Source organism: Bos indicus x Bos taurus, chromosome 10 (assembly GCF_003369695.1).
Source record: "Bos indicus x Bos taurus breed Angus x Brahman F1 hybrid chromosome 10, Bos_hybrid_MaternalHap_v2.0, whole genome shotgun sequence".
In the NCBI taxonomy this organism is placed as follows: Eukaryota; Metazoa; Chordata; class Mammalia; order Artiodactyla; family Bovidae; genus Bos; species Bos indicus x Bos taurus.
In genome coordinates, this window is record NC_040085.1 from 20828785 (window position 1) to 20900873 (window position 72089).

The 72089-nt window shown below is 37.9% G+C and overlaps 5 protein-coding genes across 5 annotated transcripts; all 5 read right to left on the reverse strand.

The window, feature by feature from the left end:
• Positions 1–2509: 2509 nt before the first annotated feature.
• LOC113899423 (olfactory receptor 11G2-like) lies at positions 2510–3535 on the reverse strand. The gene has a single exon (XM_027552784.1). The coding sequence runs from the start codon at positions 3443–3445 to the stop codon at positions 2510–2512; it is 936 nt and encodes a 311-aa protein (XP_027408585.1). The 5' UTR covers positions 3446–3535.
• Positions 3536–23955: 20420 nt separating this feature from the next.
• On the reverse strand, positions 23956–24909 carry LOC113899424 (olfactory receptor 11G2-like). The gene has a single exon (XM_027552785.1). It carries the CDS (start codon positions 24895–24897, stop codon positions 23956–23958), a length of 942 nt encoding a protein of 313 aa, XP_027408586.1. The 5' UTR covers positions 24898–24909.
• A 13512-nt stretch (positions 24910–38421) lies between these two features.
• LOC113899425 (olfactory receptor 11G2-like) lies at positions 38422–39357 on the reverse strand. The gene has a single exon (XM_027552786.1). It carries the CDS (start codon positions 39355–39357, stop codon positions 38422–38424), a length of 936 nt encoding a protein of 311 aa, XP_027408587.1.
• Positions 39358–49063: 9706 nt separating this feature from the next.
• On the reverse strand, positions 49064–50035 carry LOC113899581 (olfactory receptor 11H6-like). The gene has a single exon (XM_027552847.1). The coding sequence runs from the start codon at positions 50033–50035 to the stop codon at positions 49064–49066; it is 972 nt and encodes a 323-aa protein (XP_027408648.1).
• A 17838-nt stretch (positions 50036–67873) lies between these two features.
• On the reverse strand, positions 67874–68812 carry LOC113899428 (olfactory receptor 11H6-like). The gene has a single exon (XM_027552788.1). The coding sequence runs from the start codon at positions 68810–68812 to the stop codon at positions 67874–67876; it is 939 nt and encodes a 312-aa protein (XP_027408589.1).
• Positions 68813–72089: the final 3277 nt, after the last annotated feature.

Consider the following 72089-nt stretch of genomic DNA (forward strand, 5'->3'; position numbering starts at 1 on the left):
ATAATATACTCCATGTAAAGTTGTTATAAAATATTGGCTATACTCCTTGTGCTGTACAATGTATTCTTGTAGCTTATTTTATACATAGTAGTTTGTACCTATTAATACCCTACCCCTTCCCTCTCCTCACTGGTAACCACTAGTTTGTTCTCCAAATGCATGAATGTATTTCTGTTTTTTTGCATTCATTCAAAATATTCATTCATTTGTTTTAGTTTTGGGATTCCAGATATATATGATAATACTCAGTATTTGTCTTTCTCTGAGTTATTATGCATAATATCCTCCAGGTCCATCTATGTTGTTATAAATGACAAAATTTCATTCTATTTTTAGCTGAATAGTATTCTATTCTATACACACACACACACCTTCTATCTTCTTTATTCATTCATCTGTACATCATAAACACTTAGGCTACTACCATATCATGGCTCATGTAAATATTGCTGCCAAGAACATTTGGGTGAATTTATGTTTTTGAATTAGTGTTTTCATTTTCTTCAGATAAACACCCAGGAGTAGAATCGCAAGATCATATGGTAGTTCAATTTTTAGTTTTTGAGACTCCCTCCATACTGTTTTCTATAGTGGCTGCATCAGTTTATACTCCTACCAACAGTGTGCAAATGTTCCCATGTCCTGGCCACCATTGATTATCTTTTGGATATTTATCTTTTGGAACCAGTCCGTCACATATCCAGTACTAACTGTTGCTTCTGGACCTGCATACGGGTTTTGCAGGAGGCAGGTCAGGTGGTCTGGTATTCCCATCTCTTTAAGAATTTTCCAGAGTTTGTTGCGATCCACACAGTCAAAGGCTTTGGCGTAGTCAATGAAGCAGAAGTAGGTGTTCTTCTGGAATGCTCTTGCTTTTTCTATGATCCAGTGTATGTTGTCAATTTGATCTCTAGTTCCTCTGCCTTTTCTAAGTCCAGCTTGAACATCTGAAAGTTCTTGATTCTTGAACCTGTTGAAGCCTGGCTTGAAGAATTTTGAGCATTACTCTGCTAGCATGTGAAGTGAGTGCAGTTGTGCAGTAGTTTGAACAATGAGTGAAATGTGCAGTAGTTTTATAGTGTAATCTGTAAAAATACTGGATTTCTATGCTGTACATCTGAAACTGATATAAGATTGCAAATCAACTATATACCAATGAAAAAATGGCCTAAATCTGTTCTCTGTGGTTTTGCTTTTTCATATCTTACTGTAAGTAAACTCCCCTTCCCCTCCCCCCAACCCTCGCCTCTGCCCCAAGAATCTGGAGCTGCCTGCATTGAAAAAAAGCAGATCTACTTCCTAGATTTGCATTTGTACCAGTCCCTGTGTTCACTGTTCTTTGTTTTGTAGGTTTTTGCATATTTATGGTATACGATCATCTTCTGAAACTGAGAATAGTAATGAGAATGTCTGGAATTTAACTATAAAAGACAAGAATCTCTGACTGTGGTCATGACTAAACAGCTTGCATTAAACTAATCATTCTACAAAAAATAACTATAAAACCTTGACAAAATACATAAGAAGAACATTCTAAGGCACTAGAAAGCAGTTAACACAGAAAAGACTTCATGGGATACAATTCCAAGAAGGGAGCAACAAGGAGATGAGTTCCACATTCATCTTGGGGGTTTTCCCCTGAGAAATAGCAATCAGTAGGGCAGGAAAATGTAGATAGGAAGGCATATGGGAAAGATTGGGGTGAAGGAATAATACTGTCTCAGCAAAAAGCAGTAGATTCTCCTCAGACTGAACTGAGGAAATAAAGGTTTGGTGCTATGGCCAGTAAGGCACTTGGGGTTTGAGAAACAAATTCTGGAAAAGGAGGACCACAGAGAAGGAAGATCAAAGGGTACTAGAATCTCCTTTCAAGGCATTTTTGATTTCTCAGCCAGCCATTTAGATACAAGATGAGATTTAAAAAAATCTAGCAGAAAGCAGAAATTGGGAGTCTAAAGAGCTGAGCAGATGTTTTAGGAGTCCTGATTTTTCAGGGTACAAAAATAGGAATTCAGGGATTGCTAAGGTGGAGGTATCCTAAAAACAGTCCAGGTTTGCAGCTGAGATCTCAGAAAGGTCATATTCCCGAGTAAGAGTCACATCCCAGAAATAAGAGCAAAAGTGGGTTAGGTTATTTTTACAACATGAATCCTTAAATGGGATCAAACTGATCTGTTTTTACTCTATCTGCTACTTGAGGGAAATTTAACCTTTGTTGCATTACTATATCCATTGTCTTTACAATGTCAAAAATATAATGTGCAGCATTCAATTAAAAATATGGAAGCATATGAAGAAACAGGACAAATGATCAGGAACCAAGAGAAGAAAAAATCAACAGACAACATGCTCACAAGATACTGAAATTTTGGTCAATACTCTAATGAAAAATTTTCTGAATAATGTTTTTAAGCTGAAAATAAGTTAAATAGAATATTTATAAAAGTTTGCAAATTAGTAAATAAAAATTTGGGCTCTACTTGCTAAAGAGTCTTTTTGGTTAATAATTTTATAGTCTCAGAAATTTCTTCAGGGCCTTTTTCATATCTTTGTTCCTAAGACTATAGATTATTGGATTAAGAAGTGGGGTAACAACAGAATAAAACAGAGTCACAGTCATCTGCATTCTAGCACCATGCTCAGATGCTGGGCTCCCATACATGACCACTACTGAACCATAGAACAGTGAAACCACAGTCAGATGAGACCCGCAGGTGGAGAAAGCCTTCCTTCGTCCAGCTGCTGAAGGAACTTTCAATACAGCTTTTATGACCAAAGCATAGGACCCCATGATGAAGAGAAAAAGAATGATGAGGGGAATAGGACATAGAGTGGAGAAGACAAGCTCCATCACAGGAGCTTTTTTGCAGGTGAGTGCTAGAAGAGGACCTGGGTCACACAGGAAATGGTCAATGATCCCAGATCCACAGACAGACATTTGGGAGATGATGATGACGGGAATCAAAAACCAGAGAAAACCAAGTACCCAGCAGCTGATCACAAAATTGGTGCAGAGACGTCCAGTCATGATGGTGGGGTAGTGTAGAGGTCGGCAGATGGCAAGGTATCGATCAAATGCCATAATAGCCAAGAAAAAGCTTTCTGTAGAACCCGAGGAGAAGAAAAAGTAGAACTGGAGAAGGCACCCAGAGAAGGAGATGAGCTTGTCGTCAGAGAGGAAGTTGGCCAACATGTTGGGGACAGTGGAGGTGACATACCAGATCTCCAGGAAGGAGAAGTTGGCGAGCAGGATGTACATGGGGGTGTGGAGTCTCTGATCCCAGCGCACAGCACAGATGATAGAACCGTTGCCCATGAGGGTCAGGAGGTAGAGAGCAGAGAAGAGCACAAAGAGGAGAATCTGCCCCTCCCTGGGGCAAGGGAAGCCCAGGAGGATGAAGCCAGTGATGGTGCTGGAGGTGTTGGGGGTGTTGGAGATTTTCATGGATCTGGGAGCTGTGAAAGAACCAGCAAATATCAAATGAGTTTGTATAGAGACATGAAGACTCAGATTTATACTTAAATCATCTTGGGAAAGATATAAGGACTTGCATGCCTGAGTGCTAAGTCACTTTAGTCATATCCAACTCTTTGCAACCCTAGGAACTGTAGCCCACCAGGTTCCTCTGTCCACAGAATTCTCTAGGCAAGAATACTAGGATGGGTTGCCATGCTGTCCTCCAGGTGATCTTCCCAACCCAGGGATCGAACCCACATCTTTTATGTCTCCTGCATTGACCGGCAGGTTCTTTACCACTAATGCCACTTGGGAAGCCCATAAGGACTTATATATCAATAATTTTTTTCTTGAAAGATGAAATATTGGCCTGGGTTTCTTTATTCTCATTTATATTTTCATCCTGGATTCCAGAAAATTTCTGGTCAGAATAGATAAACCCTTCTAGCAAAGTGTTGTAGTGGTATTTGAAGATTATATAGACTTGATAGAGAATATACATATAAGTGTATTACCTTTAGGGCTTCCCAGGTGGCGCTATGGTAAAGAACCCATCTGCCCATGCAGGAGACATAAGAGACAAAGGCTCAATCCTAGGGTCAGGAAGATCCCCTGGTGGAGGGCATGGCAATCCACTCCAGTATTCTTGCCTGGAGAATCTTCATGGATAGAGAAGCCTGGTAGGCTACAGTCCATAGGGTCACAAAGAGTCAGACACGACTGAAGTGACTTAGCATGCATGCATATAACTATTACATTTAATAGAGTCTATCTATCAATCTATCTACCAACCAACCTACTGGTCTATTGTCACAAAAATGGAATGAATTTATTCCACTTTTCAAAGAGGTGACATCATTGCATTTGTGCCCATGAACAGTATGAAAAGGCAAAATGATAGGATACTGAAAGAGAAACTCCCCAGGTCAGTAGGTGCCCAATATGCTACTGGAGATCAGTGGAGAAATAACTCTAGAAAGAATGAAGGGATGGAGCCAAAGCAAAAACAATACCCAGCTGTGGATGTGACTGGTGACAGAAGCAAGGTCTGATGCTATAAAGAGCAATATTGCATAGGAATCTGGAATGTCAGGTCCATGAATCAAGGCAAATTGGAAGTGGTCAAACAAGAGATGGCAAGAGTGAATGTCGACATTCTAGGAATCAGCGAACTGAAATGGACTGGAATGGGTGAATTTAACTCAGATGACCATTATATCTACTACTGTGGGCAGGAATCCCTCAGAAGAAATGGAGTAGCCATCATAGTCAACAAAAGAGTCCTAAATGCAGTACTTGGATGCAATCTCAAAAACGACAGAATGATCTCTGTTCATTTCCAAGGCAAACCATTCAATATCACAGTAATCCAAGTCTATGCCCCAACCAGTAACGCTGAAGAAGCTGAAGTTGAACAGTTTTATGAAGACCTACAAGACCTTTAAAACCAACACACAAAAAAGATGTCCTTTTCATTATAGGGGACTGGAACGCAAAAGTAGGAAGTCAAGAAACACCTGAAGTAACAGGCAAATTTGGCCTTGGAATACGGAATGAAGCAGGGCAAAGACTAATAGAGTTTTGCCAAGAAAATGCACTGGTCATAACAAACACCCTCTTCCAACAACACAAGAGAAGACTGTATACATGGACATCACCAGATGGTCAACACCGAAATCAGATTGATTATATTCTTTGCAGTCAAAGATGGAGAAGCTCTATACAGTCAGCAAAAACAAGACCAGGAGCTGACTGTGGCTCAGACCATGAACTCCTTATTGCCAAATTCAGACTGAAATTGAAGAAAGTAGGGAAAACAACTAGACCATTCAGGTATGACCTAAATCAAATCCCTTATGATTATACAGTGGAAGTGAGAAATAGATTTAAGGGCCTAGATCTGATAGACAGAGTGCCTGATGAGCTATGGAATGAGGTTCGTGACATTGTACAGGAGACAGGGATCAAGACCATCCCCATGGAAAAGAAATGCAAAAAAGCAAAATGGCTGTCTGGGGACGCCTTACAAATAGCTGTGAAGAGAAGCGAAAAGCAAAGGAGAAAAGGAAAGATATAAACATCTGAATGCAGAGTTCCAAAGAATAGCAAGAAGAGATAAGAAAGCCTTCTTCAGCGATCAATGCAAAGAAATAGAGGAAAACAACAGAATGGGAAAGGCTAGAGATCTCTTCAAGAAAATCAGAGATACCAAAGGAACATTTCATGCAAAGATAGGCTCGATAAAGGACAGAAATGTTATGGACCTAACAGAAGCAGAAGATATTAAGAAGAGATGGCAAGAATACACAGAAGAACTGTACAAAAAAGATCTTCACAACCCAGATAATCATGATGGTGTTATCACTGACCTAGAGCCAAACATCCTGGAATGTGAAGTCAAGTGTGCCTTAGAAAGCATCACTACGAACAAAGCTAGTGGAGGTGATGGAATTCCAGTTGAGCTATTTGAAATCCTGAAAGATGATGCTGTGAAAGTGCTGAACTCAATATGCCAGCAAATTTGGAAAACTCAGCAGTGGCCACAGGACTGGAAAAGGTCAGTTTCATTCCAATCCCAAAGAAAGGCAATGCCAAAGAATGCTCAAACTACTGCACAATTGCACTCATCTCACATGCTAGTAAAGTAATGCTTAAAATTCTCCAAGCCAGGCTTCAGCAGTATGTGAACCATGAAATTCCTGATGTTCAAGCTGGTTTTAGAAAAGGCAGAGGAACCAGAGATCAAATTGCCAACATCCGCTGGATCATGAAAAAAGCAAAAGAGTTCCAGAAAAACATCTATTTCTGCTTTATTGACTATGCCAAAGCCTTTGACTGTGTGGATCACAATAAACTGTGGAAAATTCTGAAAGAGATGGGAATACCAGACCACCTGACCTGCTTCTTGAGAAATTTGTATGCAGGTCAGGAAGCAACAGTTAGAACTGGACATGGAACAACAAACTGGTTCCAAATAGGAAAAGGAGTATGTCAAGGCTGTATATTCTCACCCTACTTATTTAACTTACATGCAGAGTACATCATGAGAAATGCTGGACTGGAAGAAACACAAGCTGGAATCAAGATTGCCGGGAGAAATATCAATAACCTCAGATATGCAGATGACACCACCCTTATGGCAGAAAGTGAAGAGGAACTAAAAAGCCTCTTGATGAAGGTGAAAGTGGAGAATGAAGAAGTTGGCTTAAAGCTCAACATTCAGAAAACGAAGATCATGGTATCTGGTCCTATCACTTCATGGGAAATAGATGGGGAAACAGTGGAAACAGTGTCAGACTTTATTTTTTTGGGCTCCAAAATCACTGCAGATGGTGACTGCAGCCATGAAATTAAAAGACGCTTACTCCTTGGAAGGAAATTTATGACCAACCTAGATAGCATATTCAAAAGCAGAGACATTACTTTGCCAACAATGGTCTGTCTAGTCAAGGCTATGGTTTTTCCTGTGGTCATGTATGGATGTGAGAGTTGGACTGTGAAGAAAGCTGAGTGCCGAAGAATTGATGCTTTTGAACTGTGGTGTTGGAGAAGACTCTTGAGAGTCCCTTGGACTGCAAGGAGATCCAACCAGTCCATTCTGAAGGAGATCAGCTCTGGGATTTCTTTGGAAGGACTGATGCCAAAGCTGAAACTCCAGTACTTTGGCCACCTCATGCGAAGAGTTGACTCATTGGAAAAGACTCTGATGCTGGGAGGGATTGGGGGCAGGAGGAGAAGGGGATGACAGAGGATGAGATGGCTGGATGGCATCACTGACTCGATGGACATGAGTTTGAGTGAACTCTGGGAGTTGGTGATGGACAGGGAGACCTGGTGTGCTGTGATTCATGGGGTCGCAAAGAGTCGGACATGACTGAGCGACTGATCTGATCTGATCTGATGTTGCACATTTATACATTATCTTACAGGGTTCTGATTGATATCAAGATCAATGTGCAAGATTATTTAACAAAAGTATTCTCATTTAGAACAACAGAAAAAGACATGTTGCAGATATGCAAACTTTAAAAGCTACTCCTCCTTGAGATGCTCCAAGTAGTTACTGGACAGACCTATGTTGCCATGTAACATAAATTAATGGAACTTTTTGAATTACTTTTTCATGTGACTTTTGAAGCAGCCTTTATTTCAAACTAAATGATTTAAATTATTAATTTCATAATGTTTTACACTAATCATCTGTAATCATCAGATAACAATCGTCAGATCAACTAGGGGAAATTAGCCTTGATTTCTATTGTGTTAAAAAGGCAATTCTAGTCATTCACAGTGGACAAGTGTGTAAGAATTATTAACAGAGCATGTAAAACAGGTCTATACTTACCTGGAACAGAGATATGAAAATTTCCAAGCTACAGTTATTGATATATTTCTATCCCAATGATATGAGCTATGAATATTACTGATAACAGGGAATTCTAAATATTCAAAGAGCAGTGGATTTGTAAGGATTCAAAACTAAAATTTTGCTTATCCTCCAGTAACTACTTGGAGCATCTCAAGGCAGAGTAGCTTTTAAAGTTTGCATATCTGCAACATGTCTTTTTCTCTTGTTCTAAGTGAGAATACTTTTGTTAAATAATCTTGCACATTGATCTTGAAATCAATCAGAACCCTGTAAGATAATGTACAAATGTGCAATATAAAGAAAATCTATGTTCCCTACCCCTTGTTCTATTGTAAATCCATATTTTGCATTTTGAAGTTTGACACAGGGACTCAGGAAGTCTAATAATTTCCTACCAGAAATATTCAATTTCTGAGAAACCTCCAGGATCAGGAGCAAAAGGTGGTGGCAGCAAGGTGTCATCCCTTCTCATGTAAAGGTGTGGCTGCTTACATGATGTGTTGGAGGAGGAATACAATTGTGTTGGTTGGAGGCAGGGGAACAAGGCTGTGGCAGAGATTATAATAGAATACATATTCTTTAAAAACCCTTTCTGGGTCATTTTAAACAGGATTCCCTGATTCCTATCATATGAGGGATGCTTGAGGCCAATAAAATTCTTGCAGATCTGCCAGATTGTCTTTTAGAGCATATAACTGGACTAGAATGATTTAATGGACTTTATTTGGTGAGGGGGAGAGTGTGTAGGTTCTGGTACCTATACCATGCAATTCCATTTACTATCTTTTTCTCTTCGGCTTTTAAAATCATTTTTCTAGGGGTCCAGTAAATTTCTGAGACCACACATTTATTTTTTTATAAAGGAGAGTTGAAGGAAGACAGCAAAAGAGTATAATATCTGAGTGACTTTTAAGTCACTCTGTACCAGTTTCACTCATGATCAATGACAGTAATCATTTACCCTTTTTTTGCTTCTTACCCTGGCTTTTGTAGTGTATTTACAAAGTTATATTAGTCTCATGAGCCCATTGATTAGTAAAGAATAAAATTAGGGACGCAAAGGAGTAATTCTGCTATGTGAAAAGGTCCTTAATGAGTTCTAAGTATTTTAGAATCTAAAGATAAATCTAGATTTGCCAGCTGGGATTAATCCTAACTTTGCCAGAATCCTTTGCTCCACATTAACACTGCAGGCTGATGCTCATTATGAAATGTCCTAACAAAGTCTGTGTCTGTGCAAAAAAAGAGCATGTCTATAATTCTTGTACCGATTCAGAGGAAAGTATTATGATCAATTAAAAACAATTGTTAAGTATTTTTGACCAAGTTTGTTTTGCTGGTATTCCTGAAATTTCATTTTAGGAGTAAGCATCTGCTCAACAATCATATAATTGACCTCTTCAATTGAATGCTGAATAACTTTTTTGGTGACATTTATGTCAGTGTAGTTTTTCTCCTTTATGTAACCCTCACATTGATTCCATCAGAAATCATTGTTAGTTTTTCTCGTGTCTAACACTCTCTTATTTAAGCTATCATCTTTCCTTCCCTGAATCACTGTGATACTGTTCTCACTGGCTCCTGCCTCTAGATAGTGTGTTATCCCTGTCATGGCCAGAGTGCTCTTTAAAAAAGAAAGTCAGATCAGTCCCTTTTCTTGTGCACATACTTCAGTTAGCTTCCCAATGCACTGAAAATAAAATCTTCAAACCACACTATTAGATGACCCCTTGTAACATCTCCAACCTCATCTCACGACTGTATTAATCAATCATATACATACTGTATCTCTGAAACACATACATACACACACAGAAACACACATTCTGTTTTGCAAAGGACTCTGAAGTTTGAATTTAATATAACTCTGATGTGTAATATTGGCACAGTTTCTAACAGAAAGTTAGTCTTCTACTGATTTTTTAACTTAAATTCAAAATATAAGAATTCTTAGCTCACTTTCTATACAAGAATGGGCAGCAGGCCAGATCTGGACCATTGGCCATCATTTGCTGACTCCTGTTCCATGCATTTTTAAGGATAGGAAAGCAACGATCATCACTATACTGTGGAGCAATAGAAGCTCCTTGGTCCAGCAAGAATCTTACTAGATAGAAAGGGAGGAGACCACTAGAGGCAGCTAAAATCAGCCTAGTCTTCTCAGGTAGCACCTTTGGGCCAGCTTTAGCTTAATTAAAAAGATGAGCTTCCAAAGCCATTTGCCTCTTTCTCTCTCTGTCTCTACACACACACACACACACACACACACACACACACACACACACACACACACACTCATGCATACACAGCTTCCCTCTTCCCCACAGTACTTCAGTAATATAACACTGGCCTTCTTTCAGTTTCTAGAAATAGCCAAGCACTTTTCTGACCCAGGGTCCTTGTTTTTGTTGTCCTCAATGGTCATTCTTATTTCCTAGTTCTCAGCACAATATGAGGAGGATAGGATATATTTGTAATTTTTTTTGAAAGAAATGATTGTTCTCACTGTTACCAACATAGAGAATATAGATAGATAATATGGAGATATCTACCAATTACTTTCTTTGAGCTTCAAAGAGCCAGTGAGATGAAGTTTTAGGAAATAAATTATATAAGAAACGGCTCCAAATGATAGGAGACTATGAGAGTATTGCCCAGACATGAGAGGAATCCATTCAAAGGAAGTAATGGGAGCTAAGGTTCTGTGTGGAACAACATGTCCCACCCTAGTTGGCTTACTCTGTATTGCTAGAGATAATAATGGTCTCCAGCTGTAGATGTTAAAATAGGAGATAGGGAGGGTAGGATGGAAATTCCAGGTTTAGCATCATGACAGAGTTGTTTAGTGGCTCTAGTGGAGTCTTCTACTGTCTATAAACTTTGGTTTCTTTATGTGAAAAGGGAGTAGGGTTATATAATTTTGAATAACCTTTCATTATAACATGCTTACTCCTACTCCAAGTATACTACAAGTACACATGATATGAAGGTTTTATAGATCTAGAGGTGATACTTTATTTACATTTATGTCTCAGATGAGAAAATCCATTAGTTTGTCACGTTTACATGAGGCAAAAATATCCAGGTGATTCCCTCTAGGGCAATTCTACTTTGAGAGTCTGACAAAGCTGCCCTAGAAAATAAGAAAAGTGTGAAAAGATGATTCTCTGTGTTTCATCACCATTTCATGCTCAACATAACTATAAATTGTCACTGGGTGAAAAAAGATATTTTGAATAAAACATATCATTTGTTACTCACCTTTTATTATTTCACTCCTTTGTACAGAAGAGCTGTGGTGTTCATCTGACACAAGGGGAAGCTGGAGCTGTCCAGAGAGGCAGGACAGTTCCCCTGAATTAGCTGCAGAAAGTTCTGTGGCAGAGGGAGTGGGAATATGCATACAGTGGTGTCAAAGTTGTGTTATGTATGCAGGATGTTTGGACTGAGTTTATTACCAAAGCCAAGCAAGATAAACTACTCCCTGACCTCCATGCTATCTTGGAAAGGTTGGGTTAAACCCAATCTAGATTCGCCAGATTCTCAGATGTAATGTATAAGATGAAGGAAAGATATTTCTCTGAAATTTTGCTTTTCCCCCAGGGCTAGGCCACAAAGGCACAATGGGGTAGAAACATCATGTCCTGCTCTCACAATAGCACATCCATCTGCTTCATTTGGTTTGGTCAGGAGATGTCACAGCTGTCCCATTTCTGCAATGCTTTTGAAAACAAGAAAAACTCTCATTTCTGAGAAGTGGTAGGCAGTTAAAGCATAAAAGGATTTGGAGTAAGGAGTTGAGGGTATGATATACAACATACAGACTATTTCTAGTTCTTCCAACTGTAAAATGGGTACAGCAGAACTTTCACCAAAGTACTGAGGACTCTGGATGATAAAACATGTGGAACCTTGGCTAGGGCCTGACACACTGCAATGCATAGGAATTTTAGCTGTGTAATATACAGGTGAAGCGAAGTAAAAGGAAGCCTTACTTAGAGGATAGTAGTTTTCTCATTCTTTTATATTTATTTCTCCTCTAAGCATTATATCATCTCCTTTCTTGAACAAGAGGACTATCCAGACCTCAAGTTTCTCCTAGTGTCTGGTCTTCCTGGAGAGGAGAGTTGGTCTTCTCTACAGAAACCATCAAGGGGTGAAGGAGTAGAAACTGGGTGAAGGTCTTTCTGTGGCTTGCTGAAGGTTGTGAAAATTATAAGCAGAGACTCCAAGAGTGAGAATTCATGAGGATCTATTTACCACTTCCAGAAGGATCTCTGTGTTAGGAGACTGTTCTTACTAGTTATTCCCTTCCTCTGGGACCTGTCTTCTCAGGAGACTGTGGTCCTTCTACCTATGTCTCCCAGTAGAGTAGAAAACATTACTTTTTCCAGCCCCAAACTTGTCAGTGATGGCGTGAGAATTCATCAGTCTTTTGCCAATATGAGCCAACTCAGAGTGCCGTTCAAGGGGAAGTCTATTAAAAAAACAGTGTGGTGGCTGTTACGTGGAAGATGTTCCTGGGCCTCTAGTGAGTGCTGTCAATTATGGGTTTGGGGAACAAAGTCTTCTCTGATTCTCCTGAAGGAAGAGATGGGTTGGAGGTATGATGTGACCTCAGCCATAGAGGGCTGTGCAGTTACTCCAGGAATCAATCCCCTTCCAGGACCTCCCTGTTTGTTTTATAGATCTACCCTTTCTCATTTGTGGTTGAGCCCTGTGAGTCTCAAGCAGGTGTCTCAAGCAGGTGTCTTGATGGTTAGCTCAGGTCCAAGAGAAGCCAGAACAGAACATTCCTTAGCTCTACTGAGGGTTGCATCAGGGAGTTGGATCTAAAGCTTCCTCATCTTGACAGAGGTACAGGTGTTTTAGCACAACCCATTTCTTGTCCCTCTGTCCCATTTGTGAAGGAGTTTCAGGTCAATGACTTATCAGGTCGTTTAACTTCCTTGTTTGAACTGCTTTGATGTTTCCCTCTGTTTACAACATGAGATTTGAAATTGGCAAACAAGGACCATTGCAATTCAGCTGTAACTATTGTTACTCTTGTTGTTAAAGTTAATATATATATATATATTTATAACTTTTTATTATATTGAAGTATAACCGATTAAAAGTGTTGTGATAGTTTCAGACGCGTAGCAAGGGAATCAAGCTATACATATACCCGTATCCATTCTTCCCCAAAGTCCCTTCCTATCCAGGCTGCCACATAATATTGAGCAGAGTTCCCTGTGCTAAACAGTAGGTCCATATTTTATATTTTTCATTTTTTCCCCACTATTTCTTGCAGAAGTCCTTGTGTCACAGTCAGATTAGACTGTTTAGACACACAGTGGAATATCATATATTTCGGTGGGGTGAGTAATTTTACCCTCTGAAAAGTAGACAAGAACACTGTGAATTGATGACTACCAATGGGAGAGTTAAGCCCTGTGGAGTGAGGATCCCAGGAGATTAACTTAATCATGCAGAAGGGAGATAACTTATGAAGTGTTCTCTTTGCTTGCTTGCTTTCTTGCTTTCTTTTTCTCTTTTTTGGTAGCCTCTCCTGTCATGTTTCCCCCAGCTCAAAATATTTTCTCATAGCATTTCTGAAGGTGGTATTAGTACACTGTAACAGAGCTCATCGGTTGCTGGCCCTATTCCCTTTGTATTTTTTCCTCCTTTCCACTTGAGTGCAACTGCAAGCTTCTACATTAGTTTTCCTGAGAGTTTTTTTCATAACTGGGAAACCTGCTTTAGCTGCTCATTTTTCGTTCTTTCAGCCTGGAAGTTAATAACCTCCACACTTTCTGAAAGACAAATTGGAATTGGAGTATCAGTATCCCAGCTCCTTTGGCAAAATATTGGGATAAGTCTGGAATGTCTAATTGCCTACCTTGGGATCCTCCAGAGGGATTAACTGCATTTACGTCCAATGGGAGTTGGTTTGACTATTTACCCTTTGTCCGAAGACTTCTCTTCCTTATTTGACTTTTCTCTATCAGTCTTCCCTTCATTACCTTAATGAACTCTGCATTGGAATCTTTGTCTCAGGATTTATTTTTGGGGACACCAATAAAGACATAGGGGCTAGTATATTTGGTCTAGCCACCATTTGTGACACTTTTTAGATAATCAAGTTTGTATCCAGTTTCAAACAAATTTAAATATTCTTCCATTAAGCTTTTTAACAACTTAAATATTGGTATTGTCAGGTGGGTGCTGTTCATTATAATGGTTCCTTTAAGAGTACTATCATCAAACAGATTAATTATAAAAAATGTTTAACTCAGTCACAAAAAGGAATGATGTACCTAAATATGCTACAACTTGGGCTACTTTGGGAACTTTATGCTTAGTAAAAGAAGGCAGTCACAAGAAGTCACATATTGTATAATTCCTTCATATGGGCTGTCCAGACTAGGCAAACCCATAGAGACAGGGAGCAGGTTAGTGGCTGCCAGGTAATGTGGCGGGGTGAGGAGGGGGGAGTGACTTATTGTAACGGATATGAGGTGTTATTCTGGGGTGATGAACAAGCTTTGAAATTACAGAAGAGTGGTGGCTGCACCACACTGTGAATGCACTAAATACCACTAAAATTTTTAAGCCCTAATCTTTTAAGATGGCTGATTGTATGCTATATGAATTTTGCCTCAATTAAAAAATTAAATCCTTAAATTTAATCTAAAAAAAAAAAAAGTACTATCATCAAAACACCACCTATCTGCAGTCAGGCCTTTTTACTGTGGAAGATGGAGCATGATTGTAGATTTTCCAGGTAAAGGAATAATGGATTCATGTTACAGGTCACTGATTTTTTTCTCTTAATTGGTTATTAGTAATAAGCTTTCTTATAAGAGAAGTTTCAAAAGATAATATTCCACTGAGGACACCGCTTGATTAACATGCCACTTGTGAGCATAATGCTGTTGCCTCTTCTCTTAGAGAGCCCAGAAGATTGCTGTATGACTCAGTGGCGGATGTCTGAAGTATAGATCCATTTTCTTGTAGAGCATGTGCAGTAGAGATTACTTCATTCTGTAGCCAAGCCAACTGGTTTCTGATAAGCTTTCAAGTCACGTTGTTACAGACCATTTACTAGAACATCTGTACCACTGGTTAATTCAATACTATAAACAATTACAGAATGATACCACTACTTTTTTTCATACTCCTGTCTGGTGTCAGGTTACCCATCATCATTTTCTGGTTTTAAATCGCATTATGGTAGGACAGAGGAGCCTGGCAGGCTATAGTCCATGGGGTTGCAAAGAGTTGGACACTACTGAGCACACACACATTGTTGATTTGAGTAAATCTTTTCCTCGTTTTCTTCATTTTCTTTCCTCCTTTCTCCTTCCCTTTCCCTTTCTCTGTTTCTCTCCTTCCCCTGTCTTGTTCTCTTCCTCCCTCCCTGTCCTTCTTTCTCTTTGTCCTCACTGCCTCACTTTCTCCCCTCTTTTCGTGCCTTCTTCCACGCTCCATGGGCTTCCCTTGTGGCTCAACTGGTAAGGAATCTGCCTGCAATGTGGGAGACCTGGGTTCAATCCCTGGATTGGGAAGATCCCCTGGAGAAGGGAAAGGCTACCCACTCCAGTATTCTGGCCTGGAGAATTTCATGAACTATATGGTCCATGATGTGGCAAAGAGTTGGACACGACTGAGAGACTTTCACTTTCCATGCTGTGTGCTTAGTTGTTCAGTGCCCTAATCTTTGTGACCCCATAGGCTGAGGCCCCCAGGATCCTCTGTCCATGGGGATTCTCCAAGCCACAATACTGGGGTGGGTTGCCATGCCCTCCTCCAGGGGATCCTCCCAATCCAGAGATCGAACACAGGTCTCCCTCATTGCAGGCAGGTTCTTTACTGTCTGAGCCACCAGGGAAGCCCAAGAATACTGAAGTGGGTAGCTTATCCCTTCTGCAGGGGATCTTCCTGATCCAGGAATGGAAGCGGGGTCTTCTGCATTGCAGGTGGATTCTTTACCAGCTGAGCTACCAGGGAAGCCCTCCTTCTTCCAGACATACATACATAATATATATTTATACATATTTTCTTCATGCATACATCTGTTGATGGACATTTAAGTTGTTTTCATATCTTAGCTATTGAGAATAGAGCTGCAATGAACATGGTAGTGCAGATGTCTCTTCAAGGTGTGATTTCAGTTGCTTTGGATAAGTAGTCAGAAGAGGGGTTCTTGGGTCATATGGTACTTGTGGTTTTAATTCTTTGAGGAAGCTTTGGATTGTCTGTTGATAGCCCTATCTTTCGTTTATCACTTTATCTCCATCCAGTGATTAAAAGAAAGTTAATTTATAAATAAACTTAATAAGTAAATAAGCTTAATGAGTAAATGCACTTAATAAATAAAACACTTCCTCTTTAGATTTGTTGAACTGTGAGTTAAAGACTGCCCATAAACCCCTCTGGTGTAACTTCTCCATTCCCTGCCTAAGCAAAAATATAGAATAATCTTGATAAAAATAAATGCAAATTGGTTAGGATTTAACAGTAATTAGAACAGCTTGTGGATTTTAGAAATGTTAGATTCAATTTTACCTTTTACATAGAGGAGACTGAGGCTCAGAGGATTTTAATCATTTTTTGCAGTGCACAGCTAGTAAATGACAAAACTAGAATTCAAACCTAGGTCATGGGTGTTTGGGTCCATTGCTCTTTGAGCCTATGTCAATGAGTTGTTGGGGCAATGATTGCATTCTTGTGTGTTGCCTGCACAGTTCACAACATATTTATCAATATTCAATCCAACACTCTGTCCTTCTCTGGCTTCTTTTCTCACTTCTGCTTCATTTTCCTACACACAACTGAATGGTACTGGCTCTCTCTTTCTCTGCTAATGACTCGTACCTGAACGTCTGCTGCACTATCCCAGCATGGGTGGCTCTGTGTATTCCAGTGTTCTTGTGTTTGCTCATTCATGTCCTTATGTGCTTAATTCTCAGTTCTCCCTAACATTATTTATCACTTTCTTTGTGACGTGGACCCACTGATGCCCTGTCCTGTACCCTCATTCCAGTCATAAATTACATATTTCATTCCTTGAGTTCTACATCTAGGAGTTCATTTAAAATGCAGACAATAATCACATCATGATATTGGTTTATTCTGTAGTGAAATCAATCTCAAACCCTGTAATCTCTAACCTACTCAACAATAATCTGGATCTTACAGATCTTTGTGGAATGAGAATTAATCAGAGCTCATGAATTGCCTTTGGATAGCCCTGTAGTTAACACCACCTTTTTCTGGTGTATGGGATTATAAGCTCTTTTGACAATCCAAATTGATTAATTTTTATTCTTTATAAATCTCTAGCTATTAGTACAAGGAAAAAATGTTCAGTATGTGTAATAAAATTTTAGTAAAGATACTATGAGCACAAAATGAAATAGTAGAGAAAAATATTTGCAACACAATTGACAGATAAATTGTTAATATCTAAAATAAATTAAAAAAATTTTCTTGAGCAAAATATGAAAAATTAAAAATGGATAAGGATGCTAACAAGCAAAAAGTAGAGAAAATCCACTGGCCAATGTCATAAGGAAAAAAATGCTCAACTATCACTAGTAAAAGAAGTGGACTGTCTCTTTTAACCCACCAAACTGGCAAAATTTAAAGTAATTGTGTTAGCTCCTAAGGGTGAATGGGTACTTATACTAATAGTGGAAACGTGATTGTGCATAGCCTTGAGTGAAAGCAATCTAACAATATCTAAATATTAAGTGTACTGATCTTTGATCCAAAAATATCAATACATTCCTAGAACTCTATCTTATAAAAATAAAGGTATAAGTAGTTTAGAATAAGGGCTTCCCTGGTGGTTCAGATGGTAAAGAACCTGCGTGCAATGTGGCAGATCTGGGTTGGATCCCTGGATTGGGAAAATCGTCTGGAGGAGGGCATGGCGACCCACTCCAGTATTCTTGCCTGGAGAATCCCCATGGACAGAGGAGCCTGGGAGACTACAGTCCATGGGGCCACAAAGAGTTGTGTGAATGTGTGTATAAGCATACAATTACATGTGCACTAAGATTAATGTGGAAGGATACACATTAGATTATTCATACTGATTATTTAACTAGAGTGTGAGGTAATTGTGGAGAGAAGTGGGGAAAGAATAAAGGTAACAAGAGAGGAAAAGAACAAGTACATGTACTCCCATGTACACCCACGTACGCCCATGGCTGATCCGTGTCAATACACAGCAAAAACCTCTACAGTTTTGTAAAGTAATTAGCCTCCAATTAAAATAAATAAATAAACTTTAAAAAATTAAAAAAAAATGAAGATGCTGCACAGAGAGACAACTTGTCTGTTACGACCATATATGTAAAATTATATGTGTGTATGTGTACAATCATATGTATATAAATCATATGCATTAATGTAAATTATATACTTTATATATATTATACATATGCACATAAACACATCTAAAGAGATGAATAACTAAAATTTAATGATATGGAACTCTGAACAGTGGAATTTAGGTGACTGGAATATATTTATACTTCACTATTTAAAAAGAGTTTAAAATGCCATAAATGCTGGAGAGGATGTGGAGAAAAGGGAACGCTCTTGCACTGTTGGTGGGAATTTAAATTGATACAGCCACTATGGAAGACAGTATGGAGATTCCTTTAAAAACTAGAAATAAAACCACCATATGACCCAGCAATCCTACTCCTAGGCATATATCCTAAGGAAACTAAAATTGAAAAAGACACATGTATCCCATGTGCAGTAAACAGTGCTGCTCGTTGTAGCACTATTAACAATAGCTAGAACATGGAAGCAACCTAGATGTCCACTGACAGATGAATGGATGAAGAAGTTGTGGTACATACACACAATGGAATATTACTCAGCCATAAAAAGGAACACATTTGAGTCAGTTCTGATGAGGTGGATGAACTTAGAACCTATTATGCAGAGTGAAGTGAGTCAGAAAGAGAAAGATAAACACCGTATTCTAACACATATATACAGAATCTAGAAAAATGGTACTGAAGAATTTATTTACAGGAGAGTAGTGGAGAAATAGACATAGGGAATAGACTTATGAACATGGGGAGAGGGGAGGAGAGGGTGAGATGCATGGAAAAAGTTAACATGGAAACTTATATTACCATAAGTAAAATAGATAGCCAATGGGAATTTGCTGTATGGCTCAGGAAACTCAAACAGGGGCTCTGTATTAACCTAGAGGTGAGATGGGGCAGGAGGTGGGAGGGAGGTTCAAAAGGGAGAGGATATATGTATACCTATGGCTGATTCATGCTGAGGTTTGACAGAAAACAACAAAATTCCATAAAGAAATTATTCAATTAAAAAATAAATTAAAAAAATAAATGTTTAAAATAAACAAGTATTATGTAAATAAGAAAGGAAATCAGGATATTTATTATCAAACAATTACTATGTTACAAATGCATTTGAGATAAAATGCTGAATGTAAGCTGCTGTGCAAAGAGCTGAAGCAATTTTCAGTTTTCTTGCTTCCTACCCTCAGGGAAATCATATAATACACTATTATTATATCATATTTATATAATAAAATAATTATTTTGTCATATAATACAGTTAGAAATCTTTTGCTTGTAGTAGCAAATAAACTGTAAACCATGAGACAGGTTTTCTTTAAGAGGCTCAGAGACCCTTTCTATGAATGTCTATCAGGGACACACCTGATCTTTACCTTTCCCCTGTAGTCTTTGAGCCATAGTTATCTGTGTGAAATACTTCATTCTCCTGCTCTCTCACCACTTACCTCTCCACTGTTTGCATATACCGTTCCCCAGTTGACCCTGTAACAACAAATCTTCTTCTTGGTCATAGCACATCTCACAGTTTAATTTTTTCTCATCCTAGACTGTCCATGAGGGACTGAAATGTGGTTTACTGACTTATCTGATTCATTTCCTAGATACATACTTGATATATTACAAGTATTCACTAAATGCTTTTAATGAACTAGTGAATAATAAGGAATGTAAATATAATAGCCCTGACACTAGACCAATTAACACTTTACATGCATGCTAAGTCGTTTCAGTTGTGTCTGACTCTGCGACCCTGTGAACTGTACCCAGCCCAGTGTTTCTCATGATGTTCTCTGCATATAAGTTAAATAAGCAGGGTGACAATACACAGCCTTGATGTACTCCTTTTCCTATTTGGAACCAGTCTGTTGTTCCATGGCCAGTTCTAACTCTTGCTTCCTGACCTGGATATAGGTTTCTCAAGAGGCGGGTCAGGTCATCTGGTATTCCCATCTCTTTCAGAATGTTCCACAGTTTATTGTGACCCACACAGTCAAAGGCTTTGGCATAGTCAGTAAAGCAGAAATAGATGTTTCTCTGGAACTCTCTTGCTTTTTCCATGATCCAGCGGATGTTAGCAATTTGATCTCTGTTTCCTCTGCCTTTTCTAAAAGCAGCTTGAACATCTGGAAGTTCACAGTTCATATATTGCTGAAGCCTGGCTTGGAGAATTTTGAGCATTACTTTACTAGCGTGTGAGAAGAGTGCAATTGTGCGGTAGTTTGAGCATTCTTTGGCATTCATCATGAGAAATGCTGGGCTGCAAAAAGCACGAGCTGGAATCAAGATTGCCAGGAGAAATATCAATAACCTCAGATATGCAGATGACACCACCCTTATGGCAGAAAGTGAAGAGGAACTCAAAAGCCTCTTGATGAAAGTGAAAGTGGAGAGTGAAAAAGTTGGCTTAAAGCTCAACATTCAGAAAACGAAGATCATGGCATCTGGTCCCATCACTTCATGGGAAATAGATGGGGAAACAGTGGAAACAGTGTCAGACTTTATTTTTTTGGGCTCCAATATCACTGCAGATGGTGACTGCAGCCATGAAATTAAAAGACGCTTACTCCTTGGAAGGAAAGTTATGACCAACCTAGATAGCATATTCAAAAGCAGAGACATTACTTTGCCAACAAAGGTTCATCTAGTCAAGGCCATGGTTTTTCCTGTGGTCATGTATGGATGTGAGAGTTGGACTGTGAAGAAAGCTGAGTGCCGAAGAATTGATGCTTTTGAACTGTGGTGTTGGAGAAGACTCTTGAAAGTCCCTTGGACTGCAAGGAGATCCAACCAGTCTATTCTGAAGGAGATCAGCCCTGGGATTTCTTTGGAAGGAATGATGCTAAAGCTGAAACTCCAATACTTTGGCCACCTCATGTAAAGAGTTGACTCATTGGAAAAGACTGATGCTGGGAGAGATTGGGGGCAGGAGGAGAAGGGGACGACAGAGGATGAGATGGCTGGATGGCATCACTGACTCGATGGACGTGAGTCTGAGTGAACTCTGGGAGTTGGTGATGGACAGAGAGGCCTGGTGTGCTGCAATTCATGGGGTCGCAAAGAGTCAGACTCGACTGAGCAACTGAACTGAACTGAACTGAACTGTACCCACTAGGGACAGATTCCTCTGTCCATGGGATTCTCCAGGCAAGAATACTGGAGTGAGTTGTCATGCCCTCCTCCAGAGGATCTTCCACACCCAGGGATTGAATGCAAGTCTCCCAGGTCTCCTACATTGGCAGGTGGGTTCTTTACCGTTAGTGCCACCTGGTGGAACTAGGTGAACACTTGAAAAAACACTTAAACTTTATTTCCTCCCACACATCTTCAGTTGTTGTTTTTCAGCTGCTCAGTTGTGTCCGACTCTGCGACCCCATGGACTGCAGCACGCCCGGCTTTCCTGTCCATCACCATGTCCCGGAGCTTGCTCAGGCTCATGTCCATTGAGTCAGTGATGCCATCCAACCATCTCATCCTCTGTCATCCTCTTCTCCTCCCGCCTTCAATCCTTCCCAGCATCAGGGTCTTTTCCAATGAGTCAGTTCTTTGCATCAGGTGGCCAAAGTATTGGAGCTTCAGCTGCAGCATCAGTCCTTCCAATGAATATTCAGGATTTATTTCCTTTTGAATTGAATGGTTTGATCTCCGTGCAGTCCAAGGGACTCTCAAGAATCTTCTCCAACACCACAGTTCAAAAGAATCAATTCTTTTTCTCTCAGCCTTCCTTATGGTCCAACTCTCACTTCCATACATGACAACTAGGAAAACCGTAGCCTTGACTAGATGGATCTTTGTTGGTGAAGTAATGTCTCTGCTTTATAATATGCAGCTAGGTTTGGCATAGTTTTTCTTCCAAGGAGAAAGTTTCTTTTAATTTCATGGGCTGCAGTCACCATCTACAGTGATTTTGGAGCCCCCAAAATAAAGTCTGTCACTATTTCCTTTGTTTCCCTATCTATTTGCCATAAAGTGATGGGACCAGATGCCATGATCTTCTTTTTCTGAATGTTGAGTTTTAAGTAATCTATTTCACTGCTGTCTTTCACTTTCATCAAGAGGCTCTTTAGCTCTTCTTTGCTTTCTGCCATAAGGGTGGTGTTATCTGCATATCTGAGGTTATTGATATTTCTCCGGGCAATCTTGATTCCAGCTTGTGCTTCATCCAGCCTGGCATTTTGCATGATGTACTCTGTGCATAAGTTATATAAGCAGGGTGACAATAAACAGCCTTGATGTGCTCCTTTCCCAATTTTGAAATTGAAAAACATCTTCAGAGAACAAAATAATTTCCCATATTTTCCTTCCAGAACCTAGAAGTCTGAATGAAATGATGTTTGTGGGTTTTTGGGTTCTGGCTCCTTTGTTTGCATCGGAGACAGCCTGTGCCTTGCCATAGATTCCCCAAAACCCAGGAATTGTGGGTGACTGTTTCTTAGGCTCCAGTTCTCAGAAAACTTACCAGTAGAGCTATCATTATTACCTATAAAATTTTGTTTCAAAGATACCAAAGAGTGAAAATAAGTCTTTTTTCCTTCTCTTGAATTTAAGACATCCTCTTGCCAAATGAAACCATGGTTAGGTTTCTTATTTATCTTATGAAAGATATTCCTTTTTTTTAAAACCATGAGGACAAATTTATAATCTCATCAGTAAATGACAACCTACATGCTATGCATCATTTATTCACTTAATAGCAAATATAAATTGGAGGTATTTCCATATCTGTATATCTAAAATTCTCTCATTTAAGAAATGCTACATCGTATTCCATTGCATGAATGTCATACATATTGATGCTAAGTCGCTTCAGTCGTGTCCGACTCTGTGCGACCCCATAGACAGCAGCCCATTAGGCTCCTCTGTCCCTGGGATTCTCCAGGCAAGAATACTGGAGTGGGCTGCCATTTCCTTCTCCAATGCATGAAAGTAAAAAGTGAAAGTGAAGTCATTCAGTCGTGTCCAACTCTTAGCGACCCCATGGACTGTAGCCTACCAGGCTCCTCCGTCCATGGATTTTCCAGGCAAGAGTACTGGAGTGGGGTGCCATTGCCTTCTCCGATACATATTGAAATATGTCTCAATAAATAGGCATTTGAGTGGTTTATAAAAATGCATTTTTCACATTTGTATGATTATATGTGTAGATTGAGTATCTAGGAGTGAGTGCAATTGCTGGGATAATGGGTATGTGAATTTTACATTTTCTGAAATTGTTTGCAATGTCCTAAGTAGAAGTTGTACCAGTTTAGACTTTTATCAGTAATATATGTTTTCCCCTCTTAGATGAAAGAATATTTGATGGCTGTACATCATTGGCCAAACCCTCCAATACTCTCTTATAGTTTATTATGTATTTCTCTCTTTATGAGTAGAATAATAAGTATAAAGATTTTTCTAAGCATTTTAATGTTATTACCAGAGCAAATCACTCAAATTTTCCATTCTTCAGCTTTTTAATCTGCAGAATGAGGGAGTTGGATAAAGTCTCTGAGTCCTTTGTCCTAAAAATTTTGGGAAAAGTACAAATAGCCATGATGAATAGGTTCAATAATAGGACGAACAATTCTCGAAGTGTTCAGTTCAGTTCAGTCACTCAGTCATGTCTGACTCTTTGCAACCCTATGGACTGCAGCACTCCAGGCCTCCCTATCTATCACCAACTCCCAGAGTTTACTCAGACTGATGTACATTGAGTTGGTACTAGCTATTTACTTAAGACTTTTTAACCTGGAAAAGTATAAAGATAGCCCAGTTGCCTGAAGATTTCATCTTTTGTTTTTTGACCACGTTTCTTATTTTTGTATTTCCAGAAATTTATGCAGGGCATATTTTATATCTTTGTTCCTCAGACTGTAGATCACAGGATTAATGAGTGGGGTTCCCACAGAATAAAACAGAGTCACAAGCTTCTGTATTCCAGCATCATGCTCAGATGTGGGGCTCAAATACATGACCATCACTGAACCATAGAAGAGTGAGACCACAGCCAGATGAGACCCACAGGTGGAGAAAGCTTTCCTTTGTCCAGCTGCTGAAGGGACTTTCAATACAGCTCTCAAGACCAGAGCATAGGACCCCATGATGCAGAGAAAAGGAATAAATAAGAGGAGAGAACTTATGATTGCCCAAAAAAATTCCATTACTGAGGTTCTAGCACAGGTGAGTGCTAGAAGAGGACCTGGGTCACACAGGAAATGGTCAATAATCCTGGATCCACAGAAGGACATTTGGGAAATGATGATGATTGGGACTGGGAACCAGAGGAAACCAAGTACCCAACAGCTGATCACAAGATTGGTGCAGAGACGTCCAGTCATGAGAGTGGGGTAGTGTAGAGGCCAGCAGATGGCAAGGTATCGATCAAATGCCATAATAGCCAAGAAAAAGCATTCTGTAGAACCCAGGGAGAAGAAAAAGTAGAACTGGAGAAAGCACCCAGAGAAGGAGATGAGCTTGTTGTCAGAGAGGAAGTTGGCCAACATGTTGGGGACAGTGGAGGTGACATACCAGATCTCCAGGAAGGAGAAGTTTGCGAGCAGGATGTACATGGGAGTGTGGAGTCTCTGATCCCAGCACACAGCACAGATGATAGAACCGTTGCCCATGAGGGTCAGGAGGTAGAGAGCAGAGAAGAGCACAAAGAGGAGAATCTGCCCCTCCCTGGGGCAAGGGAAGCCCAGGAGGATGAAGCCAGTGATGGTGCTGGAATTGTTGAAGGTGTTGGAGATTTTCATGGGTCTGTGAGCTGTGAAAGGTCATAATTACTGAATATCCCTGGAATAGCAGAGGAGCTTCATTTTCTTTGTCCCAACATGAAACTGAGATTTATTTACTTGTTATTAATTCATTATAATTGAGTGTTTACTTTTAGATACTGGGGATACAGCAATGAACACAAGAGATTAAAACCCATACCTCATGTAGCTTATCCCAGTAGGAGAATGCAATGTGTAATATATCGAGTTATTGTTCTTCTTGGCAAACACGTTCTTAAGGGCAGGCTGAAGTTATTAGTATGTCAAACAGTAGTGTCACGGTGATGACTGGGGACGTACATGATCTTGCATTTAGAAGGGTTTCTGTAATTTCCTTATGAGTGGAAAACTGCATTTCCTATGTACTCCTTGAGTTGTCACCTAATGCAGCTGCTTGTAGGCAGGTACTTTGTTGGATCATGTGATTTTGAAGCAGGAAAACGTGTGACTTTTGATGTCATTTAAAAATTGACATTCGGCTATCTTCCAACCTAACTTGTTGATTCCTTCTCTCTAGTACCATTATCTGACAATTTCATAAGTAAATTAATCAATTTTCATGGGGAAAATTTCCTGAAAAAATAGAACCAAGAAAGAGGCCATCTAAACAGATTTCTTGAATGATAAAATTAATATATCAATAATAAGACCATGTTGAAATAGTTCTGTCTATTCTCTGTGATAAGAATGCAGTGCTATGCTGGGGAACACAGCACTTTGGAACCCGTTCTTCTGGGTCAGAATCAATATTACTTGCTTCTCAGGTCAAGGGGTACTCATGTGTTCAATAAGAATTCCCATGATTCTGTCCATTTCTATCTTACTGTGCAGTACCACAGTGCCTTGCTGGCTTCAGCTAGAGTGAGATTGGGAGGGGGAGAAGATGACTGCATTATGAGTTCCAGATTCTATGTGCTTTTGCTCAGCTTGTAAATTTATCTGTCAGCTCATGCAGCTCAATTTCAAAAAACATACAACCCAATCAAAACATGGGGAGAAGACTTAAACAGAAATTTCCAAAGAGGACATGCATATGGCCAACCAACACATGAAAAATGCTCAACATTGCTCACTATTACAGAAATTCAAATCAAAACTATAATGGGGTATCCCCTTACACCAGTCAGAATGATCATCATCAAAAAAATCTACAAACAATAAATTCTGGAGAAGGTGTGGAGAAAAGGGAACCCTCTTACACTGTTGGTGGGAATGTAAATTGATACAGTCACTATCAAGAACAGTATGGAAATTCCTTAAAAACTAAAATTAGAGCTACTGTATGCAAAGATGAGCACAATAAAGGACAGAAATGGTATGGACCTAACAGAAGCAGAAGATACGAAGAAGAGATGGCAAGAATACACAGAAGAACTGTACAAAAAAGATCTTCATGACCCAGATAATCACGATGGTGTGATCACTGACCTAGGGCCAGACATCCTGGAATGTGAAGTCAAGTGGGCCTTAGAAAGCATCACTACGAACAAAGCTAGTGGAGGTGATAGAATTCCAGTTGAGCTATTCCAAATCCTGAAAGATGATGCTGTGAAAGTGTTGCACTCAATATGCCAACAAATTTGGAAAACTCAGCAATGGCCACAGGACTGGAAAAGGTCAGTTTTCATTCCAATCTCAAAGAAAGGCAATGCCAAAGAATGCTCAAACTACTGCACAATTGCACTCGTCTCACACACTGGTAAAGTAATGCTCAAAATTCTCCAAGCCAGGCTTCAGCAATATGTGAACCGTGAACTTCCTGATGTTCAAGCTGCTTTTAGAAAAGGCAGAGGAACCAGAGATCAAATTGCCAACATCCGCTGGGTCATGGAAAAAGCAAGAGAGTTCCAGAAAAGCATCTATTTCTGCTTTATTGACTATGCCAAAGCCTTTGACTGTGTGGATAACAATAAACTGTGGAACATTCTGAAAGAGATGGGAATACCAGACCACCTGACCTGCCTCTTGAGAAATTTGTATGCAGGTCAGGAAGCAACAATTAGAACTGGCCATGGAACAACAGACTGGTTCCAAATAGGAAAAGGAGTACGTCAAGGCTGTGTATTGTCACCCTGTTTATTTAACTTATATGCAGAGTACATGATGAGAAACGCTGGACTGGAAGAAACACAAACTGGAATCAAGATTGCCGGGAGAAATATCAATAACCTCAGATATGCAGATGACACCACCCTTATGGCAGAAAGTGAAGAGGAACTAAAAAGCCTCTTGATGAAAGTGAAAGTGGAGAGTGAAAAAGTAGGCTTAAAGCTCAACATTCAGAAAACAAAGATCATGGTATCCGGGTCCCATCACTTCATGGGAAATAGATGGGGAAACAGTGGAAACAGTGTCAGACTTTATTTTTGGGGGCTCCAAAATCACTGCAGATGGTGACTGCAGCCATGAAATTAAAAGACGCTTACTCCTTGGAAGGAAAGTTATGACCAACCTAGATAGCATATTCAAAAGCAGAGACATTACTTCGCCAACAAAGGTTCATCTAGTCAAGGCTATGGTTTTTCCTGTGGTCATGTATGGATGTGAGAGTTGGACTGTGAAGAAGGCTGAGCGCCGAAGAATTGATGCTTTTGAACTGTGGTGTTGGAGAAGACTCTTGAGAGTCCCTTGGACTGCAAGGAGATCCAACCAGTCCATTCTGAAGGAGATCAGCCCTGGGATTTCTTTGGAAGGAATGATGCTAAAGCTGAAACTCCAATACTTTGGCCACCTCATGCGAAGAGTTGACTTATTGGAAAAGACTCTGATGCTGGGAGGGATTGAGGGCAAGAGGAGAAGGGGACGACAGAGGATGAGATGGCTGGATGGCATCACTGACTCGATGGACGTGAGTCTGAGTGAACTCCGGGAGTTGGTGGTGGACAGGGAGGCCTGGCATGCTGTGATTCATGGGGTTGCAAAGAGTTGGACACGACTGAGTGACTGATCTGATCTGATATGATCTGATGACCCAGCAATCCCTCTCTTGGGCATATATTAGGAGAAAACCATAATTCAAAAAGATACATTGCCCCTCAATGCTCATTGCTGCACTATTTACAATAGCCAGGACATGGAAGCAACCTAAATGTCCATTGATGGGTGAATGGGTAAAGATGTGGTACAATGGAATATTACTCAGCCATAAAAAGGAACAAAACTGTAGCATTTGCAGACACATGGATGGATCTAAAGATTGTCGCACATAGTGAAGTAAATCAGAAAGATAAAAACAAATATTATATCAATTTTATGTGAAATCTAGAAAAATGATACCAACGAACTTATTTGCAAAGCAGAAATAGAGATACAGACATAGAAAACAAATGTATGGATACCAACAGGGGGAAGGAGGAGTTGGGATGAACTGAGAGATTAAGATTGATATATATACACTAATATGTATAAGCTAGACAACTAATAAGAACCTACAGTATAGCACAGGGGACTCTACTCAGTGCTCTGTGGTGACCTAAATGGGAAGGAGATCCAGAAAAGGGGATATATGTATATGTATAGCTGATTCACTTTGCTGAAGTGAATGCTGAATTAAAACTTCCATTATGTTTTAATAGCACATCTCTCTTTCTACTATCCTTCACACACAGTTCAGCTATAATTCTCTTTATTTCTAAAATATGCCTTGAGCCCTGATGCACCTGCTTCTCTCTCTTTCCCCTGCACCTTCCTAGTTCATGTTACCCATACCATTTCTCTAAATTACTGCAAAGGTCTCCCAAATGATTTCTCTGCTTCCTGCCTTTGCTTCTATACAATCAATTCTCTACACAGCAGACAGACTGACCTTTTAAAACTGTAAATAAGATCATGCAATTTCCTTATGCAAAAACATTCCATAACTGAACCTAGAATAAAATCCAAGCTCCCTTTTATGATACATGGGCCCCTGAATGATCTGGCTTCCACCTATTTTACCATTTTCTTCCCTTCTCCCTTTTCCGATCTGTCTTTTCCTATACCCCCTTCTTCATTTACACGGGCCTTCTTTGTATCCTGGAATATGCAACTTCTTTACTGACTGGGTTCTTTGCTTTAAATGTTCTCTTCGCCTGGAAATGTATCTGGAGCCCATTTTTCACTTTCCAGCCTAATTATTCTGTTCTTCTGAACACCCTATGTAAGTATCTCTGTCATTCTTTTGTTCATAAATTCCTATTTATTTTCTTCCTCATACTTATCAAAATCTGAAATTATTATTTTTTTTTACATTTTATTTTTTACTTTTTACTTTTATTTTATTTTTAAACTTTACAAATTGTATTAGTTTTGCCAAATATCAACATGAATCCACCACAGGTATACACGTGTTCCCCATCCTGAACCCTCCTCCCTCCTCCCTCCCCATACCATCCCTCTGGGTCGTCCCAGTGTACTAGCCCCAAGCATCTAGTATCGTGCCTCGAACCTGGACTGGCAACTCGTTTCATACATGATATTATACATGTTTCAATGCCATTCTCCAAAATCTTCCCACCCTCTCCCTCTGCAACAGAGTCCATAAGACTGTTCTATACATCAGTGTCTCTTTTGCTGTCTTGTACACCGGGTTATTGTTAGCATCTTTCTAAATTCCATATATATGCGTTAGTATACTGTATTGGTGTTTTTCTTTCTGGCTTACTTCACTCTGTATAATAGGCTCCAGTTTCATCTACCTCATTAGAACTGAAATTATTATTATTTTTTTTACTTGTGTATCTTTGCCAGCCAAATGAGGGCAAGAATCTTGTCTGTTGGTTTCATTGTTTTATTAAAACTATGGGACAAAATAGTTTTAATAAACTTTTTTTAACTGCTCTCTTTTTCAAAATTATTTTTCTGATTATAAAATTTGGTTATTATTGAAACTTTGGAAAATGTATGCATTATAATGAAGAGAATAAAAGCTTCCTTAACAATATCTATACATAGAAGATATTTTGGAAGAAATATATTCCAAACCTGAAAACAATAGAGTTTTGTTTTCCACAGTGGAGTGGAGTCCTGGTATCCTCACTAACTTCTCTCAGCAGCCAGCCTGGATGATTCCCTGTGAGCACAGTCCTTTGCCTTGCTGGCCTGGATAGGCTACTCCATACAGAAGCACAGCTTCCAGAACTGGACCATCTGAGTCTGAATCCTGCCTCCACCACATTATAGCCATGGATGCTAGACCAAGTATTAACCTCTCTATGCTTTGGTGTCCTTTTCTTAAGTTGAAGTGAATACAACTACAGAGGGCATTTTGAAGATTACAGAAAGAATAGTTTTAAAATGCCTAGCAATATACATAGGGTATATATCTCCTATTGTTTAAACTTTTTCAAAAGCCCAAAAGCAGTGTATTTATCCACTACTGATGAGTGGCAGGCAATTATGGTGTGCTAGAAATAGTACTGAATTTGGATACAAGAGCCCAGGATTTGAATTCCAACACTTAAACATTGCATTGTCGTGGCAAATTCTATAAGCCAGTTATTTTCTGATTCTTAGTTTCCTCAAATGTCAGATGGAGATGATAACACCTTCCCCAGAGGGTTGTTATGAAGACTAATGAATGGAATAATAAATTGACAAGGTGGAAGCAACTTCTCAATATCTGACATATGGTAAATATTAGGTGTTTTGGGTAAAGCTGGCAGAGTTAACAGGAGACTTTTTTTCCCCAGAGATGTAGATTCTCCAGCTATATTTTAATATTTTTCTCCTCTACGAACTGAATTACCTTCTTTTCTGAAGTAAGAAAGAGATTCTCAACTGAAGCTTCTCAGGTTTTCGCAGATTCTTCTGAGTAGAAGCAGTTGTCTTTGTAGTAACCAGCTGGGAGAGAAGGTGTAAAAAGTAGGTTGGATGGGGCTCAGTGAATGTATGTGCTTTGGGATCCATGGATTATAAGCACACCTTGTCGTCCTCCTTGAGGAATCATTTACTGCCTCTAGGAGGATTGTGCCAGGAAACAGGTCTGTGCTAGTTATTCCCTCGTTCTCTCCATTTCTCCTCTGGAGACCGTTGTGCCTTCATTGTTGCTTTTATTTCCCCAGTGATGGAGGAAGTAATATCTTTTCCTTAGTTTTAGTCTCTTAGAGATGGCCAGAGATTCAATCGACAGGTTCATCAGTCACTCACCAAATCTGGTCAGAATACCTCTCATATGATCAGGGGAAATTCTGTCAAACAAAACCCAAGCCAAGACTGTTCATCTTGCTGGAGTTCTTTGGTTTTCTGATAAGTTGTGGTCAATTGTGGGTGCTGGGGACAGATGCTTGTCTTGCTATCGGACAGAGGAGACTGGTTTTAGGGAATAACGAAGCTGTGCAATCACTCTTTTCCCCAGACCATCATGGCCTTTTTCTGTAGAAAAAAAATCCTTAGAAATCTTGTGTTGAATCTGATAAGCATTTATCATTTAGAATTCAATAGTTCTTATTTCTATTTATTTGCACTACAAAACAGTTACTTACAGTTTCAAATAAGGAAATTTAATTTTGAATAAAAATTTTTTTCCTAAGAATTGACTTTGCTTTCAAAAGTCTGTTTTAGAACTTTGAGGTTTTCACCAATTTACTAACACAAAAAGGCTCATTTGATTTTGACAGTGAGACATATGGACACAGAGAGGGTAATAGATGTAAAAGGACATGGAGAGACTGTAAGAAATTGTTTTAAAATTTTAATAATTTGAAATCCAGATGAAGGGCATATAGACTTTCTGTAATTTACTATTATGGCAACTTTTATGCAAAGCTGAAGTTTTGATTGATAATAAAAACTATAAAAATAATCATCTTACTTTTATTTATCAAATGTGCCTTTTTTTTCTGGTTCTCAAGGTCTTATTTGGAAGCAGTTAGTCTTTTTAAACATTTGTAAACAAAATACAATTTTTCTTATGATTTAGCTGGGTCCTAAAGAAGATAACAAAAAGAAGAAAAATTGCAAAAATATAGAGAAAGGTTTTAGGGAATTATTTCAGCTGTAGTAACATATTAGCAAGTAAAGGTAATTCTGCTTTTTGCTGCATATCTTTTGTGGCTTATGCCTGACTGAATATACGACTTCCAGAAATCCATCACTGAATATTTACTATGTATGTACCACTCCTCTGGATTGTGAATGAATATGAAAATTGGAAAATTAGAGAAATGCAAAGAACATTAAAACTTGTCCTCATTTATCATGGGAATTTAACATGAATATTTCAGAAGAAAAAATATGAAAAAGATGCCACAGATATTTTATACAATTATTAATGAGTAAGAACTTGGAGCTCTAAAGAACATTGACCTTGGGATAGGAAACAAACTATATCCTAGATATAAAGGTCCATTCGTGATCCAAAACATATTTTGTATGACTCTATCACTGAAGTAAAATGCAAAAGCTTCTTCAGTTTATACTTTGTGACATTTCTTTAGAATTATTTTCCATATCTTCTCAAATATGTTTATATGTATATACTTAAGTATGCATATATCCCTATTTATAAGTAAACAGGGTTATAAATTGTGATTTGTATTAAATTTTGCAGACCTATTTACTATATTCTAGAAATTCATTTGTACTTATGAGAAATACCAATTTAAATAGTAGTGAAGTGTAAACTGTTGCCAACTCTGTAGGGACATATTAATTCAGAACTAGAAAGTATGCAATATGATTGATAACAGTCTTCAGTTTGAAATGTTGCTAGCATGATTTCACCTCCCTTTATACATTATCAGCTGATGTATCAAAGTTGAGAAACTTCCCCTCTTCTGCATGGTACCAGTGAAACTGACTGATGAGAAGCTGGATGGGCTAACAGGTCTTTTCCCTTCTGTCTAATACTAAGGGCTCACTTTTCAATCTTCAAGTCTGGCTCCCATTCCCTCAGGGTACCTAGTGGCTGTCTCTTAATTTAATTCTGAGAAAATTAAGAAAACACAGTTTTGAAGTTACAAACATTAGTTTTGTTAGAAAAAATAAGGGACATTATGGTTACTGAGGTTTTATATAGATGAGCATCCTTAAGGTATGCTAGTTCTTTTAAACTGGGAAGCTGAGCTAGATTTATCATTATTATTATTTACAAAATAACTTACTGGAGAGTCAAAGTATTCTTAATATATTATTACATATCTTCCTTGACCTGAAATAGGTTTACATCCTAATAAAATCTTTAAAATGGAAAATATGATAAGTAAATAAATGCTTTAAAATTTTTCAATTTTTTAACTGGAGGAAAATTGGTTTACAATGTTGTGTTGGTTTCTGCAGTACAACAACACAAATCAGCCATAATTATACATATATATCCTCCCTCTTGAGCCTTAAAAATGTGTTTATTACATTACTTACCAAATATCATAGTTTAGCCTAGTTTACCTTAAATGTTCTCAGAACACGTATTAGCTTACTTTTGGGCAAAAGTCATCTGACATAAAGCTTATTTCATAATAAAATTGCTGAATTTTCATAATAAATATTACTGTTGATTTATTGAGTACTGTACAGAAAATGATAAACAGAATGGCTGCATGGGTACTGAGTGGTTTAAGTGTATAGGTGTTTACCCTCATGATCAGGTGACTGACTGGAAGCTGTGGCTCAGAGCTGAACCTAGCATCATGAGAGAGTATCATACTACTTATCAACAGGCCAGAAAAATGTAAAAATTCAAAGTATGGTTTTTACCAAATGTGTATTACTTTCTCACAACTGTAAAGTTGAAAACTGGTTAAATAGTAAGTTGGGGACTATCTGTACTTGGTATTGAAACATTTGAAAATAAAGCATACAATTGGAAACCCCCCCCCCCAAAAAAAAGACCTCCAAAACCTCCATATTACTGCCAAAACATTGCCATTTCAAATATTTTGAAGTGCTTCCCTTTGTATTTTTTTTTCTAAAGACCAGATTTTAATTTTTCTGCACGTGTCATATTGTATTTACAATGCTATACTATATTTATTCATAAACTTTTAATCAACCATTTACCCAAACAATAATAGTTGGATATTATTTCAGCTTTACAGGCACATGGAGAATTTTTCCTGCTTTTAAACAATATATGTAAGTCTGCTATGACAAATTAATAGTGATGATGAATATGAGTTTGGACTCAGAGAGACCTGGTTGAATCCCTGCTTTCCTAGTTACTATTAGACTGTATTACTGGTAAATTATTACCTATTCTCTCCAGGCCTTAGTTTTCTACTCTGTAAAGCATGTAAAATAGTAATGGCTCATATAATATAATGAGGATTAAAAGAGAGATTGTATACAAAATGCTTAGCTTGGGAGTTCACATATAATAATCTAACATTAAGAGATGCCATAGCATAACAATTTATAGTATGGTTTTTGGAGTCATAGCTGGTTCCAACACTAATCAACTGTTTGGGCAACTTGCTTATTCAATCTAGGCTTTAGTTACCTCATCTATAAAATGAAGATATGAATGGTATGCTTGAGGCTGTACATTACTTGAATGGCTAAAGTGGAAGTTCATTTTAGGCACATTGAGAGTTAGCTAGTGTAGCTATCGTGACTTTTAAAGTTACTTCACAACTTTTAAGTCCAACATATAGGACAATTTGCTTTCGAAAACCAAGACCATTTCCTATTCTGGTTGCATCACTTGGTTCTACTTTTTTCCCCCCAGCACAACTGCACAGTTCTACTTTGTCATGGAAAATGATCAGCCCTTGGCCATCTGCCACTCACTGGAATACTTCATTCTCATGAAAGATCTGAGGTAGGTTGATATGTCTTTTTTGGCTCATTGATTTACTTAAGCATGCAAGTGCTATTTTCTTTCTAAGTGATATGGTCTTGTAGGTTGAGTTCCCTGGAAACAAATACTAATAATAAATAACAGTAATATTTTTACTGTGATGGCATCTGAAGACTGACTTTTATATTTTAATACCTATATCCCAATGATGTGCCTCTTTATTTCTATTTGTCTTTTTGGGGGGCCTTTTTTGGTTCATTTATTTTTAATTGAAGGATAATTTCTTCATTTTAATTGCTTTATAGTATTGCTTTGGTTTCTACCAAACATCAACATGAATCAGCCATTTTTCTATCTATCTATATCTGTTTGACGAATTGTGAATTATATTACATCTTGAAGCTGTATTTATTTTGATTAAGGATGCTCATTAATATATTAATAAGTTTGGCCAATTATAAGTCATGATGGGTAGTAAATGCCACATGGACATCTATTTGAGGAATACTTCTATTCTGTATATTGTAGTATACTAGTAAATAGATAGTGCTCTGGGAATGGTTATATGCATTTTTCAGAAGTTGCCATGATTTCTTACCTCTCATAATCATGGGTTTTTATCTGTGCCTTCCTTTACCTGCTCCTATAGCAACTTATAATTCCCTTGTTTATAGAACATCTTGCTTCATTTACTACTTGTTCATGAGCCCCAGAAGAGAAGGAAATGTGTCTTATTTACTTCTGTATATGGCTTGTCCCTTCCAGCTCAGTGCCTAACATATTGAATGTGTTTGTTTTAGTGAATAAGTGACTATGGAGGAAGATGATACAGCAATTATTTTAAAAAAGCTGCTTTCACTTTTTCATAGTTTATTACTCTCTTAGGTCCGCAGAAGAGGAAGACATTTCTTACTTTGTTCCGGCTGAACAAAAGAATTTTAGTGAGATGACATGAAGACGTCAGTTTTCTTTTTTTTTATTTTCCTCTGAGAAACAGTATTCTTTTTAGTTTCTCAAACAATCACAGAATTATGAATAAATGTTACCTTTGTTCCAATTTCATAGTAAAATAGTTTTAAATTTTATTTTTAGATGATAATAATAAATGTTGTTTAAATGTGTGTTTAAATGAAATACATGCATATGGAAAAATTTTAAATGTACAAAGGTTTGTATGTACAGTGAAAATGTTTCCTTCTCTCCCTATCCCTAGATACCCAATTCTGTTTCCCAAAATCATCACTGTTCTTAGTTTCTTCTTTCAGAGATACACAACATGTTTATGAACATAAATATGTAGATATTTATGTAATCTTTCTTCCTATGAAAGATGGCCCAAGACAGATCTCTTTCATCTCGCTTTTTCTTTAACTTTGAGGGTACTTTTATATCAACATGTACAGATCTTAATTTTTAACAGTTATATAGTATATTCCACCCTCAGTTCAGTTCAGTTCAGTCGCTCAGTCATGTCTGACTCTTTGCGACCCCATGAATCGCAGCACATCAGGCCTCCCTGTCCATCACCAACTCCCGGAGTTCTCTCAGACTCATGTCCAATGAGTCGGTGATGCCATCCAGCCATCTCATCCTGTGTTGTCCCCTTCTCCTCCTGCCCCCAATCCCTCCCAGCATCAGAGTCTTTTCCAATGAGTCAACTCTTTGCATGAGATGGCCTAAGTACTGGAGTTTCAGCTTTAGCATCAGTCCTTCCAAAGCAATCCCAGGGCTGATCTCCTTCAGAATGGACTGGTTGGATCTCCTTGCAGTCCAAGGGACTCTCAAGAGTCTTCTCCAACACCACAGTTCAAAAGCATCAATTCTTCAGCCCTCAGCTTTCTTCACAGTCCAACTCTCACATCTATACATGGCCATTGGAAAAACCATAGCCTGGACTAGATGGACCTTTGTTGGGGGTATATACAATAATTTAATTAGTCATTAATTAATGGGAATTTGGAATGTTCCAATCTTTTACTAGTAGAAACAGTAGTCAATATTCTTGTACACATGTCATTTTTCTTATTTGTGAATATACTCCTCAGATAAATACCTAAGAGTGGAATTGCTGAGTCAGGGAATGCCTTTTAAATTCTGATAGTTTTTTGGCAAAATGTCCTCCATAGATATTGTACCAATTTATGTTCTACCAGTAAGGGAAGAGATTGCTGTTTTTCTCAACATTATTTTTGATCTTTGTCAATTTTGGGGGAAAAGAGATATATTTATTATAGCTTTCTTTGTACTTCTCTAATTCTGAACCAAATAGAATTGTATTTTTAGATATTTAAAAGCCTTTCATATGCTATGTACTTTTTTTCATATATTTACCACTTTTATTGTGCTGATGCTATTTTTCATATTGACTTGAAGATATATACAACATTAAAATTGATGTTATCATGATAGATGTTTTAGAAGACAGAAATAAAAGCACTACCAGAAAAGTAAAGAGTTTGTTGGTGTTGGAAGAGTAATAGGAGACAAGTTTTGCCCTAGGATTGTACAATTTGTAAGAGCAAATACAAAAAAAAAAGACGTGTAAGTATCCATGCTGAAGATAAAGGAAGAGACTTTCCCCTCTTCCTGTTTTCAGAACACTTAGTTTAGAAAACTTGTACTTGTTCATCTGTCATTGAAATGAATGTAAAATTTAAAAGTTTTATATTTTAAGGGATTTGAACACCTTGCCAGATTTATGACCTAGGAATGTCTTTGTCAAGGACCTGGGAAGTCTCTCTGAAACGTAATAATCAAGATAGAAAGGCCCCAATCTTCCATTTCCTGTGGGAAGATAGGAGCCTAACTTTGGTGGCCTAATTTCCAAGTTGAAAGCTACCTCCTGTTATATAGAAATGTCTTTTCTCCCCTGTGTGAAGCCAGTTAGCAAACACAGATGGCCAGTCCAATTACTAGGTGAGTCTAGGATGAATTGATTATGTCTGATAAAATGGTCAAGTCTTTTTGAGGATTAGCTTTTTATCTTGAGAAGCTGTATATAATGGGTTGTATTTGCTTGACTACAAAAGGATGAAATTTCTTTTGGTCTTTGCCCTTTTTCAGTGGGTTGCCTGAGATGCCCATAGTCTCCTACTTTAATGCTTATTCAATAATCAGTCAGTTCAGTTCTGTTGCTCAGTCATGTCCGACTCTTTGTGACCCCAGGGACTGCAGCACGCCAGGCTTCCTTGTCCATCAGCAATTCCCTGAACTAATTCAAACTCATGTCCATCGAGTCAGTGATGCCTTTCAACCATCTCATCCTCTGTCATCCCCTTCTCATCCTGCCTTCAATCTTTCTCAGCATCAGGGTCTTTTCCAATGGGTCAGTTCTTCACATCAGGTGGCCAAAGTATTGGAGCTTCAGTCCCGCCAATGAATATTCAGGACTGATTTCCTTTAGGATTGACTGGTTTGATCTCTTTGCAGTCCAAGGGACTCTCAAGCGTCTTCTCCAACACCACAGTTCAAAAGCATCAATTCCTCTGCTCTCAGCTTTCTTTATGGTCCAACTCTCACACCCACAGATAATAAATAATAAAACTGCTTTATTCTCTTCCACCATTGTGGAGAGGTTTTCTAGATTGGCAGGAAATTTATATTTAATTATATTTCCCAGCAAACTAAACTCAGTTTTTCAATCTATGGCTCTATCACTTGCAAAATTGGGGATATGCAGTACATCTTTGAGATGTCTTATAGTTCTATAGTCAGTTAGTCTTCTTTTTAACCAAGAAATTAAAAACAGCTTCTGTCCCCCCAAATATTTTAAATCAAAACCCTTACTTTTATGTTCCTAATAATTTCTTCATAGCATGTTTCATATCTTTGTTTCTCAGACTATATATTACAGGATTAATGAGTGGAGTAACTACAGAATAAAACAAAGTCACTATCTTCTGCATTCCAGCATCATGTTCAGATGTTGGGCTCACATACATGACCATTACTGATCCATAAAAAAGAGAAACCACAGTCAGATGGGACCCACAGGTGGAGAAAGCTTTTCTTCGTCCAGCAGATGAAGGGAACTTCAGCACAGCTTGTAGGACCAGAGCATAGGACACCATGGTGAAGAGAAAGGGGATAAATAAGAGGAGAGAACTTAAGGTGGAGCTAGTTAACTCTATTACAGGGACTCTAGTACAAGTGAGGGCCAACAAGGGACCTGGGTCACACAGGAAGTGGTCAATGATCCTGGACCCACAGAATGACATTTGGGAGATGATGATTATGGGAATCAAGAACCAGAGGAAACCAAGTACCCAGCAGCTGATCACAAGATTGGCACAGAGACGTCCAGTCATGAGAGTGGGGTAGTGTAGAGGCCAGCAGATGGCAAGGTATCGATCAAATGCCATAATAGCCAAGAAAAAGCATTCTGTAGAACCCAGGGAGAAGAAAAAGTAGAACTGGAGAAGGCACCCAGAGAAGGAGATGAACTTGTTATCAGAGAGGAAGTTGGCCAACATGTTGGGGATAGTGGAGGTGACATACCAGATCTCCAGGAAGGAGAAGTTTGCAAGCAGGATGTACATGGGGGTGTGGAGTCTCTGATCCCAGCACACAGCACAGATGATAGAACCGTTGCCCATGAGGGTCAGGAGGTAGAGAGCAGAGAAGAGCACAAAGAGGAGAATCTGCCCCTCCCTGGGGCAAGGGAAGCCCAGGAGGATGAAGCCAGTGATGGTGCTGGAGGTGTTGGGGGTGTTGGAGATTTTCATGAGTCTGCAAGCTGTGAAAACACCATCACATTATTGAATAATTATAAAGACAAGTGAGAACCCAGATATGAATTGAAGCCACTCTGGGGAATGAAATAAACATTTATGTATCAATAGTTACTATTTTAGTCTAATTCTGAATTACTGTCCTAGTTTAGTAGTTGGATTATAAAAACCCGGTGTACGAGACAGCAAAAGAGACACTGATGTATAGAACAGTCTTATGGACTCTGTGGGAGAGGGAGAGGGTGGGAAGATTTGGGAGAATGACATTGAAACATGTAAAATATCATGTAAGAAACAAGTTGCCAGTCCAGGTTCAATGCATGATACTGGATGGTTGGGGCTAGTGCACTGGGATGACCCAGAGGGATGGTATGGGGAGGGAGGAGGGAGGAGGGTTCAGGATGGGGAACACATGTATACCTGTGGCGGATTCATTTTGATATTTGGCAAAACTAATACAATTATGTAAAGTTTAAAAATAAAATAAAATTAAAAAAAAAAGAAATAAACATTTGAAATTTGAAAAAAAACACACAAGTTAAATGAATATCAGTATATATAGAGATATTTACTTATTGTGAAATGTATGGAAACATGTTCAACATTTAAATCTTTATATATAAAACTCTGCAGTAACTATCACTGAAGTTGAGAAATAGAGGATGACTTGTAGCCTAGAATCTCCTCTTATGCTCCATCCCAATAAGAGGATGACTATCCTCTGCCTCTTAGTCCCTCCAATTGTTAACACTCTCCTTTCCTAATAGTAATCACCTCCCTATTTTTCTTTAATAACTAAGTATGCATTCTGAAACATTTTTTTAAAGTTTTGCTTGTTTTTTATTTTACATAATTGAAATCATAGTATATGTAGTATTTGGATGGCTTATTTTGTTCAACAGTAAGGTTTTTTACATTCATGTTGTTACAATCATCTATAGTGTGTCCATTTATACCCCACTGTACTCTATGAATAAACCACCACTTATTAAACCATTGTACTATAGATGACTATTTTGGCTATTTCTAGTTTGGGGCTGTTAGGAGTAATGGTACTATGAACATAGTTTTCTTTTCCTGGTTCACACATGCATGCATTTCTATAGGCTAGATCATAAGGGCATGTGTATCTTTACCTTCAGTAGATAAGTTCAACAGTGTTCCATCATTATTGCATTATTTATCACTCCTACTGATAGTGAGTGAAAGCTCAAATTGTCAACATTCTTTTCTAATGGTAAGGTCTCTATTTACCAGAGCCTAATGAATGAGATCGGAGGAGGCAATGGCACCCCACTCCAGTACTCTTGCCTGGAAAAATCCCATGGGTAGAGGAGCCTGGTAGGCTGCAGTCCATGGGGTTGCTAAGAGTCGGACACGACTGAGCGACTTCACTTTCACACATTGGAGAAGGAAATGGTAACCCATTCTTGCCTCGAGAATCCCAGGGACGGGGGAGCCTGGTGGGCTACTGTCTATGGGGTCGCACAGACTCGGACACGACTGAAGCGACTTAGCAGCAGCAGCAGCAGGGAGTGAGATATATACTGCATTTTAATGACTTCTCTCTCTTTTATTTTTGTAATATAAGACTGCATAGTTGTCTTCCTGGCAGTATTGCTTTTTTCAGAGTAGGAGCTTATATTAGAAATTTTTTACTTTCAAGGGAAAGTATTCTGGAAACTATAAAGAAAACTGTCTTCAAATTTGGTTTAGGAGAACATTTTAATGCATGTAATTTACAGTCATCTTTAATTTTGAGTCTTGTGCTCAGCCTTATGTTTTAAAGAAATAACCTTCTAAAAGGTTATTTTTGTGTGTGTTAATCACTTTATCATCTCAAAATATTTTCAGCACTTTAAATAGCTTAGTTAATGTTGAAGAACTTACTTTTTCTGGTATAGTCTATTTCATTGTTACATCTCTTCTTTTCCCCTCACATCCAATTCATTAGCAGGATTCTTCTGTTTCTAAAGGATGGCTTGTATCATGCACTCCTTTGTCTTAACTGCTGTCTCTCAAGTTTAAATTACCATCCTTTCTTCCTTACACTTCTGCAGCAGTGTTCTAACACAGCTCCTTGCTTCTACTTTTACCCTTCTACCCTCCATTTTCTAAGCAGCGACTGAGTACTCCTTGAAAAATGGAAAAACTGATCACGTTACACTTTTAAGTAAAACTTTTCCCTCTCAGCAATTCTATGCCAAGAAGTCTTACAGAGCTGTTATAGAAAACAGGAACGTGTTCTAGAAAACAGGAATTGCCATCACCATTTTATGCTCAATCTAACATATTTAATTTGCTTGCATCACTATTCACTTTTTATTACTGAGCTCCTCTGTACAGAAGACTGATGACATTACCTGCCTCAAGTCTGAGCTGAAACTGTCAAAAAAAAATTCCCCAAACCAATTGACCAACCAAACAGCAAAAGACCAATAAGCTCACCCTGTGTCAGTTACAGAGGGCACTGGAACATGGGTGCAATGATGTCTGTGTATTTATACCCTGACCACTTGGACTGAGTTAATTAACAACAATCGCCTTGGTTTCTTTGTTTACTTGTTAAATTAGTCAACCCTGGAAAAATTGAGATAGAGTATGTCTGAATGAACCTGGCCATGCCATACACAATACAAGGAAGACATTCACCAATATTTAATTTTCCCTCAAAGCTCAGGACAGTCGAATCTTGGTACCCATTTGTTGGCTCTCTCTCTAGAACCCACCCAGAGATGTTTCATATGTGTGTGCTCAGTTGCTCAGTCATGCCCAACTCTTTGCGACCCCATGGACTTCACCCTGCCAGGCTCCTCTGTCCATGGTATTTTCCAGGCAAGAATATTGGAGTGGGTTGCCATTTCCTTCCCCAGGAGACCTTCCCAACCATGACAACTCAATTCACTTCCTTAGTTAGTTTGTACAGTTTCAGTGAGGGGCTGTAACATTGGATAATCTGTTTCTGGAAGATACTTAAAAAGTAAGAATAATTTTCCAGAGTGGGATGACTGGTAGGGAGCTGTATATGATAGAAAAATTATTGAATTTAGAATTAAAAACTTTTGTTTACTTGTCATAAGAAATTAATACTTAGCTATAATAAGCAAATAATTATGCCTTCTTTAAAGGGCTGTTACAAAGATAACTGAATGAGATAAATTCCTGTGGAAGTACTTTGACTATTGTGTGACCAGTAAGAGTTTAAGAAATATTGGTGGTATGTATATGACTGTAATAATTCAAAGACAGCTGTGGGTAAAAATCAGTAGATTATAATTTTTTTGCTCTTCTAAACACTACATAGTCTTATTACCTGGATCAGCAAAGGGAATTCTAAGCTGAAGCTTATCAAAAGTTTATTTTTTATTCTCTTAGAAGAGATAGTCTTCTTAACAATAACCAGAGAGGAGGAAAGAGCTGGAAATGGTTGTGGTAAAAATTCTTGAATATGTTTGCTGAGGAATGGAGGGGTTATAAGCAGAGACTGCCAGGAATTAAGTCTTATTTTTCCTGATCCTTGAGGATCCATTTATTGCTGCTAAAGGAAAACAACGTCAAGAGACATCACTATGCTTGTTATTCACTTCCCTTGGGATCTTTCTTAATTTCAGTGTTTTTATTTTCTATGTGGTTGAATGATATCTTTTTCCTTCTTTAAAACTCTTACAGACAGAAGGAAATGCTAACAAATCAATTGATTGCTTGATTAATTAATCAACAAGTATATCTAACTCTAATTCCCCTAAGTGTGCATACCATGTGGCCAATGAAAACTTTAAAACACTTGAAGGGGATAAATGCAGCCCCAGATGTCCATAAATGATTTGACTAGACCTCAAAGTTATTACAAGCTGTTCTGACACTCTGAGCTAGGTCATGCTATTCTGTTATTGGACACATACATGAAACAAAACAAAGCTACTTTATAATTTTGTCTAAGGATAAAAAAACAACATCACTGTGCCAGTCATAAAACACCAAATATCCTCCTCTCTTGGCTAAAATGATTGTCTACTACTTAAAAAAAAAGCCAATTACAGCTTTAATCTCCTTCTTCTCTGCCCTCTATATAGATAAGATTTGTTGAGATACCTAGTCTTAGAATTGCCCTTGCATTGACAACATACAATCTGGAGCAGACCATCACTTCCTTAGATCCTCCCTCAAATCAGTCAACCAAAGCACCAATCCTATAATAGATTATTTTTTAATTGAAGTGTAATTGATTTACAATACTGCTATTAGTTTTAGATGTATAACAAAGTGATTCAGTTATACATACATGTATATATATGTACATATATATACACAGATTTTCCCATTTTTTTCAATATTTTTTTCAGATTTTTTCCATTATAAGTTATCGTAAGATATTGAATATTGTTCTTTATGCTGTACAGTATCCCCTTTGGTAACCATAAGTTTGTTTTCTATGTCTGTGAAGCTATTTATATTTAATAAGTAATTTTCACTGTGTCATTTTTTAGGTTCCATATATAAATGATATATGGTATTTGTCTTTCTCTTTCTTACTTAGTATGATGAGGTCTAGATCCATCTATGTTGCTGCAAATGGTATTATTTCATTGTTTTTATGTCTGAGTAATATTCCATTGTATATATGTATCACATCTTTATCCAATCATCTGTCAATGGACATTTAGGTTGTTTTCATTGTCTTGGCTGTTGTAAAGAGTGCTGCTATGAATATTGGGCTGCATGTATCTTTCCAAGTTAGGGTTTTCTCCAGATATATGCCCAGGAGTGGGATCATTGGATCATATATGGCAATTCTATTTTTAGTTTTTTTAAGGAATTTCCATACTGTTCTCCAGAGTGGCTGCACCAATTTAGATTCTCACCAACAGTGTAGGAGGCTTCCTTTTCCCCCCAACTACTTCAGCATTTATTGTTTGTAGACTTTTTGATGGTGGCCACTCTGACTAGTGTGAGGTGAAGGTCAGAATTTTGGATTAAGGCAGATTATCAGAAAGCAAATATTTGGACCTCAGTTCTTAGATCTGGAAAGAATTGCTTCCACTGAGTTATATTTCTATATAATGCCTTTGAATCTTATTAAGAAATGCTATAAGAAGCAGCTGTGTTAAACTATATGTATATATGTCAGATATTTTGGGGAACCACTGTTCAGTATATCTCATTCTCCCTCATATGAATCATCTTGAAAGAAATTATAGAACTAGGAGTCAGTAACTTAGCTTTCCTTGTAAACAGATTTGTTTCTTCTTACAGTTAATGAAAATCATATGACAGATAATGTTTCTCCATTCTCTACTTCATTTTTTGAATCAAAGAAACATCTTATAGAGAATCATAACAACACTTGAAAAAACTTCAACACTGAAGATCCTTTTTGATGATTTCCCACTTCATTTTAAAGGGAGCTCATAACACTTTTACAGGCTTGACTTAATGTCAGCATTTATCCTATTATCCACAAATCATCATCCTGTTTTTCCTTTTTAAATTCATATTTTTCTTATTCTTTCTTTCAGTGCACTTTCATACTTCAGATTCTTAAAGAAAAAAAGTGGAATATAGTATAAGAAAGGAACATATAAATAAACATGTAAGTAAATAAGTAGTTTCACTATAAGAAGAGCTTATGAAGATATGGATTTTTCTAAGGAGAACTTTTTTAGCCTTCCTCTTAGTATATTGTATTGAGCAGGCTTCCCCAGGAGTTCATATAAAAACTTTTTATTGTGGGCTATAAGTTTCTAAATGATTTGATGCTGCCTACTTTTCCAGCTAGCAAAATCAACTTTTCTTTTTTTTTAAATTTTATTTTATTTTTAAACTTTACATAATTGTATTAGTTTTGCCAAATATCAAAATGAATCCATCACAGGTATATATGTGCTCCCCATCCTGAACCCTCCTCCCTCCTCCCTCCCCATACCATCCCTCTGGGTCGTGCCAGTGCACTAGCCCCAAGCATCCAGTTATCAAGACAGTATGGTACTGGCACAAAGACAGAAATATTGATCAATGGAACAAAATAGAAAGCCCAGAGATAAATCCACGCACATATGGACACCTTATCTTTGACAAAGGAGGCAAGAATATACAATGGATTAAAGACAATCTCTTTAACAAGTGGTGCTGGGAAAACTGGTCAAACACTTGTAAAAGAATGAAACTGAAACACTTTCTAACACCATACACAAAAATAAACTCAAAATGGATTAAAGATCTAAACATAAGACCAGAGACTATAAAACTCCTAGAGGAGAACATAGGCAAAACACTCTCTGACATACATCACAGCAGGATCCTCTATGACCCACCTCCTAGAATATCGGAAATAAAAGCAAAAATAAACAGATGGGACCTAATTAACCTTAAAAGCTTCTGCACATCAAAGGAAACTATTAGCAAGGTGAAAAGACAGCCTTCAGAATGGGAGAAAATAATAGCAAATGAAGCAACTGACAAACAACTAATCTCAAAAATATACAAGCAACTCCTACAGCTCAACTCCAGAAAAATAAATGACCCAATCAAAAAATGGGCCAAAGAACTAAATAGACATTTCTCCAAAGAAAACATACAGATGGCTAACAAACACATGAAAAGATTCTCAACATCACTCATTATCAGAGAAATGCAAATCAAGACCACTATGAGGTACCATTTCACACCAGTCAGAATGGCTGCGATCCAAAAGTCTACAAATAATAAATGTTGGAGAGGGTGTGGAGAAAAGGGAACCCTCTTACACTGTTGGTGGGAATGCAAACTAGTTCAACTTTTCTTATTCATTGAAAATCACAAGCTTCTATCTGTACTTACATGGGAGTTTATTGTCCTAGACCTTTGCATGATATATTATCTGAGTTTGAAATGTCACTTCCTAACAAAGACATTCTCTAACCATTTAGATCTAAACTATGCCTTATCCTACCCCAACAATTTCTGTATTCATACTCCCATTTATTCCTTTTTTTGGTGTTTCAAGGATAGCATCTTTTTTTTGGTTGGAACATAGTTGATTTACAATGTTGTGTTACTTTCTGCTGTACATCCCAGCGAGTCAGTTATGCATATACATATATACACTCTTTTTTAGACTCTTTTTCTATAAAGTCATTAATTAGTACTGAATAGACTTCCCAGGGACGGGGGATCCTCGTGGGCTGCCGTCTATGGGGTCGCACAGAGTCGGACACGACTGAAGCGACTTAGCAGCAGTAGCAGCAGCAGAGTTCCCTGTGCTGTACAGTAGGTACTTATTAGGTATCTATTTTATATATTGTAGTGTGTATATATCAATCCCAATCTCTCAATTTATCCCTTCCCCTTTTCCTCCCTGGTAATTCTAGGATTGTAATTCTGTTTCTGTTTTGTAAATAAGTTAATTTGTACTGTTTAAAAAAAATTCCACATACAAGTGATATCCTATGATATTTGTCTTTCTTTGTCTTACTTACTTCACTCAGTACGACTTCACTCTGGGATCATCTATGTTGCTGCAAATGGCAGTATTTAATTTTTTTTTATGGCTGAGTAACACTCTATTGTGTATGTGAACCACATCTTCTTTATCCACTCACCCATCAATGGACATTTAGGTGGCTCCATGTCCTGGCTATTGTAAAAGTGCTGTAGTGAATATTGGGGTCCATGTATCTTTTCAAATTATGGTTTTCTCTGGATATATGGCCAGGAGTGGGGTTGTTGGATCATATGATAGCTCTATTTTATTATAAAACTTGTAGAGGAACACATAGGCAGAATGTCCTCTGACATAAATCACTTTGACCTACCTACTAGAGTAGTGAAAATAAAAATAAACATATGGGACCTAATTAAACTTAAAAGCTTCTGTACAGCAAAGCAAACCATAAACAAAACAAAAAGACAGCCCACAGAATGGGAGAAAATGTCTGCAGATGAAGTGGCCGGCAAGGGATTAATCTCCAAAATATACAAGCAAATCATGTAGCTCAATAACAACTACAACAAAAAACCCAACAAATAACCCAATCAAAAAATGGACAGGAGATGTAAATAGATATTTCTCCAAAGAAGACATACAAATGGCCAAAAAGCACATGGAAAGATGCTCAATATCACTAATTATTAGAGAAATTCAAATAAAAACTACAATGAGGCATCACCTCAATAGATCATAATCCTCGTCATCAAAAAATCTATAAACAATAAATGCTGGAGAGGGTTTGGAGAAAAGGGAACCCTTCTACACTGTTGGTGGGAATGTAAACTGGTACAGCTACTCTGGAGAACAGTATGGAGGTTAATTAAAAAACTAAAAGAGTTCTCATTTATTCTTTTTGTTTTATTGAGATATAATTGATATAAAACATTAATTTCTGGTGTACAACATTATTCAATATATGTAAATATGGTGAAACCATTACTTCAAGAAGTCTAATTGTAGATACTATCCATTACCACATATAGTCACAAATTTTTCAAACTACTGGAATTAGTAGTTATAACTAATGAGATTTATGTGTTCACCTTCTTATTATCTATCCCCTTCACTATAATGTAAGCTGCACAAAGACAGGGACTTGATCTTCTGCATTCAAATAGAGATAAATGTTTATTGAATGCCTGAATGAAATGCATCAACCCCAGAGGACAACTTGGCTAATTTATTTATGACCAAATAGTTGAGCCAAATCACCTACACCTGTCTCATATCTCAGATTCACTGGCTTTTACTGTCTGCTTTTACGTCTTTTGAGCTGCATGCTCAACTCAAACTTCCTTCTCTTGAAACTAACCCCAAAGTACTGATATATTGTCACTACATGCCAATCTTTTAAAATGTAGACCTATTTCTAGATATTTTAATTATTTTTCACAGGTAGGAAAAGGTAAGAAGACTGTAATATATTTCTTATTCTATAAATGGAGGATTTGGGAATAGAGGCAGGAGAAGCTTCACTGCTGCTGTCATGAGTGTTTTCACCACCTGTACTACTCACCATAATTTGTTTCGCTTTCCCAACCAATTATTGTAAGATTTTTATTTCTCACTATATGTCATGTATTTTTCTTAAAATAGTGGCTCCATAAGGTCAGTGTGTGAACTGGTGCTGGTCTAGGTACAACAGAATCACGTTAAAATGGGAATTTCTGGTGTTAATTTTATATTCTGAATTAGGGGATTTGGAGAAAGACCTGGGAATCTGTTCTTTTAAAGAGTTCTCTAAATAACTATGACATGGTGCTTAAGATCATTATTATTTTTTTGGATATTGATTAAATACAAATTTTGGCTCAATTCTGATAAAAACCAAATGTAAGAATATGCACACAATAGAGGAGAATGATCTCAGATAAAGGGAAATTAGTTACTGGCAGTCAGGATAGGAGAAGAGTTTAAAGTTCAGATGCAGGTCATTTAATTCAAGTTACTGTCTATCAAGTCCTGTTTTGAAGGTAAGGTCGGATTTAATCGGTTGTACTATTGTCCATATTATCTAGGCAGAAGTAGATGAATTTGGGTCTGTATTTCTAGAGACAGTAAGTAGAGATCTACTTTTTAAGTTGGAATAGATTTTTTTGATGGTAATCATCAAAAAACTCTGCAAATAATAAGTGTTGGAGAGGGTGTGAAGAAAAGGAAACCCTTGTACACTGTTGGTGGGAATGTAAACTGGTACAGGCACTATGGAGAAGAGTGCGAAGGAAAAAATAAATATTATGATCTTGGTCCACTCATGAGCTCTTGTTTGCTTTGGCCAGTTTTTGTAAACATTTGAATTTTTCTCAAGGCAGTATTCATGTCTTTGTTCCGGAGACTGTAGATCAGTGGGTTTACAAGTGGAGTCACTGCTGAGTACAGCAAGGTTACAATCTTGTGTATCCCAGCTGGATTTCCAGAGGTTGGGTTGATGTACATCATCATGATGGTTCCATAGAACAGAGATACCACAGCCAGGTGGGAACCACAAGTGGAGAAGGCCTTACGTCTGCCATCGGCTGAAGGGACACGCAACACTGCTCTGAGAACCAGGGTGTAGGACCAAAGGATAAAGAAGAAGGTGATAAAAATAATAAGAGAGCTTAATATAGAACAGGAAAGCTCAATTCCAGGGGCAAGGATGCAGGATAGAGCCAGTAAAGGACCAGGATCACAGACAAAATGGTCAATGGTATTGGGGCCACAAAAGGGGAGTTGTGTGATGAAATAGATAGGGACTGGATAGCAGAGGAAGGCTGTTACCCAGCAGAGGCCCACCAAGTTCATGCAGAGACGGCTGCTCATGATGGTAGGATAGTGGAGAGGTCGGCAGATGGCCAAGTATCGATCAAAAGCCATGAGGGGCAGTAAGAAGGTCTCAGTAATGCCCATGGAGAAGAAGAAGTAGAACTGGAGGAAGCAGGCAGTGAAAGAGATGGTTTTGGTCTCAGACAGGAAGTTCCTTAACATATTGGGAACAGTGGTGTTGATGTAACACATCTCCAGGAATGAGAAGTTGGCCAACAGAGTGTACATGGGAGTGTGGAGTCTGTGATCCAGCTTCACTGCAAAGACAATGGCCCCATTCCCCATCAGTGTTAGGATGTAGGACACAGAGAAGAGCACAAAGAGGAGGACTTGAACCTCTCTAGAGCAGGGAAAACTCAGGAGTATGAATTCAGTCACCGTGTTGACTCTTGACACATTCATGGCTTCCTAAGAGGTGGAGAGGAAAAAATGACAGTGACAAAGATGACCTTACTCTCCTTTTAGAAATCTGTGAGTCCCTCAGATTCTATTACTGTATTAAGTAAATAATGTAAATGCGCTGTTGAAGACTGTCAAACTTTGAGAATGCTAGATATGTTAAGTCTTTGAATTTTGGATTTTCTCATTTCTCTTTCAGTATTTTCTTATACCCAGCAAAACCCCAAAAAAGCAGTTTGGAGAAGATTAATGGCAATACTTGCAAATATAAATAGGTATTTTATATTTGTATCTATAGAATAAGATATGTAGACCCTTAATATTAGACATAGAATTTCGATTCTGTGTTTATTTGGAATTAGAGTCATAATACTAGGCATCACAAGAGGAAGAGAAACGTAACAAATAACACCATGACATTCTGTGCATTTCACTTTTATTCTGGATCAATGTTAGAATTATAAATGTCAGCTTCCTAAGGTGTTCTGATAACCCAGACAAGAAATGTCATGTGCCATTGTTTCTTCAGTGTTCATCATGGTTTTTTAACTCACAAAAATATGAAAAGTCTAGACATCTACATAATAGTCCTTTTACTAGATGTTTTAATACTTTTGTGAAATCTTGGTTTAAGTTGAAACCAGAAAAACTATAGAAGATCTGGTATATAACAGACTTGAGATTTTTGCCTGAGATGTCAGGATTCTTAGAAAACTTGCTGTTCTTCTAGTTTATGGTTAGATGCAGAGGATCATAAATATCAGATACTCATAAGCAGATACCTCTAGGAATCAAGAACAGTGATGGGAGTCATAAGTGCCCTCTGGACATGGATTCCTCTGATTTCTACTCTCTCCTCTTGTTCCCATCCAATTACAGATGTGGAAGGTTAGAGCTGTTTTGGTAAATTGATTAATCATCTTTGTTAAAGCTTCTTTCTCTGACTCTGAGTGTGACTTAGTCTTGAACACTGTGTGACTACTATGGTGAGAGAAGGAAAAACAAAGGCACTGAAACCACCTGAGATTCTGTTGCCAGTCATTTGGTCTTAATTTATTAATTTATTTTCTGGATCCCCTCTATTATTGAGGGACAGTTATCATTTGTATGAAAATGACCCAAGTGACATGATTGAGTGATGATACTTATTCAGGAAAATAGAAGTGCAGAGTACAAACCTAGAAACCTTCAATAACAGTATTCTAGCTAAGAATATTCATTAATGTATTCATGATAAAATGTAATACTTTCCATATCACATAATGTTATAGTTTTAAGGATGATCTTGATGATTGCAACTAGTGACATAAGAGATAAGAGAAAAAATTTTCCATATCACGCTTCACTGCAAGTTTCCTCTTCAATCTGTAAATAGATCATATATGGCAGAGCAAAGCTGTGAACAATTTTTCTGTAGGAGAAATTGAGAGTTACTCAGAAGCCAAAGTAACCATGAGGAAAGAGAAAACAGCAAGAAATATTTGGTACTGATGTATATGGGGATTCCATTGACTTTGTAAACTATATGGAGTGAACGCACCAATTTGGACTGTTCAGTCATCATCTTGCTCTTCCTCCTTGCAGAGACAGTGGACCATCATTTTTCCTGTGGCATATCCAAACACAGCTAAAAATAAGGAAGGCTTAAGTTTTGTGTTGTTTTTTTATTTTTCTACCCTGTTCCTCATAGATGCTTTGTCAGTTTTTTCCAGATATCACTTTGCTAACATCTTTGTTTCCCCAAAGACCTGGTTTTGACTGGGTACATCTAATTCCTGGTTAATAAGAACAGAATTTATATACATCGAAGCTCTTACCTTGTTCTTATCTCCCTCATTTCTCTGATTCCCAGACTTCTTAGCTGCAGGGATGAATCTACTTAAATTAATTTATAAGCCTGAGATTCTGTTATTTTCATGCCACACAAAAGAAGGCAGAGCTAAAACAAACATCTAAGAGTTGTCTTATATTACCTCTTCTGAACCCCTCTTCTTGTAGAACTCAAGGGTCTGACTTATCTTCTATTTTTGCTGCAGCAAAAGGCATGTAAGATGGAGAGCATGACTTGTTTGGCAGCCAACAGCCCAGAGAGCTGGTTAACCTTGCTGGACAGTGATACTGGTTTGGAAAGAAACTGGCATATTTGCTGAAAACAGAGACTTACTGAAACCTAGGTTTTATTTCTCCTAAGGGATATCGTCCCCTATGAATTCTAAAACTGAGGATTTATGAGGGAAGATTATTAATCGTATCCCAAATGTTCCCTTCCATTGGGAGTCCTTTATTGGCCTTTGGGACCCTGTTTCTCCAACAGTGGATGATCATCTCATGTTATTTTTAGAGCAGATGTTTATTTTGTCCTTTGGTCTGGTTACCTGAGTCATGATGGTGCAAACACTCAGCATCATCAGTTTAGCTAAAGTATGGCATTTTTGTTTATCTTTTATTCCTTTACATTAAATTTTATTCATTTTTTGAGTCTGTCTGCAAGTTTTGAACTCTCTTATGTGTTAATATCAGAATTGCCTTATGGTAGTCCTTTCTTTTCCCTATGGATTCACTCTGGCTTGAAAATATTATTTCATTTTGTTCTTTAGTAAAAGGCTTCTTCTTCTGGGTCAAGCTCTGTGCTTCTAGTCTGATAGTAATAAGTAAAATATCATTTCATGGTGAGTAGGGCCCAGGAAACTGTGGTACAAGTGGTGAAATGCCAAACTTCTAGAAGATTCATCTCCATCTAGTCCTTTAAACTATGTCTCTAAAAGTTGACATGACAGTTGAAACTGTCTTGCTTCTTTAGAGATGACCTAAACTTCTGAACCCCTTTGTTTTTATTACTTGCATGTGTGTGCATATGCACATAGGTATGTATGAATTTAGATCAGATATTTACTTTTTTCCCCTAATATTGGTTTGGAACAATCTCAAATGAGATGGACTCTTGCTAACAATTTACTAATGACTACATATCATTTACTGACAAGAAGAGGTTTTTCTAGGGGGGTTATTAGTTTACCTTGCTCATTTTCTCAGCATCATTTCTGTAAGGTAGAAGTGCTTTTGTCTTTTAAATGGCAACATTACTTCTTCCATCATAAAACTGATATCTGAGGATGCATGGTCGTCAAGTTTTTCAGAATGATTTATTTATTACAATGTTTGTAATCAGGGAAGAAAAATAAAAGGAATCCAGATTGGAAAAGAAAAAGTAAAACTCTCACTGTTTGCAGATGACATGATCCTCTACATAGAAAACCCTAAAGACTCCACCAGAAAATTACTAGAGCTAATCAATGAATATAGTAAAGTTGCAGGGTATAAAATTAACACACAGAAATCCCTTGCATTCCTATACATTAACAATGAGAAAACAGAAAGAGAAATTAAGGAAACAATTTCATTCACCATTGCAACAAAAAGAATAAAATACTTTGGAATGAATCTACCTAAAGAAACAAAAGACCTATATATAGAAAACTATAAAACACTGATGAAAGAAATCAAAGATGACACTAATAGATGGAGAAATATATCATGTTCATGGATTGGAAGAATCAATATAGTGAAAATGAGTATAATACCCAAAGCAATCTATAGATTCAATGCAATCCTTATCAAGCTACCAATGGTATTTTTCACAGAACTAGAACAAATAATTTCATAATTTGTATGAAAATACAAAAAACCTCGAATAACCAAAGCAATCTTGAGAAAGAAGAATGGAACTGGAGGAATCAACCTGCCTGACTTCAGACTATAGTACAAAGCTATAGTCATCAAGACAGTATGGTACTGGCACAAAGATAGAAATATAGATCAGTGAAACAAAATAGAAAGCCCAGAGATAAATGCAAGCACCTATGAACACCTTATCTTCGACAAAGGAGGCAAGACTATACAGTTGAGAAAAGACAATCTCTTTAACAAGTGGTGCTGGGAAAACTGGTCAAACACTTGTAAAAGAATGAAACTAGAACACTTTCTAACACCATACACAAAAATAAACTCAAAATGGATTAAAGATCTAAATATAAGACTAGAAAATACAAAACTCTTAGAGGAAAATATAGGCAAAACACTTCCTGACATAAATCACAGCAGGATCCTCTATGACCCACCTCCCAGAATACTGGAAATAAAAGCAAAAATAAACAAATGGGACCTAATTAAATTAAAAGCTATAAGGAAACTATAAGCAAAGTGAAAAGACAGCCTTCAGAACTAGAGAAAATAATAGCAAACGAAGCAACTGACAAAGAATTAATCTCCAGAATATACAAGCAGCTCATGTAGCTCAACTCCAGAAAAATAAGTGACCCAATCAAAAAATGAGCCAAAGAACTAAACAGACATTGCTCCAAAGAAGATATACAGATGGCTAACAAACACATGAAAAAATGCTCAACATCACTCATTATCAGAGAAATGCAAATCAAAATCACAATGAGGTACCATCTCACGCAGGTCAGAATGGCTGCTATCAAAAAGTCTACAATAAATGCTGGAGAGAGTGAGGAGAAAAAGGAACCTCTTACACTGTTGGTGGGAATGCAAACTAGTACAGCCACTATGGAGCACAGTGTGGAGATTCCTTAAAAAACTGGAAATGGAACTGCCATATGACCCAGCAGTCCCACTGCTGGGCATACACACTGAAGAAACTGGAATTGAAAGAGACTCGTGTACCCCAGTGTTCATTGCAGCACTGTTTACAATAGCTAAGACATGGAAGCAACCAGATGTCCACTGGCAGACGAATGGCTAAGAAAGCTGTGGTACATATACACAATGGAGTATTACTCAGCTATTAAAAAGAATGCATTTGAATCAGTTTTAATGAGGTGGATGAAACTGGAGCCTATTATACAGAGTGAAGTGAGTCAGAAAGAAAAACACCAATACAGTATATTAATGCATATATATGGAATTTAGAAAGATGGTAATGATGACTTTATATGTGAGACAGCAAAAGAGACACAGATGTAAAGAACAGACTGTTGGACTCTGTGGGAGAAGGAGAAGGTGAGAATGGGATGATTTGAGAGAATAGCATTGAAAGATGTATATTATCATATGTGAAATAGATCACCAGTCCAGGTTCGATGCATGAGACAGGGTGCTCAGGGCTGGTGCACTGGGATGACCCTGAGGGATGGAGAGGGAGGTGGGAGGGGTTTCAGGATGGGGAACACATGTACAGCCATGGCTGATTCATGTGAATATATGGCAAAAACCACCATAATATTGTAAAGTAATTAGCCTCCAATTAAAATAAATAAATAAATTTTAAAAATGTTTGGTGTTTGAGGGCACAAAGAATTTTTTGACACTAATTTCTGGTGAAATTATGATTAGGAACAAATAATTTATTTAACTATCATAAGATGAAATGTGATGTTTCTGATATTTGAACTGAAATTACATTACAGAATTTAATCGGAATGAGTTGAGGAACACTTTTGAGCTTTAATATGTCTATATCTCTAAATATATAGTAAAGTTCTCCCTCCTGTACAATCATGATTTGACCACTAAGCAAATCAAGCAGACTTCATTAACTACACATAACAGGTGATAGAGATTTCACAGAACTAGTAAAAAAAAGAAAAAAGTCTAATAAATCGCGGAAACATGAGCAACAAAAACCATAACCACAACAACACTTGAAAAGTGGGGGGAATTTGATGTTCAGAGTTTTCACTTTATATTATTTAAAACATTCCATTTCAAATAAAAAAGAGAGACACATGCAAGAAATACAAAGAAATCATATGGCCCATATACAGGAAAAAACAGCAGTGTGGGACTTTGTGGTAAGTCCAATGTGGGACTTACCAGGTAAATAATTTAAATGAGCTTTTATAAACAAACTCAAACAATTAAAAAAACTCATCTAAAGAATTAAAGAAAATTATGGGAATCATGTCTCACCAAATAGAAAACATCAAGAAAGATATGTGAATCATAAAAAATGTCAGATGGAAACTATGTTGAAAAGTACAGTAACTGAAATAAAAATTCAGTTTTTATTACTGGAAATAGAACTGCCTTATGATCCAGCAATCCCACTGCTGGGCATACACACCGAGGAAACCAGAAGGGAAAGAGACACGTGTACCCCAGTGTTCATCGCAGCACTGTTTATAATAGCCAGGACATGGAAGCAACCTAGATGTCCATCAGCAGATGAATGTATAAGAAAGCTATGGTACATATACACAATGGAGTATTACTCAGCCATTAAAAAGAAAACATTTGAATCAGTTCTAATGAGGTGGATGAAACTGTAGCCTATTATACAGAGTGAAGTAAGCCAGAAGGAAAAACACCAATACAGTATACTAACGCATATATATGGAATCTAGAAAGATGGTAACAATAACCCTGTGTACGAGACAGCAAAAGAGACACTGATGTATAGAACAGTCTTATGGACTCTGTGGGAGAGGGAGAGGGTGGGAAGATTTGAGAGAATGGCATTGAAACATGTAAAATATCATGTATGAAACGAGTTGCCAGTCCAGGTTCGATGCACGATACTGGATGCTTGGGGCTAGTGCACTGGGACGACCCAGAGGGATGGTATGGGGAGGGAGGAGGGAGGAGGGTTCAGGATGGGGAACACATGTATACCTGTGGCAGATTCATTTTGATATTTGGCAAAACTAATACAATTATGTAAAGTTTAAAAATAAAATAAAATTAAAAAAAAATTCAATACAGGGGTTCAACCCTGTATTTGAATTGGCAGAAGCAAGATTCAGCAAACTTGAGAATAGGTTAATTGGAGATTATCCAATCTGAAGAATAGAAGCCAAAGAAATGAGTAAAAATGATCAGCTAAAGAAAGCTGTAGGACACCATCAAGCATACCAACATATAATGAGAATCCAAGAAGTAGAAAAGAGATAAAAAGATGGTGAAAGAATCTTTGAAGAAATAATGGGTAAATACATGAGAGAGTTAATTCTTAGGTAGGTTGATAAAGAGTCCAGGACCCTCAAGGAGGAAGGGGTCTAGGGACCTGGAGGAGGAGAGTGGGGTATGGGGCTCTCAAGGAGGAGAGAAATGAAAACTTTTTTTTTTTTTCCTACATTCTTTCTTTTAGTCACATAAAGTGTTTTTTTTTTTAGTTCAGTTCAGCTCAGTCACTCAGTCGTGTCTGACTCATTGTGACCCATCAACCGCAGCATGCCAGGCCTCCCTGTGAATCAGTAACTCCCGGAGTCCACCCAAACCCATGTCCATTGAGTCGGTGATGCCATCCAACCATCTTCTGTAGTCCCCTTCTCCTCCTGCCCCCAATCCATCCAGCATCAGGGTCTTTTCAAATGAGTCAGCACTTGCATCAGGTGGCCAAAGTACTGGAGCTTCAGCTTCAACATCAGTCCTTCCAGTGAACACCCAGGACTGATCTTCTTTAGGATGGACTGGTTGGATCTCCTTGCAGTCTAAGGGACTCTCAAGAGTCTTCTCCAACACCACAGTTCAAAAGCATTAATTCTTCTGTGCTCAGCTTTCTTTATAGTTCAACTCTCACATCTATACATGACCACTAGAAATACCATAGCCTTGACTAGATGGACCTTTGTTGACAAAGTAATGTCTCTGCTTTTTAATATGCTGTCTAGGTTGGTCATAGCTTTTCTTCCAAGGAGCAAGCATCTTTTAATTTCATGGTTGCAATCACCATCTGCAGTGATTTTGGAGCCCAGAAAAGTAACGTCAGCCACTGTTTCCCCAATTATTTGCCGTGATATGCAGATGACACCACCATTATGGCAGAAAATGAAGAGGAACTAAAAAGCCTCTTTATGAGAGTGAAAAAGGAGAGTGAAAAAGTTGGCTTAAAACTCAACATTCAGAAAACTAAAATCATGGCATCTGGACCCATCACTTCATGGGAAATAGATGGGGAAACAGTGGAAACAGTGTCAGACTTTATTTTTTTGGCCTCCAAAATCACTGCAGATGGTGACTGCAGCCATGAAATTAAGACTCTTACTCCTTGGAAGGAAAGTTATGACCACCCTAGATAGCATATTAAAAAGCAGAGATATTACTTTACCAACAAAGGTCCATCTAGTCAAGGTTATGTTTTTTTCTGTGGTCATGTATGGATGTGAGAGTTGGACTGTGAAGAAGGCTGAGCACCAAAGAATTGATGCTTTTGAACTGTGGTGTTGGAGAAGACTCTTGAGAGTCCCTTAGACTGCAAGGAGATCCAACAAGTCCATCCTAAAGGAGATCAGTCCTGGGTGTTCATTGGAAGGACTGATGCTGAGACTGAAACTCCAATACTTTGGCCACCTTATGGGAAGAGTTGACTCATTGGAAAAGATCCTGATGCTGGGATGGATTGGGGCAGGAGGGAAAGGGGATGACAGAGGATGAGATGGGTGGATGGCATCACCAACTCGATGCACATGAGTTTGGGTGAACTTCGTGAGTTGATGATAGACAGGGAGGCCTGTCACGCTGTGATTCATGGGGTCGCAAAGAGTTGACATGACTGAGCGACAGAACTGAACTGAATTTATGGGACAGGATGCCATGATTTTAGTTTTCTGAATGTTGAGCCTTAAAGCAACTTCTTTACTCTGCTCTTTCACCGTCATCAAGAGGCTCTTTAGTTCCTCTTCACTTTCTGCCATAAGAGTGGTGTCATCTGCCTATCTGAGGTTATTGATATTTCTCCTGGCAATCTTGATTCCAACTTGTGCTTCCTCCAGCCCAGCATTGCTCATGATGTACTCTGCATATACATTAAATAAGCAGGGTGACTATATACAGCCTTGATGTACTCGTTTCCCGATTTGGAACCAGTCTGTTCTTCCATGTCCATTTCTAACTGTTTCTCCCTGACCTGCATACAGGTTTCTCAAGAGGCAGGTCAGGTGGTCTGGTATTCCCATCTCTTTCAGAATTTTCCACAGTTTATTGTGATCCACACAGTCAAAGGCTTTGGCATAGTCAATAAAGCAGAAATAGATGTTTTTCTGGAACTCTCTTGCTTTTTCAGTGATCCTGCAGATGTTGGCAATTTGATCTCTGTTTCCTCTGCCTTTTCTAAAACCAGCTTGAACATCAGGAAGTTCACGGTTCACGTATTGCTGAAGCCTGGCTTGGAGGATTTTAAGCATCACTTTACTAGCGTGTGCTGCTGCTGCTAAGTCACTTCAGTCGTGTCCGACTCTGTGCGACCCCATAGACGGCAGCCCATCAGGCTCCCCCGTCCCTGGGATTCTCCAGGCAAGAACACTGGAGTGGGTTGCCATTTCCTTCTTCAACGTATGAAAGTGAAGAGTGAAAGTGAAGTCACTCAGTCGTGTCCGCCTCTTAGCGACCCCATGGACTGCAGCCTACCAGGCCCCTCCATCCATGGGATTTTCCAGGCAATAGTACTGGAGTGGGGTGCCATTGCCTTCTCTGTTACTAGCGTGTGAGATGATAGCAATTGTGTGATAGTTAGAGCATTCTTTGGCATTGTCTTTCTTTGGGACTGGAATGAAAACTGACCTTTTCCAGTCCTGTGGCCACTGCTGAGTTTTCCAAGTTTGCTGGCATATTGAGTGCAGCACTTTCACAGCATCATCTTCCAGGATTTGAAATAGCTCACCTGGAATTCCATCACTTCCACTAGTTTTGTTCATAGTGATGCTTCCTAAGGCCCACTTGACTTCACATTCCAGGATGTCTGGCTCTAGGTGAGTGATCACACCATTGTGATTATGTGGGTCATGAAGATCTTTTTGCTTCACGAATACACAGTTCTTCTGTATATTCTTGCCACCTCTTCTTAATATCTTATGCTTCTGTTAGGTCCATACCATTTCTGTCCTTTATTGAGCCCATCTTTGCATGAAATGTTCCCTTGGTATCTCTAATTTTCTTGCAGAGATCTCTAGTCTTTCCCATTCAGTTGTTTTCCTCTATTTCTTTCATTGATCACTGAGGAAGGCTTTCTTATCTCTCCTTGCTATTCTTTGAAACTCTGCATTCAAATGGGTATATCTTTCCTTTTCTCCTTTGCTTTTCACTTCTCTGCTTTTCATAGCTATTTGTAAGGCCTTCTCAGTCAACCATTTTGCTGTTTTGTATTTCTTTTTCTTAGGGGCGGTCTTGATTCCTGTCTCCTCTACGATGCCACAAACCTCTGTCCATAGTGTGTAAGTCACACTGTCTATCAGATCTAGTCCCTTAAATCTATTTCTCACTTCCACTGTATAGTCATAAGGGATTTGATTTAGGTCATACCTGAGTGGTCTAGTGGTTTTCTCCATTTTCTTCAATTTCAGTCTGAATTTGGCAATAAGGAGTTCATGATCCAAGCCACAGTCAGCTCCCAGTCTTGTTTTTGCTGACTGTTGAGCTTCTCCATCTTTGGTTGCAAAGAATATAATCAGTCTGATTTTGGTGTTGATCATCTGGTGATGTCGATGTGTAGTCTTCTCTTGTGTTGTTGGAAGAGGGTTTTGCTTTGACCAGTGCATTGTCTTGGCAGAACTCTGTTAGCCTTTGCCCTGCTTCATTCTCTACTCCAAGGCCAAATTTGCCTATTACTCCAGGTGTTTCTTGACTTCCTACTTTAGCATTCCAGTCCCCTATAATGAAAAGGACATCTTTTTTGGGTGTTAGTTATAGAAGGTCTTGTAGGTCTTCATAGAACTGTTAATCTTCAGCTTTAGCATTATTGGTCGGGGCATAGACTTGGATTACTGTGATATTGAATGGTTTGCCTTGGAAATGAACAGAGATCATTTTGCCATTTTTGAGATTTCATCCAAGTACTGTATTTTGGACTCTTGTTGACTATGATGGCTACTCCATTTCTTCTAAGGGATTCCTGCCCACAGTAGTAGATATAATGGTCATCTGAGTTAAATTCACCCATTCTAGTCCATCTTAATTCGCTGATTCCTAGAATGTCGATGTTCACTCTTGCCATCTCCTATTTGACCACTTTCAATTTGCCTTGATTCATGGACCTATCATTCCATGTTCCTATGCAATATTGCTCTTTACAGCATCAAACCTTGCTTCTATCACCAATCCCATCCACAAATGGGTGTTGTTTTTGCTTTGGCTCCATCCCTTCATTCTTTCTGGAGTTATTTCTCCACTGATCTCCAGTAGCATATTGGGCACCTACCGACCTGGGGAGTTAATCTTTCAGTGTCTTATCTTTTTGCCTTTTCATACTTTTCATGTGGTTCTCAAGGCAAGAATACTGAAATGGTTTACCATTCCCTTCTCCAGTGGACCACATTCTGTCAGACTTCTCCCCCATAACCTGTCCATCTTAGGTGGCCCCACACAGCATGGCTTAGTTTCATTGAGTTAGACAAGGCTGTGGTCCATGTGATAAGAGGAAGGCTGTATATTGTCACCCCGCTTATTTAACTTCTATGCAAAGTGAGAAACACTGGGCTGGAAGAAGCACAAGCTGGAATCAAGATTGCCGGGAGAAATATCAATAACCTCAGATATGCAGATGACACCACCCTTATGGCAGAAAGTGAAGAGCCTCTTGATGAAAGTGAAAGAGGAGAGTGAAAAAGTTGGCTTAAAGCTCAACATTCAGAAAATGAAGATCATGGCATCTGGTCCCATCACTTTATGGGAAATAGATGGGGAAACAGTGTCAGACTTTATTTTTGGGGGCTCCAAAATCACTGCAGATGGTTATTGCAGCCATGAAATTAAAAGATGCTTATTCCTTGGAAGGAAAGTTATGACCAACCTAGATAGCATATTGAAAAGCAGAGACATTACTTTGCCAACAAAGGTCCGTCTAGTCAAGGCTATGGTTTTTCCTGTGGTCATGTATGAATGTAAGAGCTGGACTGTGAAGAAGGCTGAGCACCAAAGAATTGATGCTTTTGAACTGTGGTGTTGGAGAAGACTCTTGAGAGTCCCTTGGACTGCAAGGAGATACAACCAGTCCTTTCTGAAGGAGATCAGCCCTGGGATTTCTTTGGAGGGAATGATGCTGAAGCTGAAATTCCAGTACTTTGGCCACCTCACGTGAAGTGTTGACTCATTGGAAAAGACTCTGATGCTGGGAGGGATTGGGGGCAGGAGGCGAAGGGGACGACAGAGGATGAGATGCCTGGATGGTATCACTGACTTGATGGACGTGAGTCTGAGTGAACTCCGGGAGTTGTTGATGGACAGGGAGGCCTGGCGTGCTGTGATTCATGGGGTCACAAAGAGTCAGACACAACTGAGCAACTGAACTGAACTGATGTGATCAGATTGGCTAGTTGTCTGTGAATGTGGCTTTTACTTTAAGCCCTGAGCTAATGGCTCAAGGGTATGTTTTTCTCTAAGTTCTGTACAAATGATTATATAACAACAGTGTATCTTGCTTGAGGACATGTTTCTCCCTAACAGGGACCTTCTAACTAATCCTGTTTTCTTATGTGGGAGTGGGTCTGGTAAGACCTTCCTACTGTTAGTTTTTTTTTTCTTCTTTTTTTCTACTGTTCGTTCTAATCTTGTTATTTTAAGATGTATGTTGTTGGAATGGGTCAGGTAAAGGTATATAAGGCCTTGATAAGACTATCTATTTGGGGCTCTCTTCATCTCCCTACTGATGTCTATGTCAGAAGTTTTCTGTGTCCTTTCTTACTGTAATAAAACCTTTGCCACACAAAAGCTTTGAGTAATCAAGCCTGGTCCCTGATCCTGAAGTTAAATTTTCTTCTTCAGAGATCACGAATCTGTCCACTGTAAACTATCATATACACGAATTTGATGACATTAATCAACACATCCAAGAAGCTTAATAAATAACAATATCTCCTCCCATACCTGTTAGCATTTAATTTTTATATTTAATTTCTATGTGTTCCTGCTCAAGTACTTTTAAAAGTCAAACTACATCTATATTAATAAAAAATATTGGCTTGTAATTTTCTTTTTTTTGTAGTGTTTTTATATGGTTTTGGTGTCAGGGTAATGATGGCCTCATAGGATGAATTTGGGAATGTTAGCTCCTCTTCAATTTTTTTTTTTTTTTGGAATAGTTTGAAAGGATAGATATTAGTTCTTCTTTTTAAGTTTTGTAGAATTCCCCAGTGAATCCCTCTGGTCTTGGATTGTTGCTTGCTGGGAGGTTTTTTTTTTTTTTTTTAACAAATTCATTTTGACTCGTGATCAGTCTGTTCAAATTGTCTGTTTCTTTTTCACTCAGTCTTGTCAGGCTGTGTTTCTAGAAATTTGTCCATTTCCCCCAGGTTTTATATAATTTTTAGCATATAACTGTACATAGCATTATCTTATGATTTTTTGTTTCTCTGTGGCATTTGTTGTTATATCTTCTCCTTTATTTCTTATCTTGTTCAGGGCCTCTCTTTTTTCTTCTTGGTGAGCCTGGATAAAGATTTATAAATTATGCTTTTTAAAAAAAAAAATTTCATTTTTCATTGATATTTTCTATTTTACAATCTATTTTATTTATTTCCTCTCTGATCTTTATTATTCCCTTCATTCTGCTGACTTTGGGCTTTATGTTCTTTTCTTTTCTAATTCTTTTAGGTGGTAGCTTAGATTGTTTACTTGATATTTTTCTTATTTCTTGAGGAAGGCCTATATTGCTATAAACTTCCCTTTTAGAACTGCTTTTGATATAGCCCATTAATTTTGGAAAGTTGTGTTTCCATTTTCACTTGTCTTGAGGTATTTTCTGATTTCCTCTTTGATTTCAACATTATCCCATTCAATTTTTAGTAGCATTTTGCTTAGGCTACATGTGTTTGTTCTTTTCTGATTTTTCTCCTTGTAGTTAATTTCTAGTTTCATACTGCTGTGGTCAGAAGAAAAAGCTTGATAAAATTCCTATCTTCCTATATTTGTTGAAGATTATTTTGTAACCTAGTATGTGATCTATTCTAGAGAATATTCCATGTGCATTTGAAAAGAATGTGCATTTTGCTGTTTGGGGATGTATTGTTCTGCAGACATTAATTAAGTCCAACTGGCCTGTTGTGTCATTTAAGACCCCTTATTGATTTCTATCTGGAATATCTGTCTATTGATGTCAGTGGGGTGTTAAAGTCCCCTATACTATTATTGTACTATTGTCCATTTCTTCTTTTATGTCTGTTAGTATTTGATTTATATATTTAGGCCCTATTGTACTGGGTATGTATATGTAGCAAGTGTAGTATCCTCTCCTTATATTGATCCCTTTATCATTATACTTTTAACATTTTTTTTAAACTTAACTTTTAAAAGTTGAAGTGTAGGTGACTTACAATGTTGTGCCAATCTCTGCTGTACAGCAAAGTGACTCAGTTATACACAAACAGGATTTTTAAATATTCTTTTCCATTATGGTTTATCCATTATGGTTTATATTGAAGATAGTTCCCTGTGTTACACAGTAAGACCTTATTTTTTATCCATTCTATATATAATAGTTTATACTTGTTAATTCCAAGCTCTTCCCTCCCTCACCTCTTTCCTCCTTGACAAATACAAATGTATTCTCTATGTCTGTCAGTTTCTGTTTTGTTAAGTTCATTTTTGCCATATTTTAGATTCCACATATAAGTGATATCATGTAGTATTTGTCTTTCTCTTTCTGAATTCTTCACTTAGTATGATAATTTCTAGCTCTATCCATGTTGTTGCAAGTGGTATATAAAGCCCTGCTTTGCTTTTTGTTATAGCCTTCCTTTTAAAGTTTATTTTGTCTGCTACAAGTATTGTTACTCTTGCCTTCTCTTCTTTTTGATTTGCATGAAATTTTTTCTTAATCCTTCCCTTTCATTCTGTGTGTGTCTTGGCCCTGAACTGAGTCTCTTATAAGCAGCATATTGAGGGGTCTTGTTTTGTTCCAATCAGCCACTCAACGTCTTTAATCAGAGTATCAAACCAAATGCAACAATGTGTAAAAAGGATCATGCACCATGGTCAAGTTGGGTTTATTCACAAGGGTTACAGAGATGGTTCAACATATGCAAATCAATCAATGTGATAAAACATATTAACAAAAGGAAGGATAAAAATCACATGATCGTCTCAAAAGACACATAAAAACATTGACAAAATTCAGCATCCATTCATGATAAAAACTCTCATCAAAGTGGCTATATATCTCAACATAATAAAGGCCATTTATGACAAACCCACAGCTAACATAATATCCAGTGGTGAAAAGCTGAGCCTTCTTGCTAAATTCAGAAAAAGAGAAGAAAGCCCATTTTCATCACTTCTGTTTAATAATATTGGAAGTCCTAGCTACAGTAAAAAGACAAGAAAGAGAAACAAAACAATATTGTAAAGTAATTAGCCTCCAATTAAAAATAAATAAATAAATTAAAAAAAGAAAAGAAATAAAACGTCCAAACTGGAAAGGAAGATATAAAAATGTAACTATTTGTAGATGACATGATACTCCATAAAGAACCCTAAAGACTCTACCCAAAAACTTACAACTCATAAATGATTTCAGTAAGGTTGCAGGATATAATACACAGAAATCTATTGAATTTCTATATACCAAAAATGAACTATCAGGAAGAGAAAGTACAAAACTATCCCATTTAAAATTGCATCAACATTTCCCCGAAACACTAGGACTATATTTAATCAAGGAGACAAAAGGCCTATACTCTGAATACTGTAAAACATTAGTGAAGGAAACTGAAGATAACACAAATAAATGGAAAGATATCCCATGCTGTTGGATTGGAAGAATTGATACTGTTAAAATGGCCATACTATCCAAAGCAATCTACAGATTTAATGCAGCTCCTATCAAAATACTCATGACATTTTTCATAGAAGTAAAACAAATAATTATAAAATTCATATGGTGCCACAAAAGACCTTGAATTGCCAAAGCAATCTTGAGAGAAAAGAACAAACCTTGAGGTATAACCCTCCCAGACTTCAGTCTATACCATAAAGCTACAGTAATCAAAATGGCATATTATTGGCAGCATAAAAATAGACACATAGATCAACAGAACAGACTAGAAAGCCCCAAAATAAACCTGCACACCAACTGTCAATTAACCTATGACAAAGGAAGCAAGAATATACAGTGGATTGGCTGTTTAACAAGTGGTGCTGGGAAAACTGGACAGCCACCTATAAAAGCGGGAGATTAGAACATTCTCTCATACAATATGCAAAAATAAACTAAAAATAGTTAAAATCTAAAAGTAAGAATGGAAACCATAAAACTCAAGGAAGAGAAATAGGCAGAATGCTGATGTAAATTGTAGCAGTATTTTCCTGGATCAATCTTTTAAGGCAGAAGAAATAAAAGCAAAAATAAATAAACGGGGAGTGGGGGGCGGGGAATGGTACTCTGAGGACAGGAAAGAAATATTGCTAACCTGGGTCACTCCAAAGGCCAGTACAATGCCAGAATAGTTTTTCATATTCTTTTTTTCCTATGTATTTTTTTGTTGTTGGTTTAGTCATTAAGTCACGTCTGACTCTTGTGACACCATGGACTGTAGTCTGCTAGACTTCTTTGTCCATGGGATTCTCTAGGCAAGAATACTGGGGTGGGTTCCCATCTCCTTCTCCAGGGGATCTTCCTGACCCAGGAATCAAACCCCGGTCTCCTGCATTGCACCAGATTCTTTACTGACTGAGCTATGAGGGAAGCCCCTTTTCTATGCATAATTTCTTCAAAAAAGCATGTACAAGTCATTCAAAAGAGATTGCCCTATCTTGGATATAAACATTTTTTTTTTGGCAAAGCAGTGATTATTATATTTGGGTTATAACATGTCTTATTAAAGGTATAACCCTCCCAGACTTCAGTATATACTACCAAGCTACAGTAATCAAAGCAGCATATTATTGGCAGAAGAATAGATACATAGATTAATGGAACAAAATAGAAGGCCCAGAAATAAACCCACACACCTTGGTCAATTAACCCATGACAAAGGAGGCAAGAATATACAGTGGATAAAAAAACTAGTTGTTCAACAAGTGGTGCTGGTAAAACTGGATAGCCACCTATAAAAGAGTGATTCAGTTTGATTGATTTTCACTAAAGTGGCTTTTGAAAAGAAAAGGGGTGTGTATGTGTGTGGTCTCACTCTGTGTTATCACAGAATTTTGTTGTTGTTGTTGTTATTTAGACACTAAGTCATGTCCAACTCTTGTGACTCCATGGACTGTAGCTATGCTTCTTTGTCCATGTGATTTTCCAGGCAAAAATGGAGTGGGTTGCCATTTCCTTCTCCAGGGGATCTTCTGAACTCAGAGACTGAACCTGTGTCTCCTGCATTGGCAGGTGAATTCTTTACCACTGAGCCACTTGGGAAGCCCATTAAAGAGTTTAGAAATTCCTAAATTTGAGGGTTCTTAACCCTCTCTGTATATTACAGTATCCCAGGGGACTTTTCAAAATACTTGTGCCTTGGTCCTAATACCCCTATTTCAGAGTCAATTAGTTGAGAACCACTGCTTGGTTGGAGGTAGATGTCAATAGAAAGTGTTACATGTGGTTGTGATTATTGTGAGCCTTTTCAGAGATCAATGATTTTCCAACTTTAATTTGCATAGTCCCAGTTTTAGGACGGAGAAGGCGATGGCACCCCATTCCAGTACTCTTGCCTGGAAAATCCCATGGATGGAGGGGCCTGGTAGGCTGCAGTCCATGGGGTCGCGAAGCGTCGGACATGACTGAACGACTTCACTTTCACTTTTCACTTTCATGCATTGGAGAAGGAAATGGCAGCCCACTCCAGTGTTCTTGCCTGGAGAATCCCAGGGATGGGAGAGCCTGGTGGGCTGCCATTTATGGGGTCACACAGAGTCAGACACAACTGAAGCAACTTAGCAGTAGCAGTAGCAGCAGTTTTAGGAACCTCCTACAACTTTCTTCAAAGCATCTTTCATTTCTTTATTCCGGAGGCTATAGATCATGGGGTTGAAAAAGGGGGTCAAAACTGAGTAGAACAAAGTTGTGAACTTCTGCATGCCCTCTGCTTGTCCTGACCCTGGACTCACATATGTCATCATGACAGAACCATAGAATAGAAACACAACAACCAGATGTGAGGAGCAGGTGGAGAAGGCCTTCTTCCGGCCAGCCACCGAGGGCACCTGCATTACAACCCTCAGCACCAGGGTGTAGGATCCAGCAATGTAGAAAAAGGTGGCAAAGATAAGGAGGGAGCTCATGGTACCACATATGAGAACAGTCCCTGGGACTGGGGCACATGCTGAAGCCAGGGCCAACAGAGGACCCAGGTCACACAGAAAGTCATCAATCACATTTGGGCCACAAAACGGTAGCTGAGTAACGAGTACCACTGGGATCAGAAACCAGAGGAAACCGTACACCCAGCAAAAGATGACCAGGCTGCTACAGAACTTAGTAGTCATGACGGTGGGGTAGTGCAGAGGGCGGCAGATTGCCAGGAAACGGTCATAGGCCATGATGGAGAGAAATAAGCATTCCGTTGTGCCCAGTGAGAAGAAGAAGTACAACTGGAGGAGACACCGAGCAAAAGAGATGGTTTTGGTTTGGGAGAAGAAGTTAGCCAGCATATTGGGCACATCAGAGTTGACATAGCAGATCTCCAGGAAGGAGAAGTTGGCCAGCAGAATGTACATTGGGGTGTGGAGCCGGCGGTCCCAGCGCACTGCACACATGATGGCCATATTTCTAAGGAGGGTCAGGATGTAAGTTATAAAGAATATGGAAAAGAGGAAGATCTCTATTCCCCAGCGGCAAGGGAAGCCCAAGAGGATGAACTCACTCACAACGTGGGAAATATTACTGACCTTTGACATCATCATTCTGTCCATTCTGTGAGGATTGGAGCAGAAATTACATTTACAGAGAGAATTATGTCTCCTGGTTCCTCCTCAGGAGATGAGCACATTTTCCTGAGGGTAAGGGAGGGGACTAGACCAATAGTTTCTATTTTTGGTTGGACAGTCCAACAATACAGTTGTTGAGTGTACTCTTCTACATATATGACTATTTGCTTTTAAACTATCAACAAACCACTGTCAATAAATATAGTACATATTGGTAAAGATTTTGAAAAAAAAGTTTTCTTAGAATTAAAATAAAAATAGAATTCCAGATATTTTCTTTCTGCATCTCTCATTGGGTTGCTTGATGCACTGAACTTTAGAGAACATTGGTCTAGACAGTACAGATGGGTGTCTGCATGCGTGCTAAGTCGCTTCATTCGTGTCTGACTCCTTGCGACCCCACGGACTGCAGCCCACCAGGCTCCCCCATCCATGGGATTCTCCAGGCAAGAACATTGGAGTGGGTCGCCATTTTCTTCTCCAGATGGGTGTCTGGCTAAGGCTAAATTAATGTATAAACTTTTACATGGGCAATTTAATTGTAAAAAACTAGAATTGACAGATTTACTGAATAAAAGGGTAATATCAACTAAGTGCCTTAAAGGAGAGAATGTGAGGCTTTACCCCTCATACGTGTGGCTGACACAGAGCACAGTGGTATTATAATCTCTTTTGCTCTAGGAACTCATGCAGGCTTAAATTCTTTGGCTTTTTTGGGCAGTAACTTTATACTTTTGACTTTTATTGAATTTTCATTGAATAAAGTGCCTAGAGTTTTATTCATAGAACTTAAAACAAGCGTGGCCCCATTTAGTGCTTGTGTCATTGAGTTTTTGAAGTGAGGGAGGTTAATTACTGAATTTTACCAAGTGTTTCATTGAATGAGATCCTAAGACTTTCAAATATTAACTTCCATTTGTATTTTTATTCCCTGTGAATTTGATAAAATTTCTCATGATTTTTCACCTATGTGTTTGGTTAGAATATGTAGAACATTAAAAATTGCCTTTTTAGAGAACTTTAAACTTTTTCTAGGTTAACACATATTATTTTCAACAATTGGGGATAGATGGCTAAGCTATAAACAGATAAACAGCACAAAAATGGTGAAAATGACTTTATATCTGAAAAACTTTCTGGCATACATTAATAAACAAAGGGCTTATTGAAAATTTTAAAAGTAGCTTTTAAAACTGATGCCCTTGTTCAATTTCAGTTTTTAAAACATTTTCTTTCTTTATTTAGCATTCTTCAGAGACACCAACAGTGATTTTGAAATCACATCTGTAAATTCTTTCTGTACCCAGGGATATAATTTGCTTAGGTCTGAAAATATGTTTATTTAAAATTATTAAGTGCTATTTTACTTTATTTTCTTGTCAATTCTCTTTTATACATTTTTCTTCTTTCTTTTGAAAAGAGATCAATCCTTAGAGCTGTCCATATTCTAATTTAGATTGATTGTCCTTGCTGTTTTCTCTCCAGAGGGCAGAAGATAGCCTAGTCTTTTTCTTTCATCTCATAAACTTGCAAACAAGGAGACCACGATGCTATCAGCTGGTATGGAAAGATGTTCTCGTTTAGGTTTTAGCCCAGTGAAAAGCTCACTAAATTTCTCAGAGAAAAACATTCCTTGTTTTTAATCACTTTATTTCACTTGTTTCTCTGTCTCTCTCTCTGTTTCTTTCTCTCTCTTCATTTCTTTTTTTCTTAGAATTACTTCTAAGATGACTTGAAATTTTTGTTGCTGGAAAATTTAAGAACTGTCTACAATACTGTCTTATATAGTTTCAGTATGTGGATAATAAAGGAAAATATTTCTTAACGTATTTTTATTAAAACATTTTAAAATAATAGTATTAACTTTTTGATTGCTATCCATCATGAACCTTAGTTCATTTTCTATCACCTGCCACTTTGTTACCATAAACTGAATATTTATATGCTAGTTACAATCTTTTCAGGCTTAGCTCCTAAATTTAGCTTTATAAGCTAATCACTAAACTAAAGAATTTAAAGAATTCAATAAAAGTTTGCTTAGTGTCTACTGCATTCTTGAATACTAAGCAAGGGGTGTTTTGGAACATATATTTATATTCCTTCATGATGAAATATTATTTTCAGTAAAATTAAGAGGCACTTTAAGTCAATATAAGTTTCAGTGTAAATTGTGGTAGTTAAATCTATAACTCCACATTTCCAGATAAAGGTCACTAATTTAAATATGAATACATAGTTTTGATTTTTCAAATTAACAAAAATGAATAATCATGATACCAGAGTTGATAAAGGTGCAATGAAATGACACTTAGAAAAACTGTTGGAGGGTATATTAACTTGTACATTTTTTTTTCTGGCTGGCAATTTAGAAATACTCAGAGCTTTTAAAGCATTTATACCCATTAAATAAGAATTAGAGGTGTAGAAAAAATTCATACAGTGCATAAGAATTTTTAGGAATCATGTTAAAATACAGATTCTGACTCAGAAGGAGTGGATGAGGTTTGGGATTCTAAATTTCTAATAAGCAATAAGATAATGTTAATTCTTTGAGTAGTAAAAGTTTATAAAGTCCTCCATACTTTAGAGAGTTCTTTGTGTAGCAAGAGTTTATGTAGTTCTTTGTATATACTTCTTTAGAAAAAGTAAATAATATTGAGGAATATAAAAATTCCTGGAAAAAATGAAATTAATAGTGGTAAGTTTTTCAAGATCAGTGATAGGTTGCATACTTTTCTTCTTTATACATGTGTATGTTTCTTAAAATTTCTATAAATAACATATATTACTTTTATAAACTGAAAAGATAAACATTAAAAAATATTATTCTTGAAGGCATATTTCTGGATCTTTCATTTTCCCTAACCAAAATTTGTAACCTTTGCTATTTCTGGAATGTTACAAGTTGCTAGGAAGCCCGTTATTTATGTCATATGTGACTTACCATGCAGGATATCATTTCTCACTCACTTGCTACTTGGATTTAAAGTCAATGAAGTAAGTCTCTGTGCCAGGGTTGAGGAGAATGGGAAGATTCCCAGCGGGGCATCCTAAAGGCTGTATTTTACTTATAAGTGGCCAATGCCATTTCATAAACCTAGGACACGGATTAGAAGTTAAGTTTAAAAAAATCAAATGCAACATCATGAGAAATGATAGCCATTAGCTTCTGGAGAGAATTCGTGTTATTAGTCTTTTCCCATTGGAAGGAAGCATACCTTATTCTCAATCAATTACCTTGAGAAAG

Coding starts and splice junctions, on each gene's coding strand:
- LOC113899423 (XM_027552784.1), bottom strand. CDS start 3,445: ATGAAAATCTCCAACACCCCCAACACCTCCAGCACCATCACTGGCTTC.
- LOC113899424 (XM_027552785.1), bottom strand. CDS start 24,897: ATGAAAATCTCCAACACCTTCAACAATTCCAGCACCATCACTGGCTTC.
- LOC113899425 (XM_027552786.1), bottom strand. CDS start 39,357: ATGAAAATCTCCAACACCCCCAACACCTCCAGCACCATCACTGGCTTC.
- LOC113899581 (XM_027552847.1), bottom strand. CDS start 50,035: ATGAATGTGTCAAGAGTCAACACGGTGACTGAATTCATACTCCTGAGT.
- LOC113899428 (XM_027552788.1), bottom strand. CDS start 68,812: ATGTCAAAGGTCAGTAATATTTCCCACGTTGTGAGTGAGTTCATCCTC.